General features: G+C 43.2%; 2 protein-coding genes and 1 non-coding gene across 3 annotated transcripts; all 3 read right to left on the bottom strand.

Annotated features, from left to right (window-relative positions):
• Nucleotides 1-13,414: 13,414 nt before the first annotated feature.
• On the bottom strand, nucleotides 13,415-36,291 carry VAMP2 (vesicle associated membrane protein 2). The gene is made up of 5 exons (XM_060779943.2): nucleotides 36,165-36,291; nucleotides 19,747-19,864; nucleotides 17,711-17,869; nucleotides 16,858-16,909; nucleotides 13,415-16,339 (listed from the first exon to the last, which is right to left on the bottom strand). Coding segments are annotated over exons 1-5 (348 nt in total). The 5' UTR covers nucleotides 36,167-36,291; the 3' UTR covers nucleotides 13,415-16,322.
• Nucleotides 36,292-42,355: 6,064 nt separating this feature from the next.
• On the bottom strand, nucleotides 42,356-61,994 carry AURKB (aurora kinase B). Its single transcript, XM_060779940.2, has 9 exons — nucleotides 61,821-61,994; nucleotides 57,672-57,895; nucleotides 56,082-56,232; nucleotides 54,669-54,732; nucleotides 52,735-52,932; nucleotides 50,045-50,183; nucleotides 47,448-47,591; nucleotides 45,833-46,012; nucleotides 42,356-43,088 (listed from the first exon to the last, which is right to left on the bottom strand). The coding sequence occupies exons 2-9, from the start codon at nucleotides 57,717-57,719 to the stop codon at nucleotides 42,912-42,914; spliced, it is 1,101 nt and encodes a 366-aa protein (XP_060635923.2). The 5' UTR covers nucleotides 57,720-57,895; nucleotides 61,821-61,994; the 3' UTR covers nucleotides 42,356-42,911.
• A 638-nt stretch (nucleotides 61,995-62,632) lies between these two features.
• On the bottom strand, nucleotides 62,633-62,766 carry LOC132779861 (U8 small nucleolar RNA). Its single transcript, XR_009631851.1, has one exon. It is a non-coding gene; the product is annotated as a U8 small nucleolar RNA (small nucleolar RNA).
• Nucleotides 62,767-63,995: the final 1,229 nt, after the last annotated feature.

Genomic DNA, 63,995 nt, shown 5'->3' with positions numbered 1-63,995 from the left:
CATTAACAACCTCAGATATGCAGATGACACCACTCTGATGGCCGAAAGCGAGGAGGAGCTGAGGAGCCTTCTAATCAAGGTGAAAGAAGAAAGCGCAAAAGCTGGGTTGCAGCTAAACGTCAAAAAAACCAAGATTATGGCAACAAGAATGATTGACAACTGGAAAATAGAGGGAGAAAATGTGGAGGCCGTGACAGACTTTGTATTTCTAGGTGCAAAGATGAGTGCAGATGCAGACTGTGGCCAGGAAATCAGAAGACGCTTACTTCTTGGGAGGAGAGCAATGTCCAGTCTCGATAAAATAGTGAAGAGTAGAGACATCAGACTGGCAACAAAGATCCATTGCCTAGTCAAAGCAATGGTATTCCCTGTAGTCACCTACGGATGTGAGAGCCGGACCTTAGGGAAGGCTGAGCGAAGGAAGATTGATGCTTTTGAGCTGTGGTGTTGGAGGAAAGTGCTGAGAGTGCCTTGGACTGCGAGAAGATCCAACCAGTCCATCCTACAGGAAATAAAGCCCGACTGCTCACTGGAGGGAAAGATACTAGAGACAAAGTGGAAGTCCTTTGGCCACATCATGAGGAGAGAGCAAAGCCTAGAGAAGACAATGATGTTGGGGAAAGTGGAAGGCAAAAGGAAGAGGGGCCGACCAAGGGCAAGATGGATGGATGGCATCCTTGAAGTGACTGGACTGACCTTGAAGGAGCTGGGGGTGGTGACGGCCGACAGGGAGCTGTGGCGTGGGCTGGTCCATGAGGGCACGAAGAGTCAGAGACGACTGAACGAATGAACAACGACAACAAACACAGGTATGTGCAGGCCTGTAGCAATTTTCACCCCAGCCTTGCATTCATCCAGCCCCGCGCATCCTCGCACGATGTGTTCTGCATACAAGTTGAATAGTTTGGGTGAGAGGATGCAGCCTTGCCGTACGCCTTTCCCAATCTCGAACCCGTCTGTTGTTCCGTGGTCAGTTCTGACTGTTGCTTCTTGGTCCTTGTACAGATTCCTCAGGAGAGAGGGAAGGGGGCTTGGTATGCCCATCCCACCAAGAACTTGCCACAATTTATTATGATCCACACAGTCAAAGGCTTTAGAGTAGTCCATGAAGCAGAAGTAGATGTTTTTCTGAAACTCCCTGCCTTTCTCCATTCTCCAGCATCCGGATATTGTCAATCTGGTCTCTCGTTCCTCTGCCTTTTCTAAACCCAGCTTGAACATCTGGCAACTCTCGCTCCATGTATTGCTGGAGTCTTCCTTGCAGGATCTTGAGCATTACCTTACATACACATACCTGTGTTTATATCTATATAAATAAAAATGTAATGTTCGTTTGTGGGATTAACAAAACTCAAAAACCACTGGACAAATTGACACCAAATTTGGACACAAGACACCTAACAACGCAATGTATGTCCTTCACTCAAAAAAATTGATTTCGTCATTTGGGAGTTGTAGTTGCTGGGATTTATAGTTCACCTACAATCAAAGAGCATTCTGAACCCCACCAACGATGGAATTGAACCAATCTTGGCACACAGAACAGAGAATACTGGAAGGGTTTGGTGGACATTGACCTTGAGTTTTGGAGTTGTAGTTCACCTACATCCAGAGAGCACTGTGGACTCAAACAATGATGGATCTGGACCAAACTCTACACAAATACTCAATATGCCCAAATGTGAACAGGGGTGGAGTTTGGGGAAAATAGAATCTTGACATTTTGGAGTTGTAGTTGCTGGGATTTATAGTTCACCTACAATCACAGAGCATTCTGAACCCCACCGACAATAGAATTGGGCCAAACCTCCCACGCAGAACCCCCATGACCACCAGAGTGGGCCACAGCAGTGCGTGGCAGGGGATGGCTAGTATATACAGTAAGAACTGACCCTGGAACAACAGACTGGTCCATGACTGGGAAAGTCGTACGGCAGGGTTGTATACTCTCCCCCAACCTATTCCACTTGTATGCAGATATATTAAATATTTATTTATTTATTTATTTATTTATTTATTTATTTACTGCATTTGTAGACCGCCGTTCTCAGCCCTAGGGCGACTCACGGCGGTGTACAACATATAAAAACAAATTACAATATAAGCAATATCACAGACAACAATAACAACATCACAGTCAATAATACAATTACACTAAATCATTCGCGACGTCTAATCATAGAATCACAATCCGATCTCGTTATCCATGTTCCGTTCCAAACGTCATTGCCAATTGATGTAGCACTAGTCAAACGCCTTCTCACACAACCATGTCTTTCGCCTCTTGCGGAATGTTATCAGGGAGGGCGCCTGTCTGATGTCTACAGGGAGAGTGTTCCACAGCCGGGGGGCCACCACTGAGAAGGCCCTATCCCTCGTCCCCACCAGGCGTGCCTGTGAGGCAGGCGGGATCGAGAGAAGGGCCTCCCCAGACGATCTCAAAGTCCTCGTGGGCTCATAGGCCAAGATGCGGTCAGACAGGTATTTTGGGCCGGAACCGTTTAGGGCTTTGTAGGCCAACACCAGCACCTTGAATTGGGCCCGGTAGCAGATCGGCAGCCAGTGGAGCTGGGACAACAAGGGCGTTGTATGCTCCCTGCGTCCTGCTCCCGTTAGTAATATGGCTGCCGCGCGCTGGACTAGCTGGAGCTTCCAGGCCATCTTCAAGGGCAGCCCCACGTAGAGAGCGTTGCAGTAGTCAAGGCGGGATGTGACCAGAGCGTGTACTACCGTGGCCAAGTCAGACTTCCCGAGGTACGGGCGCAGCTGGCGCACGAGCCTGAGCTGTGCAAATGCTCCCCTGGTCACCGCTGAAACCTGGGGATCCAGGCTCAACGATGAATCCAGGATCACACCCAAGCTGCGAACCTGCGCCTTCAAGGGGAGTGCGACCCCGTCCAGCACAGGCTGTAACCCTATACCCTGCTCGGCCTTGCGACTGACCAGGAGTACCTCTGTCTTGTCTGGATTCAATTTCAATTTGTTATTATAAATATACCTCTAATTACAAATATATTTATACATAAAACAACAAATATGTTTATGTATAGATATATTTCTTATTGATGATATTTGTTATAACTAAATGTATACATAAAATAAATCATTTATTTATAACTGATACATTTCTAATTGATTTTACTTATTTCAAATACATTTCTACATAAAATGGCAAAATATTTATTTATAATATAATAAACATATTTAGTAAATAAATATAGTTGGCTGTTAATGAATAATTCATATTTGAATTTTTTAAAAAGTGTAGGCATATCTCCTTATGTTTAAATTTTCTTCTAATAAAGAGGTCCTAAGGCAGTTAGCAATTAATATAAAACAATGCTATTAAAATAATGCCAGTGTATTAAAACATAAAATAGATCGATATTAAATGGCAGTACAGAGTCTCAGCATTGGAATTGGAGCAAATGTAGAGGCAAAAAGGGAGGGGTTTTTAGTCCATAAGGACAAAATAAATACAAAATATAGAATTGTCACAGGAAGAGAACCTTCAGAAAAATGGCTGCTGTCACAATGATATGTTCAGAAAGGAAGATGCTTCAGGCGCAGGACCATGGCAACCCAGGTAAGATGTGGGCTTTGACGCATCTTTTATTTGCCCAGCGCACACGTTTCCTTCATGTGTAGTAGCACAAGATGTGCGTCAATTGCGGCTCATAACAATGAGAAAGAGTAGTTGCTTTGTTTTGCTTTGCTCGCCCAATGCACTTCAGTCCAGGCATTCTCAGCAGTTGCCATTAGTGGTTAATTAGTTAAAGCTCTATTTAAATAAAATAATGGCAATATGTCAGAGGAAGGCCCTAGGAAAAAAACAGCTCTAAAGGTTCCTTGGACTTTGATACCACTTTTAACAGCCACATCCCAATGCTATGGAATAATGGGAGCTGTATGTATTGTCGAAGGCTTTCATGGCTGGAATCACTAGGTTCTTGTGGGTTTTTTCGGGCTATAGGGCCATGTTCTAGAGGCATTTCTCCTGACGTTTCGCCTGCATCTATGGCAAGCATCCTCAGAGGTAGTGAGGTCTGTTGGAGTTTGGAAAATGGGTTTATATATCTGTGGAATGGCTGGGGTGGGGCAAAGAGCTCTTCTCTGCTGGAGCTAGGTGTGAATGTTTCAACTGACCACCTTCATTAGCATTTGAAGGCCTGGCTGAGCCTGGGAAAATCTTTTGTTGAGAGGTGTTAAGATGTGCCTGGTTGTTTCCTCTCTACTGTTTTGCTGTTGTAATTTTAGAGTTTTTTAATACTGGTAGCCAGATTTTGTTCAATTACAACAGCAAAACAGCAGAGAGGAAACAACCAGGCACATCTTAACACCTCTCAACAAAAGATTTTCCCAGGCTCAGCCAGGCCTTCAAATGCTAATGAAGGTGGTCAGTTGAAACATTCACACCTAGCTCCAGCAGGGAAGAGCTCCTTGCCCCACCCCAGCCATTCCACAGATATATAAACCCATTGTCCTAATTCCAACAGACCTCACTACCTCTGAGGATGCTTGCCATAGATGCAGGCAAAACGTCAGGAGAAATGCCTCTAGAACATGGCCCTATAGCCTGAAAAAACCCACAAGAACCTAATGGGAGCTGTAGTTTACAAGGTCTTTAACCTTTGTGCCTCCACAAACTACAACTCCTAGGATTCCACAGTATTGAGCCATGGCAATGAAAGTATTCTAAAATGGTATTCTATGTGTAAAGCAACGGTTCTTAAAGTGTGCTCCATGGAACCCACTGGGGTTTCTGCTATTATTGTGTATTGAACTGCTTTTTTGTCGATTTGTTGTAAAACACGATGTTTTGGTGCTTCATTTGTAAAATCATAGCATAATTTGACGTTTAATAGGCTTTTCCTTAATCCTTCCTTATTATCCAACATTTTTGCTTCTCCAACGTTCTGCCAGCCTGTTAATAATAATAATAATAATAATAATAATAATAATAATACTTGATTTATAGCCCACCACCATCTCAAAAGCCTCAAAAGCTTTCATAATACATTTTGTGCATTGGTGTTGGACCTATAAAGCTATTGGTGCTTGTGGATTTTAGGCAATCCACCCATTGGGACCATTTGTAGCTTCCAAACAGTCTTCAAAGGCAGCCCCACATAGAGCACATTCCAGTAGTTTATTCGGGATGTAACCAAATCTGACTTCCCAAGGTACAGGCGCAACTGGAGCAGGCTCAGTTTTGATTGTGCAAATGCTCCCCTGGCCACCGCCAAATCCTAGGGATCCAGGCTCAGCGATGAGTCCAGAACTCCCAAGCTGTGAACCTGTGTCTTCAGAGGGAGTGTAACCCCATCCAACACAGGCTGTAACCCTATGCCTTGTTCGGCCTTTCGACTCACCAGGAGTACCCCTGTCTTGTCTGGATTCAATTTCTATTTGTTTGCTCCCATTCAGACCGACACAGCTGTCAAGCACCGGTTCTGGACCTGAGCAGCCTCCTTAGTGGCAGATGGAAAGGAGTGATAGAGTTGGACGTCGTCTGCGTACAGGTGACATCAAACTCCAAAACTCTGGATGATCTCGCTGGATGATGAGCTGTACATCAGCTCCATGTCTATCTCTTTGTGTCTTTCTATTTGATATGCAAAATCGGGTCAATGAAAAGTGGATTTGAGAAGATGAGAGTACTTTGAAATGCAAACAGTCGTATTTTAATGAGCTGACTACTAATTTGATACCAAACACATGACTTAAATTACAATGCAGGAATGGATCAATCTGAAATCAAGCTGTAATCCATTCAGAATAATTGCTTAGTGAGCACCTACCTTATAATGAGCTTATACGAGGCCATCATGGAGTTCTACTAAAACTATTGCAAACAGTCTTCGTCCCAAGTGATGTAAACTGAGAGTGCATCTACACTGTAAAACTCATGCAGTTTGACATCACTTTAAACACCATAGCAGAATACTATGGAAACAGAGGAATTATCGGGTTGTTGTAGGGTTTTTTGGGCTATATGGCCATGGTCTAGAGCAGTGTTTCTCAACCTGGGGGTCGCGAAGGGGTGTCAGAGGGGTCGCCAAAGACCATAAGAAAATACAATATTTTCTGATGGTCATGAGGATTCCATGTCGGAAGTTTGAGCCAATTCTATCGTTGGTGGAGTACAGAATGTTCTTTGATTGTAATGAACTATAAATCCCAGCAACTACAACTCCCAAATGTCAAGATCTATTTTCCCCAGACTCCGCTAGTATTCACATTTGGGTATATTGAGTATTCGTGCCAAGTTTGGTCCAGATCCACCATTGCATGAGTCCACAGTGCTCTTTGGATATAGGTGAACTACAACTCCCAAACTCAAGGTCAATGCCCATCAAACACTTCCAGTGTTTTCCATTGGTCATGGGAGCCAAGTTTGGTTCAAATCCATCACTGGTGGAGTTCAGAATGGTCTCTGACTATAAGTGAACTATAAATCCCAGCAACTACAACTCCCAAATTACAAAATCAGTCCTCCCCCAACCCCACTAGCATTCACATTTGGGTGTATTGGGTATTTGTTCCCAGTTTGGTCCAGTGAATGAAAATGCATCCTGCATATCAGATATTTACATTATGATTTATAACAGTAGTAAAATGACTGTTATGAAGTCGCAACGAAAACAATGTTATGGTTGGGGGTCACCACAACATGAGGGACTGTATTAAGGGGTCACGGCATTAGGAAGGTTGAGAACCACTGGTTTAGAGGCATTCTCTCCTGACGTTTTGCCTACATCTATGGCAAACATCCTCAGAGGTAGTGAGGACCTCACTGCCTCTGAGGATGCTTGCCATAGATGCAGGCAAAACGTCAGGAAAGAATGCCTCTAGACCATGGCCATATAGCCCGAAAAACCCTACAACAATACAGTGATTCCGGCCATGAAAGCCTTCGACAATACAGAGGCATTATCATTTCACAAAGTGGTTTCGTCTTCTCTGTCCAAAAGACCTGGTGCCTCGCCAAACTATAACTCCCAGGATTCCATAGCATTGAACCATTGCAGTTAAAAGTGGTATTAAACTGTATTAACTCTACAGTGAGGGTGAAGCTTGAAGTCATAATAAAAGCCGTCTTGATTTTCTTTTGCTGAGACACGTAAAAATCAGAATCTGACAAAGCATTATGTCTTTATTGAAATTCATATTGTGCTGCAAGAAGAAAAAAAGTGGGTGGCAGCTAATTAACTGCAACTGAGAGTTCCAACACCTTCTCAGTTCCTTGCCTGATTTCCAAAGATACAAAACAGAAATTCAGGTTTTCATAGGGCCGTGTTTTAATGAGGCTTTATTATATAGTATCTTTCCAACACCATCTTATTTCTTCTTTGCTTATGCATGGGTTTACCATTTTAAAGTATGGATGCGAAAAATTATGAAAATAATCCAGTATTATGGCAATTCACAATTCCGTTGTCATGGACTGATCACTCTCTGGTCAGGTTTAGACTTGCTGGGACTCCAAACCTCTGCAGGGGTGGTGGACCCATTAAGATGGTCCGCCCCCCGGAGGCTTATGGATCTGGATGGATTCCTGATGGCTCTTGGGGACTTTCCCGTCACCTTGGCAAGCGATTGCGTTGAAGCTCTGCCTAACCTCTGGAATGGGGAAATGGCCAGGGTGGTGGACACAATCACTCCTCTCACAGAACAGAGCCTGGTTTTCCAAGGAGTTGATAGCAAAGAAGCGAGACGGGACTAGAGCGATGTTGGCAGAGAATCATAGAATCAAAGAGACCTCATGGGCCATCCAGTCCAACCCCATTTTGCCAAGAAGCAGGAATATTGCATTCAAACCACCCCTGACAGATGGCCATCCAGTCTCTGTTTAAAAGTTTCCAAAGAAGGAGCCTCCACCACACTCCGGGGCAGAGAGTTCCACTGCTGAACGGCTCTCACAGTCAGGAAGTTCTTCTTCGTGTTCAGATGGAATCTCCTCTCTCGTAGTTTGAAGCCATTGTTCCGCATCCTAGTCTCCAGGGAAGCAGAAAACAAGCTTGCTCCCTCCTCCCTGTGGCTTCCTCTCACATATTTATACATGGCTATCATATCTCCTCTCAGCCTTCTCTTCTTCAGGCTAAACATGCCCAGCTCCTTAAGCCGCTCCTCGTAGGGCTTGTTCTCCAGACCCTTGATCATTTTAGTCGCCCTCCTCTGGACACATTCCAGCTTGTCAATATCTCTCTTGAATTGTGGTGCCCAGAATTGGACACAATATTCCAGGTGTGGTCTAACCAAAGCAGAATAGAGGGGTAGCTTTACTTCCTTAGATCTAGACACTATGCTCCTATTGATGCAGGCCAAAATCCCATTGGCTTTTTTTGCCGCCACATCACATTGTTGGCTCATGTTTAACTTGTTGTCCATGAGGACTCCAAGATCTTTTTCACACGTACTGCTCTCGAGCCAGGCATCGTCCCCCATTCTGTATCTTTGCATTTCGTTTTTCCTGCCAAAGTGGAGTATCTTGCATTTGTCACTGTTGAACTTCATTTTGTTAGTTTTGGCCCATCTCTCTAATCTGTCAAGATCGTTTTGAATCCTGCTCCTGTCCTCTGGAGTATTGGCTATCCCTCCCAATTTGGTGTCGTCTGCAAACTTGATTGCAGAACTTGAAACAAATCTGACCAAGCACGAGCTAGAACGTATTTGAAAGCCTACTCTGCCGCAATGGAGGCAGCAGATAAATTATTCCCTGCTGCCACCACTGCATCTGCAAGAAACTGTCCAGCAGAGCTGTTTCGAGTGGTCAAAGGGCTACTACATACCGGTCTTCAAGGAGGCATCCCTGACCATTCAGCAGCCCACTGTGAAGAATTTGCACAGCTCTTTGCAGATAAAGTCGCTCAGATCCATTCCGACTTGGATGCCATTGTTGATCCAGTCCCAGTGGATGTAACTCTGGCTCATGCTTGTCCAGTATTGATGGATACCTTTCAATTTGTGCAGCCTGAGAATGTAGACAGGATCTTTGGAGAGGTGAGAGCTACCACATGTATTCTAGATCCTTGCCCTTCCTGGCTGATCAAATGGGCCAGAGTGGGGCTGGCAGAGTGGGTGGAAGATGGTGGTCAATGCCACCTTGGAACAAGGCAAAGTTGGTAGATGACCTATGCAGAGAGCTAGACGGGGCAAGTGTATCTCTATTGGTTCTCCTGGATCTCTCAGCCGCTTTTGATACCATTGACCATGGTACCCTTCTGGGTCGTCTCGCTGGGACAGGACTGGGAGGCAGTTTTACAGTGGCTCTTGTCCTTTCTGGAGGGCCATGCCCAGGTGGTGGTGCTGGGCGACTCCTGTTCGAACCCCTGGCCGTTGACCTGTGGGGTTGCTCAGGGTTCCATTTTGTCTCCCATGCTGTTTAACATATACATGAAACCACTTGGAGAGGTCATCCGGAGTTTTTGAGTAAGGTGCCACCTAAATACGGATGACACCCAATTCTACTACTCCTTTCCACCTAATGACAAGGAAGCTGTCCTGACCCTAAACCAATGCCTGCCATCAGTAATGGACTGGATGAGAGCAAACAAATTGAAACTTAGACAAGACAGAGGTACTCCCAGTCAGTCGGAAGGCAGACCAGGGAATAGGGATCCAGCCTGTGCTGGATGGGGTTACATTCCCCCTGAAGACCCAGGTACGTAGTTTGGGGGAGGGGGGTCTTCCTGGACTCAGTGCTGAACCTGGAATATCCCAGGTATCTGTGGTGGCCAAGGGGGCCTTGGCAGAATTAAAATTTGTGCGCCAACTGTGCCAGTTCCTTGAGAAGCCGTATCTGGTCATGGTGGTCCATGCCTTACATATAGGGTGAGGCAGCATAACTTCCTTTTTAAAAATGCACGCCATTCAGTCGGTTGAAGATGTAGTAGAGCGCTAGTAGTCTCATTCGAGAGGCGGGAGTATAACGTTTTGTCCTGACACAGTTCAGTCGCCATCACGCGTTGGAACAGCGAGGAGCATGCTTTTGCCATTGAGGCCTACTTTTCGAGCAGATTTGGAATGGCTGGCCTGCTTTCCAGATTTGGCCCCTTGTGATTTTTTTTCTATGGGGTTTTTTGAAATCCCGTGTTTATGTAAACCGTCCAAGGACCCTACAAGATTTGAAGACCAGCATCCAGGAAGAAATTGCCAACATAACGCCTGCTATGCTGGCAAGAGCCATGACAAACGCCAGAAATCGGTTTACTCAGTGTATGGAGAATGGAGAATGGGGGACGTCACCTACCTAACTTGATCTTCAAAACTACGTAAAACAAAACTTTAGGTATGTGCCTACATTATAAAAAAAATCTGATTCCTACAATGGGTTTTATTAAGTTTTGAAAAAAGGAAGTTATGCTGCCTCACCCTGTACATTCCATCTGGATTACTGTAACGCGCCCTATGTGGAGCTGCCTCCAAAGAGTGCTCAAAAACTTCAGCTGTCCAAAGAGCTGCAGCCAGGTTGCTAACTTGGGCTGGCTGCAGGGAGCGGACATCCAAGGACCCTCCAAGACCAACATCCAAGACCAACATCCAGGAAGAAATTGCCAACATAACGCCTGCTATGCTGGAAAGTCATGACAAATGCCAGAAATCGATTTACTCAGTGTATGGAGAATGGGGGACGTCACCTACCTAATTTGATCTTCAAAACTACGTAAAACAAAATTTTAGGTATGCGCCTACATTATTCTGTGCTAACACTTTTATATCAAACTGCTGTGAGTTCCCTTTGGGAACATAAAGCAGATATAAATATAACAATAATAATTCCAGACCTGGCCAAGTCTCCAACTTTCATGGATGATAGGGTGCTAATGCTCCAGTATGACCGCCCAATGTTCAAATCTATAGGATTCTTGGCATCTTGCTTAATGCTCACAGAGGACCAACTTTCTGACCCAGCAAAAAGGGACTTCCCATACAATATGGGAATATCCAGTCCGCTGTCACGGACTGGATGAGGGACAACAGATTGAAACTAAATCCAGACAAGACAGAGGTACTCCTGGTCAGTCGTAAGACCGAACAGGGTACGGGGTTACAGCCTGTGCTGGATGGGGTCACACTCCCCTTAAAAGCACAGGTACGCAGTCTGGGAGTTCTCCTGGATTCATCGCTGAGCCTGGAACCCCAGGTTTCAGCGGTGATCAGGGCAGCATTCGCACAATTAAAACTTGTGCGCCAGCTGCGTCTGTACCTAGGGAGGGCTGACTTGGCCACGGTAGTACACACTTTGGTTACATCCCGCTTATATTACTGCAACGCTCTCTACGTGGGGTTGCCTCTGAAGACTGCCCGGAAGCTGCAGCAAGTCCAACGCGCGGCAGCCAGATTACTAACGGGTGCTGGGTACAGGGAGCACACCACTCCACTGTTACTCAAACTCCACTGGCTGCCGATTAGCTTCCGAGCACAATTCAAAGTGCTGGTGTTAACCTATAAAGCCCTAAACGACTCCGGCCCTGTTTACCTCTCCGAACGTATTCTCCCCTACGAACCATCAAGACCACTAAGATCGTCTGAAGGGGTCCTGCTCTCGGTCCCACCGCCTGCACAAGCACGGCTGGTGGGGACGAGGGACAGGGCCTTCTCGATGGTGGCCCCTCGACTTTGGAACTCCCAGCCATTAGAGATCAGAACTGCCCCCTCCCTCATGACGTTCAGGAAACTAACAAAGACCTGGTTGTGGAACGCGGCATTTGACAACTGATTTAATTCTTTGCCCACATGAAAGGTGGATGATGAATGGGATTGTGATGGTGTCGGACGATTTGGCTCTTTTAACTGTGATGATAATGTTTTAATGTGTATAGTGCTGGTATTTTAATCGTGTTATGAAGTGGCATTGTGTTGTTATTGTATATTCTTTGTATGTTAACACATGTTGTGAACTGGTCCGAATCCCTCTTTGAAGGTGAGAGGGTCGGTATATAAAACCTCGAAATAAATAATAAATAAATATATAGGACACCAGGCAAACCTTATCCCCCCCCCCCCCCCCCCCCCGAGTCCTGGCCTAGTATCAATCCCAAACATTCATCACGTTGAGTCACTCCCAGTCACCCATGGCCTCTGCCATTGGCTCTCCTTTAGGGCCACATGCCACTTTGGAGGCAGGCTTACGATGCCTGCAATTAGCAACCTCTCTGAATCACGACAAGGAAAGATGGGTCAGGAGGTGAGGCCATTTTGTTCCTGTCTAGCTGGAATTATTAATAGCTGAGCTTCAGGGCCTCACTGTTCTCCGCCGCCCACAGCCAGCTGGCAAAGCAGTTGCCTTGTTTTCCTTCCGTCAAAGACTTGCTGACGTTCCTTTCTTTTTGCATTACACATCTAGGCTGCATCTGCACTGCAGAATTAATGCTGCTTGATACCACTTAAACTGCCATGGCTCAGTGCTATGGAATCCTAGGAGTTGTAGTTTGGCAAGGCACCAGCACTCTTTGGCAGAGAAGGCTAAAGACCTTTTAAAACTATAACCCCCAAAATCCCCTAACCTTGAGCCATGGCAGTGAAAGTGGTGTCAAACTGAATTAATTTGACAGTGTAGATCCATTCCTAGACAAAGATCCTTCCAGCAAAGAAGTCTCTCCTCCTGTTTCTTTCTCATTTTTCCATGAACACACACAGATGGTGAAATTTTAATTCTATCCACATTGGCCTGAATACAGATAATGCAGGTTGTGAATGTTTTTGTTGGCCCAAATACATGTTTTTTCCCTTATCCAAAATGTTTCAGCCCAGAAGTGTTTTGGATTTCGCACTACCTGTATGTGCATAGCCATATATGATATCTTGGGAGAAAGGGCCCGTGTCTAAACACAAAATTCATGTATATTTTATATACATCTTACAGAAGGAACCTGAAAGTAATTTTACACACACTGCCTATAACAAAGTTTGTTAAGCAATGGGTATATTTTTAATCACTTTCTTTATACTAAAGTGCTATTATTATAGATTGAATATAGCCATCAGTAAAATTGTATTTTTTAAATAAAAGTATTTTTATTGTTGTTAGCATTGATGTTTTGAACTGAAACATATTGTGTGTGTGTGTGTGTGTTCCCCTTTTTATTCCAAAAAGCTGGGAGCAGAATAAACCTTTTTGGAAATGTACTATTGTTTCTCAGATCAGGTAATTATTTGCGCTGTTGACTAAATATAGCTTTGCTGATTCATCTTGTCAGACTACTGTACCTTTTTTGCCTTTTTCATACGCAAAGCTGGCAGGAAGAGTATTTAATTAGAATAAAGCATTGGAAGAAACCTCAAGGGACCATGTAGTCCAACCCCCTGCCAAGGAAAACCTGTATCTTAATCATTGCTGAGAAGCCATAATGCTCTTTAGCTATGACTCAAACCAGGGTGATTGAGAAATAAAAGACAAGCAGCCAAGAACTTGGGTGTTCTCCACAGGACATTTATTTATTGTATTTTTTTTTTGTCTTCCAAATTTCAATATATATGTATTTATTTTTCACAGCGTAGTCGCTCCCAATTCTGTCTTTACGGGGTCCCCACCCCTTGCAGCATAACCCAGGCCTGCTGAGGAAGAGAGGAGGAGGAGGAACGGGCAGCATACTGTATGCCCCAATCGATCATATCTGCTTTCAGACATTGGGTACGAAGGCCCACCTTTTGGGGCCAAACTCTCCCCTTTCAAATTCCTTACTCTTGCAGTGAATTGGGGAAAGGCTGGATCCCAAAGAGCTGGACAGCAGCAGTGACACCTGCTGCTCAGCTAGAGAATTGCAGTCCCTTCCCCTTTCCCATAAACATACACATTTCTTCACCTTATATACGGAAGAGGATGTATCAGGGACCCCCACTATCACTATAACCCCCTGGAAAGGAGTTAACTCAAGCTTCATATCCCACCTCGAGCCTCTTCCCCAGCAGGTCACACTTCAGGCCCCCCATTTTGAGTGCCGCCGCCACCTTTAACAATCCTTGGCAAATGGGGTGGAATAGGGAAGGACATCAGCCTCCAAACCGCCAGGCTCCCTTGTCCCTCCTTGTCGGGAGCAAGGACGGCCTCAGACCTCTGTCTCCATCCCTATTCCAACCCCACAAAAATGCATAACTAATCTCCCGCGCCATGTTTGTAACTGTTGCCAGCGAGAGACACCCAGTGCCCTGTTTTCCCTCCAAACTGGCATGGGTGTCTCTCCAATCTTCTTTTTGTCACGATGCCACATTACGCCTGCCGGGGTTCTTCTTGGAATTCCTTGGCCTCAAGAGAGCAATCGGTACAGAGAGAGAGCTGACAAGGGAGAACCGTTTCCCTCCCTCCTTGGGAGAGAAAGGGGAAAGACTGGGAAAGGAAGGGAGAAGGGTTCGAGGCAGGGGAAGAGATGTACCAAAAATAATGTTAAAAGTCACAAGTCGCTGACATTATAAACAGGCCACGAAAGATGGCAGTTTGTGCTAGACAAGGGAGTCGGAAGGTCTCACTCGGCACGATATCACAAATACTACGTTTGCAAAGTTGAACCGGCTGGTTTGGGGCAAGGATAGAAAAGTAAGAGTACAGAAGAAGGGGTCTGCTCCCCCAAACAAATGTACACCAGACTCAAATCTTCCCATCCACGCAGATAAACATCTTCTACCCCCACCCCTTCCTTGCCTGCAGTTCGATTCAGAAGTTAAGAGAGCAGACACGACAATCATTATTTTACTACAGGGTACAGAAAGAGAGACAAGGATACAATGCACTCATCTAAATGTAGCCCCCAGGGCCAGGGGAGAAATAAAGTTTTGTTTAGCCCTGTAGATTTAAGAGTAAGGCTCCCCCCCCCACCCCAAGGTAACCCCTCCTCGTCCAATTCCTGTATTATATGACGTCCCATCTGGAGAAGTCAATACTCTGATTTCTCCCATCACTTCTGAAAGAAACCAAAGACTTCATTCCCCTCTTTCTTGCCCCCTTGACATGCATTCGTGCACACACATCCACACTCCAATTCCCTACACATAGGCAGTGATCGCAAGAAGTTAATCAGGAAGTTATTCTGGGAAGAGGAAACAACTGTCCCTTTTCCCATTCTAGAAAGAACGTTGTCGCCTCCTTTACAGAAGAGGTGTGGAATGTAACATATATTGTTTATTACCTTGTTGCGCGTTTGGTTTAAATAAAAAAGAGGCAGTTTCTCTATAGGACTATACTAATGGCAAGAAAATCAGCTGTCACCACCTTGTTCAGAGGAAGGCAAGGAGAGGAATTCCTGTTGCAGGAATTTCATACAACGTCACCATATCCGAAGGGGTTTTAGAAGGTGTTCGGTGGGTGACTTTTAAGAAGACACAGCACACGGAACAACTCCAGGAATGTTGCAGAAGATTAGAAAGGTTTTTGACTTCGCTTCCTTCCCTGCACCGAAGGAGGAAGGGGTTGAGATCAAGGAAGAGAGGGCAAAGAAACTCAGGACACTGAAGCCTACAGTCAAAAGTCACAGGCAGCAAAGATCAGGTGCTTCCAAAAAGGTGTCTTACCATTTCTGGAAGAGTAGGGGATGGGCAGATGGGTCTACAATTCAAGAGAGAGCACTGTTCACCATCAGTATTCAGGTGATAATTTTGGGGAAAGAAGTGAACTACAGTTTTATTATGCTCTAAAGCAGATGAAAAGCCTTCTCTCCATCCCAACCGCCATTGCTTTGGCTGCAGAGGGAGAGAAGAGCTGGCAGTATCTGCAGGATTTAATGCCTTCACCCATCACTGTGTCCTGACTTATTTAGATTTTAAGCCTGAGGGCAGGGAACTGTCAGAGTAACAATTTGCAAACTGTTCTGAGATCCCTTGTGGCTGAAGAGCAGGGTATAAATGCTCTAAATGAATAAAATAAAAAAGGGGCGGGGGAGTGTTTAAGAGCCCATTTAACAGGGAGAGGAATTTAGGGTCACAGGGAATTATTGGTCCTTGAAGATTTGAGTTAGAAGTCAAGACAATGAAAAAAAAACCACTGTCAGAGAAAGAGAGACGCTAGGGGTTGGCAGAAGAGGGTACAGGGATTCCATGACACATGGAAAGTCTAGTAATAAATCTACAAACAGACAAAATATATTATATTATATATTATATATATATGTATAAATAACAAATCAGGCTATTTACAGGACACCCACACGCAATGCACACGCACGCACACACACAAGGGAGGGGGGAACTGGGCAGGAATGGTAAAGGGGGGGGGTGAGGAGGGGCTGGAAGATATGGCTGAGATCTAGAGGAGGGGGGGGGGGAATGCTTCGCCCCTCTTGCCTCTCCCGGCCGCTGCTCTTGGATGGGAAATGGCTCCAGGTATCCGACTAGGTGCTGAAGTAAACTGCAAAGAGCAGGGAAAGAGAAAAGGAGAAAAGGACAGTCAGCAACTTCAGGAAGGTCCAGTGATCTTTGGAGAATGTCACTTGGAAGCAATGGCAAGGGATTGACAGCAGCCCTGCCCTAGTTTTATTGTGTTGTGGCGTATTGTTTTTATTGTTTACTGTTATTGCTTAACAATTTGATTTGCTTTATAATGTTATGTGTATTGTTATGCTGTTGTTTTATCGAGGCCTTGGCCTTTGTAAGCCGCATCGAGTCCTTCGGGAGATGTTAGCGGGGTACAAATAAAGATAATAATAATAATAATAATAATAATAATAATAATAATAATAATAGGAGGGAGTTCAATGGAAACAAGTCCTTTCGTCTGTAGAAAAAGCCTCCCACTGCATTTGCTGCTTTGAGTGTTTCTGAAACAGCATAGCAGGGTATTAACTGCTTTAAAAGGGAGAGAAATAAAACGGGAGTTTTCACCACCCCCCCCCCCCCCGGAATCTCATTGTAGCCTGTGTCACTCACCAATGATAACGATCAAGACAATGGCGCATATCACTCCAAGAATTATCATCATCTGAAATTGAAGGGAAGAAAATAGGAAAGCCTTGAGAGCAGGAACTGGTACCAACAGTAATATAATTTAATTAATCAATGGTATCAACCATACAAAGGATAGAATCTATACTCAATAAAACTTATTTTAAGAGACAAACTGGGGCTTAACTTTGCTTTGAAGGAATGATCTCAGCGACGGAAACCTCTAACCTTTTTGAACTTCCTATTATTTAGCCAGCAATTGAGAATCTGCACTTTGATTATGTTTTAGAGGTTGTCTCTTCATCGTTCTTTTACATCAGGGGTCCTCAAACTTTTCAAACAGAGGGCCAGGTCACAGACCCTCAAACTGTTGGAGGGCCAGATTATAATTTGAAAAAAAAAAAGAATGAATTTCTATGCACACTGTACATATCATATTTGTAGTGCCAAAAACACTTAAAAATAATACAATAATTAAAATGAAGAAAAATTTCAAGGGATATAAAATTATTAGTATTTCAATGGGAAGTGTGGGCCTACTTTTGGCTGATGAGATAGGATTGTTGTTGTTGTGTACTTTCAAGTCATTTCAGACTTAGTTTGACCCTGAGCGAGGGCCGGGTAAATGACCTTGGAGAGCAGCATTCGGCCCCCGGGCCTTAGTTTGAGGACCCGTGTTTTACATTTTTCCAAGGATGAACTTGAAATTAAATCTAGACTCCAGTGCTGAGCATTCTGCAATCATTTGGGCACAACAAGGAAGTAATGGGGGGCAAGGACTTCTGACAGCGAACTATATTAAGCAGGTTTGTGTGAATACTGTTGAATTCCACATTACCTTTAGGTTCTTCCACCAGTATTTGCGTTTGAGCTTGGCTGCACTCGTTTCAAACTGGGATGCTCCAGCCTGCAGGGCGTCAGCACGATCATCCAGTTCAGAGAGTTTCTGATCCCTTTCCAGCACCTTGTCCACATTGACTCGCATAATATCCACTACCTGGAGAGGGAAAGCTCAGGTGAAGAACATGCAACATGCCCAGTGCCACCCAGTGTGTTTCCATGGGTGAGTGGGGTTTCAAATCCTGGTCACCAGAGTCAGAGTCCAACACTTAAACCGCTATGTTGCATTCCCATATGTAGAAAGCTTCCCTTGTTTCTCATCACAACACAAAGCTCTCCTCATACATTCTGACATATCCCAAGGTCTTCACTCTTGCAGCACAGCCATTGTCTGCACTATTCCTCTTTCAAAAGCAAAACTTGACAATGTTCCTCTCCTGTCTGTCTGGAAATCACTGAGTATTTCCTAAGGGCCACAGTCATGCCTTTCTGCTTTCCTTTAGTCAAAGTTTTCCTCAAAACCTATTTTGTTAACTCTTTGGCACCAACTGTTAAATGTCAAACAAAAGGTGAAGCAGAATGGTTCCCTGTAATCCAAGAAAGTAAGACTGACTATAGAGATACACATTGCAAGGAATGGATTTGGGTGGCATTTCCTAACAAGCAAGAGCTGTAAAGTTGTAGATGATGGTGTGCTTTGGGACAAGGTGTTCTACACTAGCATCACTGAAGGAAGGTTTACATCTTTCTACACTGAACGAAGGAATTAGACTATGGTAGAATTGGGCACAAGATGGTCCACAAGCAATATGAAGTCAGTAAAGCCCCTGACTAATAAACAAACAAACAAACAAACAAACAGTTTGGGAGGAATTTCTGCTTCAAAGTCACACAGAAAGTACCCAAAATGTGAAAATATCCAAAATATCCCCATTCCACCTCCTCATGTGACCCAGAATCCCACCCTTTTCCAAATAGCAGCAGCCCAAGTTCAAGATTTTATGCACTCAACCAGTAGAGAGGGGAATAGGGTTGCATCTCAATGAATGAAACATGTATCCTACAGAAAGTCCCAAGTTCAATTCCTGGCTTCTCCAAATGAAAATATCTGATACTATTCAGGAGTTGCAGGGAGCAGCTGATAATCAAACCAGACAATAGTGGGCCAGATTATACGCTGGCCTGACTTGGTATAATGCAGTCATGAGTGGGACCAGTGAAAGAGTTTGCAGTGTCATTTACTGATCATCAGTAATCACTCTCGTGCCCCTATCTCTATAATTCAAGATAAAAAGTGCAGCTTTATGGGTAGATGACTTGCTTTGGGACCAGGTTCAACTAACCTGGTATCTCCAGTTAAGAAGGGTTGCAGAACAAACAAGGTAAGAAACCTGAAGATCCCCTCCCAACGTAAGGAAAAACTAAAGGAGTTTCCTAACATCATCACCAATGTTTTAGAATCTAAGCCAACTTTGTAACAAGATGAGAAGAGTCCTGCTGAATCAAACTGAAGACCTATAAACAGCTCAGTATCCTGTTTCCAATGGGGCCCAAATGCCTAGTCGGATCTTGGGAGGCTAAGCTTGGTCTGCTCTTTTAGCACTTGGTGCTAAAAGACAGTGCTGTAGGCTAGATTTCAGAGAAAGAAACTATCAAAACTACCTATGAGCATTCTTTGCTTAAGAAAGCCTTGTGAAAAATCCATGGCATTACCATAAGACTTGAAGATATATATTCTGTTTCTAGCACTGATCCATTATTGATTAAATTTATACCCCATCTTTCTCCTGGGTTGAGATCAAGAGTGATGGGATTGACAATTCAATATCTCTTTAGGGTGCCAGGGTGACAATCTAGATCAGGCATGGGCAAACTTTGGCCCTCCATGTGTTTTAGACTTCCTACCGGCTGTTAAGAATGGTGGGAGTTGAAGTCCAAAACACCTAGAGGGCCAAAGTTTGCCCAGACCTGATCTAGACTATGATTGGCACCCACTTCTCTGCCTTCCCACAGGTAAATGCAACCATCCCTCACCTCATCGACTTGAGCCTGTGTTTGCTGGAGTCTTCTGTTACTGGTGAGGTTGGGGGGTGGAGGAGGAGGGCCAACCCCCTCTCCTCCGGCAGCAGGGGGTGCAGCAGCAGGAGCCGACCTGAAAGGGGGAAAGAAAGAGAAAAGGATGATTTTCCCAATCACTTATAGAATAAAATAGAATTTCCCATGTTACACTTTATAGTTCCTCTTACAAAGCTCTGTACACTGTACGGAAAAGAAGCATGTTGATAAACCCAAAAAATCACAATGACCAAAGCAGGAGTGTTCAAAAGTATTGTAGCTAGGAGCTACACCTTTCAAATCTCTTTATATTGGAGAACGGAGGCAGAGAAACAGTCCTAGGCTACATTTCTTCCTGTTTTATAAATAGAATAGTTGGGCAATATTAATACAATTCCAGCATGTTCAGTTAAACCCAAAATGAGTGTTTTCTATATCCACCAGTAAAGTCAATATACTATGTGGGATAAGAGTGAGCTTTCTCAGGAAACTTCTTCTTCTTCTTGGAAGCTTCTTCTCGGAAGCTTGACTGGTACCAACACTTGTTCCATGTATTTATCTATTAAAACATTACACCCATATATTCACAGATCTCGGACAGGCTTACAATAAACTTAATTTAAAAAATAACAATACAGGCAGTTGCTGAGTTACAAATTACAACCGACTTTATAATTAAGAACGAGAGTAAGACAAGAGGAAGTGAGGGAAATCTACCTCTAGGAGGGGAAATTCACTCCTTAAAGAATTATTAGGGGGAAAAGGTGTCTCAACGGAAGCTTTATCACCAATATTTGTTTCCACAGCAATACACATTTTTCAAAATCCAATCATCATAGGGACAGAAAGCAATGGTTTGAGTGTTGGACTAGGAATCTGGGAGCCCAAGGTTCAAATTGGCACTCAAGTAATAGAAATCAATTGTATGACTTTGAGCAAACCACACACTCTCAGCCTCAGAGGAAGGCAGTGGCATAGGAGAGGGGCTTGTTTCTGGTGGCATCCAATTGTATAATAACCTCCTTTTGGAGACCCAACCAGCACTAGCACTGGGATCATTTTGATGCCAAGTCAAAACCTGTATGTATATTTGGCTGTAGTTACACTGAAAAATGTACCTGTTCCAACCTACATACAAATTTAACTTAAGAACAGACAGAATCAATCTTGAATGTAACTTGGGGACTGTGTATACCTGGATTTCACTGATAATCTACTTACGGTAATATGTTTTTAATCTTATACATTTACAGGCAAATCTATATCGAACTTTGGATAGCATAGGGAAGGGTTAACACCCAGCAGTGTTTGTTTTGCTGTCTGCACTCCTATTCAGAAGGTTTTTTGGCCATCTCTTATGAATGATATGTACAATGAAAGAAAAATTGAACAATGGCTCCTTTTACAAGAAATCACATTTTGTGCATCAACTACAATACCACAATCCTTATATAACAAATTATTTTTTAAAAGGCAACATTTTACATGTCCTTTCGCCTTCCCCTCTTCAGGGGGTCTTGCTGAGAAGCACAGGGGAGCAGAGCTATAAATACAGTGGAGGCGTATGATACAGAGCAGAGCAATAAGAAGGCGGAGATTAAGAGCAAGGACTCTATATTTAATCCCTGGAAAGTGAGACCTGGACAGACTTACACAAACCAAGATTAGCCACAAAACTACCAAGGCCACGCTCTGCAGACATTGGGCAGCTGAAGGCTGGCACTCTGGAGAAACACCAGATGACAACTCCCATAATTCCCAAGACACAGCAGCTCCTATTGGGGAAAGTGCAGTTTGGATTAAACCTGACTTGCAGTTTGTAAAAAAGAATTTGGTTGGCTGGAATTCCAAAATCCTTCAGCCTACGGAAACTAAAATGTCACTGGATGTGAATTACTATGTATTCTGGTCTCATTTGCACACAAAAAATAACAACACATCATGTTCTAAATAGACACCCATCAAAGATAAACAAAAAAGCTGGGATTCTGGGAGCAGCCCATCTAATTAACTTTTCCAGATGAATATAAGAATGTGACCCCAAAAGTATCCCCACTTTCCAATCTGAGAAAGCTAGACTGACAAAACAGAGGCCCTTCCGCACTACCCTGTTTATAGCACTATGATTCCACTACTACAATGGTTACATTATCTAGGGATTTGGAGTTTGGGAGCCAATAGAGCTGTTTGGCTGAGAACTCTAAATACTCCTTCCTAAACTGCACATCCCAATATAGGATGGAGGGATGGGAGTTAAAGTATCTTAGCACTAGGATTTAAACAAAGCAGAAGAAGCCCAGGACAGGAAAATGCTTCAAATTCCAAAATGGCAACATAAATTCTTATTCCCTAGCACACACATATATATTAGCCTGTTTTTAAATATATATATATACACAGGAACGCAGTTTGGTGAAATAATCATGTAATTTGAAGGGCAAAATTTCCCCTCTTCAAAATTTTAATTTCTCATTTAAAAGTGTAATTTCACTGCTACACTTTCCTGAATTTTTTTGTCCTGATACATTTTGTAACTAAAAAGAAATCCACTGAAAGATAGGAATAAAATATTACAATTTGGTTCTGTGCCTTGTCAGAAGATGGGTCAAGTCAGCAGAAATGTCATTTAGATTTTTTAAAGATCTATAAACAAAACTATGGAAACAAATACCGAAATTTCCCAACACGATTGCCCTTTGGAGGAGCCAATAGACAATTCAGAAGAAGATGGGTGAATGACATATTTATAAGACAGAATTTGAAATTTGCCTCCCCAAAAGCCACATTCTGAGAGGTTCCTATTCTCTGCCTTTGCCTCCTTTAACAAAGACAGTCACACTTTGCAGGGATGGAGGAGAGTGATGTCAGATGAGATCATCCATGGGAGAGCAAAAGCTGTGAGCCAAACAGAAATGAGAAGGGCTTGCAGGGAATGGCACGGAATGAATGAGACAGGTTTTTATAAAAGAAATGTTTTAAAAAGGAAAATCAAGACCAAGGATTGCAGTTTGGAGGTTAAGGGAAAGAGAAAGAAATACTAAGACAATGCTTTTTGCTGACCTTTTTTCTTCTACTGCTGCCTCTCCCATCCAAAAACCAGCCAAAACATGTCCAAATTACTACTAAATATGCTTAAGATGCTGCTTTTTAATTACAGTATTCAGTTAAAAGACCTGGTAGTGGCACCCATTATGCCTAGAGCAATTGCTGTTGCTATTATTTGCCATCAAGTTGGGTGACTTTTGAATGAAAGATGTCTGAGCTTCAGTTATCAACGACAACGCCTTAAATCAAATAATAGTTTTCTAAGATCTACAGAGATACTTGCAGGAACACCTCAGCAAGCAAGAGTCCAAAAGTGGCAGGAGAAAGCCTGGAACCTCAAGCCATGGCTGATACCAAATGAGAGATACCCCCCTGGGCCCACCTAAGATTGGGCGACTTGGAAGGCGCTGAACAGACTGAGCTCTGACACCATGAAATGCAGAGCCAACCTTAAGAAATGGGGCCACAAAGTGGAGCCCACAACATGCAAGTGTGGAGAAAATGCAGCCTGCGCCCTGCCACATGCACAATGGAGGACCTCCTTATAGCAACACCAGAGGCCCTCCAAGTGGCTGGTTACTGATCAAAGGACATTTAATATAATTCCAAGTTTTTAAACTTCTGTGTTTTTTAAATACATTACAACTGTACCCTTGGTTCGCTTCTGATACGATAAATAAATATGTTATCAACTGCAAACTCAGAGCTGTGTCTTCCTTGGTGGAATCAATTCACTTTCCCTACTGCCTACCAATTTCCCCAAATGTTTAATAATAGTATATCAGTGTTAATTAATGAAAATCCTATAACTGAAAGCAACCCAAGAAAGCTTTCATGTCTTGAAAACTCAGAGAGCCGCCAAGGACTTTATCCATCTGTAATGTGGTCTCTTCCTTTTTCATTGCTTTCTAATCTCATCAGTCATTTTTAAGGAGTCCTGCCATCTTATAATGCATCCAAAATGCAACAGGTTCCATTTATTAAATTAGGCCTCTAGGCACAATTCTTGATTTGTCCTCAGACCTTTGTTTGCGTCTTTAGCAGTCTGTGGTATTTAAAAAACTCTCCTCTAAGACCACTTTTCAAATGAATTGATTTTTTTCCCTCATTAGATCTCTTTACTGTTCAGCTTTCATAACTATAAACAGAAATTGGAAATACGATGATGATTCTGACTTTGGTATTTAGTTATATATTTGGCACAACAATAAGGATGTTATTAGAACAGAACTAATGCTCTTATATGGCACTCTGAACAGCACAAGAACACTAATCTCAGTGTTCAAATAACATCCTCGCTGTTTTGCCAAGGGGGATGTGTGACACAGAGAGTGCCTCCACATAAGCCAACACCTGAGCTTCCTACCCTACCCATGTATAGTATGCTCATTTTCATCGATTTAAAGGTAAGGATGAAAGATGTGTAGTCACATTAACCAATGTGGGATTGCAACCTCTACTGTCCCCCATCCCTGGTCTTAAAAAAAATTGCAACCCAATAATTTGGTTTTAAAACTTGGATTTAAAATGTCTAAATTTTATGGCTGAGACTCAGGCAGTTAACTCATGACTGTAGCCAGGAATTCACACAATGAAATTATCTAATATGTTATAAACAAGTTATGTATTTGTGTCTGGATTCCTCAGGCTCTTCCATCTCAGGAAGCTGATATCCATTAAAGACAGTGAGAAGTTCTTCATGTGCTCAAGTTTCTCCATCTCTATTGTGCTATCTTTTCTGTTTGAATGTTAACATCAGTCGCAAGACTGAGGCAAGATTTGCGAAGAATATGATAGTCATGGCTTAGCAGCTTCATGACACATGATCCAGGGAATGGTCTGCTAATCGAACAAGAAAGCAAACAAGGCTGTATCCAAAAGATTATGACTCAATGTCAGGTAGCAACTCCAGCACATGTTGTCTAGAATTTTGAGGAGACATTATGTTAGGTTATGCCACTGGTTTTACTTTTCATATACTTGCATAAGGAGAGATCCAGCATCCTCTTATGCAAGCAGTTCATGCTTTGTCCAGAGCGTAATTGGTCAACTTGAAGACTAGTCTGTGGATTCAGCTCTAGCCACTTCTCATTCATCAACAACAGTCACAGGAATGGCCACTGAACAGCCTCAAGAGGGCATTGTAAAATGGCTACTGCATAAATATGCCTACAAAGCTTTACAGTTCACCAACACTGAAGATGATTTTGGCTTGGATCCTTCCAAAACATTGCTACCCCCTATTTACTTTGAAAAAACAAATAGCACTTTACAAAACACACACACACAAAACTAGTGGCCTTTCTGGCAGGTGCCCTGCTGCCACCCCCCCCCCCCCAAAAGATCCCTACCCCAGAAAAAAAAACCCTAGCATGATTTTTCACAATTTTTGTGGATGTTTGAAATATAAGCCCTACTTCAAAAATAAGTCATAGTTACAGTTCATTAAAAAGTCACTTTGGAAAAATAAGACATCCCCTGAAAAAAAGGCTATAGTGCATCTTTTGGAGAGAAAAATAAATATAAGACCTTGTCTTATTTTGGGGGAAGCAGGGTGTTTACAAGAACCCCTTTTTTAAGAAGCGAGACAGCATCACATTTAACCCAGATAAAGCAAACCTGGCTGAGACTATTTCCTAAATATCTACCATAGAGCAGTTCTGAAATCGTGCTGCCACCCAACTAAATATGATTGTATAGATTTCTATGGTGCTGGCAGACTGGTAAACAGAAAGCTCAGGTTGCAAGGAATCACAGATTAAGGTAAAGAAAGAAGCTGTAATACCTCTTAGTGCTTCTAGTAAGTGAGGACCACCCATCAAAGTTTGCTTTTGTTTGCTTCAAATTTTGCTTTCCTGTTTTATGCTAGAAAGAAGTGGCCCTACAAAGTGTAAGACAGTGTTTCTCAACCTGGGGGTCAGGACCCCTGAGGGGGTCGCAGAGGGGTCGCCAAAGACCATAAGAAAACACAGTATTTTCTGATGGTCATGGGGATTCCATGTGGGAAGTTTGAGCCAATTCTATTGTTGGTGGAGTTCAGAATGTTCTTTGATTGTAATGAACTATAAATCCCAGCAACTACAACTCCCAAATGTCAAGATTTATTTTCCCCGGACTCCATCAGTGTTCACATTTGGGCATATTGAGTATTCATGCCAAGTTTGGTTCAGATCCACCATTGCATGAGTCCACAGTGCTCTCTGGATATAGGTGAACTACAACTCCCAAACTCAAGGTCAATGCCCATCAAACCCTTCCAATGTTTTCCATTGGCCATGGGAGCCAAGTTTGGTTCAAATCCATCGCTGGTGGAGTTTGGAATGCTCTTTGATTATAAGTGAACTATACATCCTAGCAACTACAACTCCCAAATTACAAAATCAATCCTCGCCCAACCCCACTAGCATTCACATTTGGGTGTATTGGGTATTTGTGCCCAGTTTGGTCCAGTGAATGAAAATGCATCCTGCATATCAGATATTTACATTATGATTTATAACAGTAGTAAAATGACTGTTATGAAGTAGCAATGAAAACAATATTGCTATGGTTGGGGGTCACCATAACATGGGGGATTGTATTAAGGGGTCACGCCATTAGGAAGGTTGAGAACCACTGGTGTAAGACATTTACTGCCTGTTTAGAGAAATGCATGCAATTCCATGTTACCAAGTCCTCACAATTAGGGAGAAAATACAGGATAATATGTTTGGTCACACCTACCAGTATTCACTTCTTTCAAAAAGAAGTATTTTGAATATGAATATTCTGTTCATTTAAAATTTATGTCTTCGAAAATTCCTTGACTTCACATTAAAGAACTAGAAGCCAAAGTTAAATTTCCTGCCGACTTCTGCCCCCTTTTCCTCGTGCCATTCTATTATTCAGAAGAGAGGAGCAAATGTCATCCAACATATCTGCCTAGTTAGGTGTCCAAGCAACACATGAGACTCAACATGGTATATATTATTACAGACAGAAGGAGACAAATGCAGCCATGGCCATTGTGTAGTTTTCAGCCCATACATCTGTAGGAAGGTGTCAATCTCTAGAGCAGTGGTTCTCAGCCCGGGGACCCCAGATGTTTTTGGCCTTCAACTCCCAGAAATCCTAACAGCTGGTAAACTGGCTGGGATTTCTGGGAGTTGTAGGTCAAAAACATCTGGGGACCCCAAGCTGAGAACCACTGATCTAGAGTATGGATTTACAATAGCTAGCTCCCTTTTAGCTCACAGGAACAACTGTGTTTTTATTATTATTACTAGCTGGAGAAGAAATAAAAAAAGAGGCCATATTTCTGCACCCCAGCATTCCAGCCTTTTGCCTGGAGAATGTCAGTGATTTGCTTTGTAGCACCTCTTGATGAACAAAGATCAAGGAGAAGATGATGAGGGAAAACTTCTCAAACCCACCAAGATCTTATCAGAACAGAGCAGGGCTTAAGCTATCTGATGCAGAGGACTGGCAATCTCACCCCATTCCACCCCACTGTATCAGCGATCAATGTCATATATGTGCCCAGCTACTACAATTGTTTCTCCAGGGACAGAGAACTGATGTCTCAGGGACCAACACTAATCCATAGGTAGCTCTATGATAGGCAACAGTGAACTTGGTAGAACTTGTCCTGGTTCATAATGTAGCTTAAGACCAGAAATGTTAATTTATTGGACCACTTATTTCAGCATCTAGAGACCATGCTGGCTGAATGATTCTATATGGCTCCCAGTCCAAAATAGCAACTTTTACAAGCTCTCCAGGGGAAACCCCCCATTCATCTTGATAAGAAATATACTAGATGTGGCAGGACCAAAATCCTCTTAAAACCAACTACTGATAAACACAAGTATTCCTGCCTCAGTCGAGAGTTCGGGATTCCCAAACGAAGGCCCACAGGCCAGATGGAGCCCTCCAAGGTCATTTATCCGGCCACAGTCGTTAGACTTAGGGTTATCATCAGTCTGAAATGACCTAAAGGCACACAAGAAGAACAACACTAATTAACTTGACCCTCTCATCGGCCAAAAGCAAGCCCACACTTCCCATTGAAATACTGGTAAGTTCGTGTTGGTTAAAATCGTTCCTCATTTAAAGCACTGTGTTGCTCTTTCATGCTTTTGCACTACAAATAAGATTATGTGTAGTGTGCAAGAGAATTTGTTCATGTTTTTTTCAAGTTATAGTCCAGACCAACAGTCTGAGGGACCGTGAACCATCCCTCTGCTTTAGAAGTTTGAGGATCCCTGATATAAATGTATCACACTGTATGATTTTAGGAAATGCATCATTTTGGGAAAGGAAAGACAAGCAAGGGCTGGTATTCAATAGCTTTCCTATGGCAAGCAACATCATCTCCCAGACAAACCAAAATTCATGTGAGTTAACTTCCAGAGATATTGCTGTCCTTCTGTCTCAGTATTAAAGAAGTAAAAAATATTTCACCACAAACTTCCATGAATTCCACACTCCAATCCAGACCAGAAAGCTTAATGCCGAAACAAACTGCTCAGTCTTAAAAGGTGTCACACAGATTCCATCCATTATCAGGTGATAACTCGTCAGGGTTATCTGCAAGGCCGAGAGATCTCTCAAACACAGCTTCACACCACAAAAAGAACGTGACTTGAATCATCTTCTGCCCATCCCTTTGTTCAGGAAAAGGCAAGGTCACAGAAAGGCATGGGAGGAGGAACAGAGAGGAAGGGCCTAGAGCTTTATTTGTTTACCAACTGCTTTAGAACAAAAGACTGTGTTTGTTTTAGGCCTTATCTGCTGCCCCCTCAATTGTGTAGATTATACTGTTTGCTGTTTTATACAATTAAAGATATGTCATTCACAGCCTTGGAAACTACTACTCCTGACTGCTTTCAATAGCAGGCCAGGTGATACAAATTCTTGGGGACTAATCACTTTGGCAAGCTCATTTGCCAGGCTTTTATGGGGAACAGTAAGTAGAAGAATAACTCAGTTTATATTCAATACTTCTGTTTAGATTTAATTCTCTTCTCAGAACTGCCCAAGAAGTACAGCTATCGTTCATGTTCCTTTTCCAAATGACTTACTGGCTAAAAGAAATCAATCTGTTTCCAAGAAATAATGGGGTTAATAAACTGAAAGGCAAGGGAAGAAATCAAAGGACTCTACTGAAGACAGAGGGAATTATTTGATTCATGGACTAAACTGCTTTTCTTTATTTAATCCAACACAATCCATACATACGCCAAGGAAATCCCTAAGCTAATTCAACTACTAAGACTGGGAAAATATTCTGAATTCCTAGCATCAGAAACGTCAGCATTCTCTGGTTGCTATGACTTCAGCACTTTTGGTTTATTTTTATTTTTTTAAAAACATGATGACTTTCTGCTGCAAGGACAGAGCAGCCATTTTAGACTGGCAATGTGATTACTTCCCTCGATCCAGACACTATACTCCTACCGATGCAGCTTAGAATTACATTGGCTTTTTTAGATGCTGCATCACACTTTTGATTCATGGTCAGTATATGGTCTACTATGGCTACTAAATCCTTTTTACAGAAAACAAGCAAATGTTCAGGAAGGGAATGTACAATTGTACAACAGGACTTTACTTGGATACCAAAATCTGTGGACGCTCAAGTACAATTATATACAATGGCCCAGTAAAATTATCTCTCTTATATAAATGCCAAAAATAAGGTTTATTTATTTATTTATTTATTTGTTAGGGAGGAGGAGTATTTTCAAACCATGAACTGTTGAATCAATGGACACAGTCAACAGGATGTGCAGAAGATAGAAAAGGGAAAGGGATGAAAAACACATAGCTAAAATACCCCTTAGTATCCCTTAGTATCAACTGGGGTTTGGATCACCTGTGGATGCCTAAAGTCCCTATATACAATAGTATAGCAAAATGGTATCCCTTACATAAAATAGCAAAGCCAAGATAGCTTCTTGGTCTTTAAACTATGGGTCATTCCATTCAAATACTATACCAACCTTCTCCAAATTCACATTCTTCAGAAAATGGATTACAATTCATATCATCCCTACCCAGCTTTGTCAGTGGGGGTGGGGTGGAGAAGATTGGGCTTGTAGTTCAATACATCTGAAAAGTACCCAGCTCAAGAAGATGTCTCCAGGACAAATAATAATACTGGGATAATATTCAAATCAAGCAGGGAAAGCAGATCAATAGGTATGTTTTTAAAAAGTAGATCATAGTAAGCTTATAAGCCAAACTGGGTTAAGTAGTGGAAAGCAGATGGATTTTTATAGATAAAGTATCTCATACATTTTGGAGGTGTGATATGTACAAATATTAGTTCAGAACAGATTACACAAACAAAATTATTAAACATATTTTTAAAATCAATATAAGCTTATTCTTGATTCCAACAGGAATTTGGCTGCTTCTTCCAATTTTCCTCACTGGATGAAGCAGCTGTTTTGCACGGCAAGGTCACAACAGTCCCACAATGAAGAGGAGGCACACTTCGCTCCAAGACATGGGATTTCTTCTTTTTATTAAAATTGAATATTTAAAATATTTATCTCCTGCTATCTAAACATTTCAAGCTGGTAAAGACAGCTAGCTAGATTTTGCCATGGTGCTATCTCAAAATTAGGAATCTTTCAAGAGTTAAAACAAAAACAAAAACCTCTCACTGATGCCCTATGGATTTTTCACCCTGAAAATAAACCATGAATAAACAATGCAACTGAGCATGTGCAGAGTACATTCTACATCCCACTAAGCACACTGTGGCATTTCTGTAAAGAGCAAAGCACTCACCCTCACTCATTTTTTCTGTTTAAAAAAAAAATCAAAAGTATTTCCAAAAGAACATCCCCTTGTGTACTCCTCTGCCTATCAGCTGTATTTCCCCCTTTATAAGATGCACCACTGTTTTCAACACCCTATATTCCCTTCCATCACTTTAACAATATTTTGGGGGTGGAAACTGTATTATAACATTTTCAAAGGACTTTAAGGGACACACATATATCTTGCCATCTGTCTGACAGCATATAAAATATATTTCCATTCAGGCAGGCCATATCAAGCAACTGCTTTGTTATAGATGAGAGATCTTAAACAGATGTGCTGTAGGAGTTTATAATATTTCCCTTCCTATTCATCATAAATACAGAATTTCAAATGGTTTTAATTAAATGGTAGTTTATCCACAGTTATATTTCATACCCTACTTTTCTGCCATATGAGAGCCAAAGCAGCAATTTATCAAGAATTGATTTAATCTGCATTATGTCTAAGAGCGCATCTACACTGTAATTTAATGGATCCTGGCACCACTTTGATAGCCGCGACTTGAAACTGTGGAATCCTGGGAGCTGTAGTCCGAAGAGGCACCAGATCTCTGGTAGAGAAAGAGGAAGACGTTGTGAAACTACAACTCCCAGGAGTCCACAGCATTAAGCCATGACAGTTAAAGTGGGGCCAAACTACAGCCATTCTACAGATGCATCCTTAAGTTACAAATAACCTTTTTTCATTACACAGAAGGTGGCTGTGAATCCCAGCCTTGGATGGAAAATGGGATATACATGAAATAAACATGAACCCAAGGCCAACATTCCTCTTTGTTCCTTCAATTCCTTTTCTCTCTGACTGATCTGCTCATACGTGTTTTTATTTTTCTCCTATTTGTTCCATAACTTCCCTATCTGTAAATGCAGCTTTGACTCCTTCCTCACCACCACACCCCACCATTTTCCATCCTCTTGTATTCCATTACATTTTCTCAATACAAGGACTCCTGAAAGGAGAGGAAATGGGAGGAAAACATCTCCATAACCCTCACTTACATCCATCACAGTATCTCCAGCTGGTCTCCCCCTCCCCCAAAGCTACCACTGACCATGATTCTCCTTCGATCACTCCCTTGGAGAAAAACAAAATACCCACAAAGGAGAACATTGCAAAGGTTGAATGGAAATCAAGGCTGTCACAGCGCCGGAGGAGAGAAAAACACAGATATTTTTAGCGTCATCCATCTGCCTGCCTGCTTGCGTGTTAGCAAAATCTAAAAATACTCCATGGGGGCAAAAAAGGGGGAAGCACATCCACCTTAAAAATGCCCCCCCCCCCTCCAAACCCTTTTTCAGACTCAATGGGGTTATCAAAAGAAAGGGGGGGGGAGATTGAAAGTAGACCTCCAAACATCTTTATCTTTGCTTTTCATGGCTTCTCTTTTGCAATATACCAGTCCAATTATCAGGATGTTTGACTTTCACAGCTGGAAGAGTGATGTCAACACCAGCACCCCCTCCTTTAAAAAAATGTCAAAATGGAGACATGGGGGATTTCTATCTTGATGGGTTTCCTTTCTCCCTTTTTTAAGCAGATGAGAGGAATCTGTGAAATCACCTTCCACACAGGTGTTTTTATGGACAGAAGGAGAAGAGATGTTGAAAAAAAGTATGTAAAAAAGGACCTTCTTTCATCCTGAAATTTGAAAAAGAAATGGCATACGGAAGGGACATATGCATTATTTCTTTTGTTGATTTGATTTATTTTGATTCCACCTTTCTTCTTCCAGATATAGGGAATCAAGGCAGCTAACAGCAAGCATGGCACAATATCAGTAATGCATTAAAATACACATATAAAAATAATAAAAGCTATCAAGTCATGTCATGAACATTTAAATAGTAAAATATATTTAAAACGAAAAGACTCTCATTGCTACATCATTGCTGAGTGAAGGATTGGGGGGGGGGGGGAGCATATAAAATGACCTCATTTATTCCTGATGGTGTTAAGGGAAATGCAACACTTGAAGGAGCTATGTCTTTTATTTCTCACTGTTTACAATATTTGCGACTATTTCCCAGGGAAGGAATTAGAGAAATGCAGTCTCTGAATGAGCCCGTTTGTTTCTAGTTCACATTTTTCTACATTTTCCCAGGCGAAGCAAGGAAAAAAAACAACACAACCTTCCAAATGAGCAGTTTCACATTTTTTTCCGGGCAAGAAATGCAATGTCTGAATGAATGGTTTGTTTCCTTTTCACAGTTCTTGTACATTTTTCTAAGCAAATAAAGGAAGAAAAAAGTAATGATAGGAAACAGATGATATCCCCTTCCCATTAGGATGTTGTGATCATATTTGATTTAACGAAAGAGGAAGTCTTCATTTATGAGAGAGATCATATTTAATCTGGAGAAGGATGGGGGTTATAATTCAATAATTCTCTTTGCTTTTTATCATATTTAATTTGGAGAAGGAAAGGTCTTAAGTCAAGAATGCCCTTTCCTTTTTAATAGGAAAAATCATGCCTTCATGCACAAATCCCCTTCACTTTTAAAAGGGAAAACCATATTTATTTGGTAAAAGGAGCCTTCATGCAAGAATCCCCCTCACTGTTAAGAGGAAAATCATATTTATTTGGGGAAAGGAGGAGGCTTTATGGGAAAATGCACTTTTTAAGAGAATAAACATATTTATTTGGGGAAAAGAGCCTTCATTCAAAAATCCCCATTGCTTTCAAAAGAAAAAAAATCATTATTTGGGGAAAAGAGGAGCCTTCATGGAAGAATCAATTTTTCAAGAAGAAAAACATTTATTTGGGGACGTAAGTCTTCATGCAAGAATCCCCTTCTAAAGAGGAAACTAATATTTGTTTGGAAACAGGAGCATTCAAGAATCCCCTTTGCATTTAAAGAGAAACATCATATTTATTTGGGGACAGGAGCCTTCATGCAAGAATCCCCTTTGCTTTTAAGAGAGAAAAAATCATATTTATTTGGGGAAAGGAGGAACCTTCAGGCAAGAATCCCCCTGTCAAGAGAAAAATCATATTTATTTGGAGTAAAGAGGAGCCTTCATGCAAAAATCCCCTTTTCAAGAGAAAAATTGTATTTATTTGGTGACAGGAGCCTTCATTCAAAAATCTCCTTCGCTTTTAAAGAGAAACATCATATGTATTTGGGAACAGGACCCTTCAAGAGAAAAATCATTATTTATTTGGCAAAAGGAGCCTTTGTGCTAGAATCCCCTTTGCTTATAAGACAAAAAAAAATCATATTTATTTGGGGGAAGGAGGATCCTTCATGGAAGAATCCAGTTTTTAAGAGGAAAATAATATTTATTTATTTGGGGACATGTGGAGTCTTCATTCAAAAATCCCCTATTCAAGAGAAAAATCATATTTATTTTGAGAAATGGGGAGCCTTCATGCAAGAATCCCCTTTGCTATTAAAGATAAACATCATATTTATTTGGGGACAGGAGCCTTCAAGAGAAAAATCATATTTATTTGAGGAAAGGAGGAGGCTTCATGCAAGAATCCCCTTTTAAAGAGGAAAACCATATTTATTTGGGAACAGCAGCCTTCATTCAAGACTCCCCTTCACTTTTAAAGAGAAACCCCATATTTATTTGGGGACTGGAGCCTTCAAGAGAAAAAAATCATATTCATTTGGCAAAGGGAATCTTCATGCAAGAATCCCCTTTGCTTTTAAGAGAGAAAACAATCATATTTATTTGGGAGAAGGAGGATCCTACATGCAATAATCTCTTTTTCAAGAGAAAAAAAAATCATATTTATTTTGAGAAAAGAGGAGCCTTCATGCAAGAATCCCCTTTTAAAGAGGAAAATTGTATTATTTGGTGACAAGAGCCTTCATTCAAGAATCCCCTTCACTTTTAAAGAGAAACACCATATTTATTTGGAGACAGGAGCCTTCAAGAGAGAGAAAAATCATATTTATTTGGCAAAGGGAACCTTCATGCAAGAATCCCCTTTACTTTTAAGAGGAAAAAAATCATATTTATTTGGGGGAAGGAGAGTCCTACATGTCAGAATCCCCTTTTCAAGAGAAAACTCATATTTATTTTGAGAAAAGAGGAGCTTTCATGCAATAATCCCCTTTTCAAGAAAAAATCATATTTATTTGGGGGAAGGAGAGTCCTACATGTCAGAATCCCCTTTTCAAGAGAAAAATCATATTTATTTTGAGAAAAGAGGAGCCTTCACGCAAGAATCTCGTTTTCAAGAAAAAAAATCATATTTATTTAGGGGAAGGAGAGTCCTACATGTCAGAATCCCCTTTTCAAGAGAAAAAAAATCGTATTTATTTTGAGAAAAGATGAGCCTTCATGCAAGAATCCCCTTTTCAAAAGAAAAATCATATTCATTTTGAGAAAAGAGTAGCCTTCATGTAATAATCTCCTTTTCAAGAGAAAAATCATATTTATTTGGGGGAAGGAGGGTCCTACATGCAAGAATCCATATTTATTTGGGGGAAAGAGAGTCCTACATGCCGGAATCCCCTTTTCAAGAGAAAAATCATATTTATTTTGAGAAAAGAGGAGCCTTCGTGCAAGAATCTCCTTTTCGAGAGAAAAATCATATTTATTTTGAGAAATGAAGAGCCTTCATGTAATAATCTCCTTTTTGAGAGAATAATCGTATTTGTTTTGAGAAAAGAGGACCCTACAAGCAAGAATCCCTTTTTCAAGTGGAAAATCATATTTATTTTGGGAAAAGAGGAGCCTTCATGCAAGAATCCCCTTTTCAAGAGAAAAATCATACTTATTTTGAGATATATATATATATATATGGAAAATTATATTTATTTTGAGAAAAAGAGGAGCCTTCGTACAAGAATCCCCTTTTCAAGAGAAAAATCATATTTATTTGGGGAAAGGAGAGTCCTACATGCCAGAATCCCCTTTTCAAGAGAAAAATCATATTTATCTCCTTTTCAAGAAAAAAAATCATATTTATTTGGGGGGAAGGAGGGTCCTACATGCAAGAATCTCCTTTTCAAAAGAAAAATCATATTTATTTGGGGAGAAGGAGGGTCCTACATGCAAGAATCTCCTTTTAAAAGAGAAAAATCATATTTCTTTTGAGAAAATGTATATATATTATATTTATTTGGTGACAGGAGCCTTCATTCAAGAATAAAGAGGAAAATCCTATTTACTTGGGGAAAGGAGCCCCCTCCTCTTGGAAAGAGAGGAGCCATGTTGAATCTGGAGAAGGAGGAGGAGGAGGAGGGAGATGCTATGAACGTGTGGAAGGCACGGGTCTTCACTCAATACCCGCTTTTGGGGTCCAAGAAGGCGCCCAATGGAGGACAGATATCTCTATACTAGGCATGGGCGAACTTGGGCCCTCCCTCCAGGTGTTTGGGGCTTCCATTTCCACCATTCCTAACAGCCTCAGGCCCTTTCCTTTCCCCCCTCAGCCGCTTAAGCGGGGGAAAGGAAAGGGCCTGAGGCTGTTAGGAATGGTGGAAATGGAAGCCCCAAACACCTGGAGGGCCCAAGCTCGCCCATGCCCGGCCTACCCCCTTCTTGGTGGTCTTTCACGCTGTGTTTCCCCCTTAACTTACATCTCGGGAGGCGCGAGGTGGGGCTCGAGGCGGTGCGGGGCTGTCGGCTGGGCTCTGGCTGCCTGACTGCCTGCCTGCCTGGTTGCGGCTCTCCTTGGCTTTGAGGCAGCAAGATGGCGGCGGGGCTGGCTCTACATCCGGGCACTCCGGGAGGGAGGGGGGGAAATTGAGGAGGAGGAGGAGGGAGAAAACAGCTGAGGGAAAAGGAAGGCCTGAAAAGGCCTCGGCCGCCATCTTGGCTCATCTCTCCCATTGCTTCATTCTCACTGTTGTTCATGATTATTTCTGTTTCAAATGGATATGTCTGCCTCATCTTTCCTTTGCCTCTTTCCCCACATTTTAAGGCACAGAAGAATGAGGCAACATTGGAAGGGAAAGGGATTTTGAAAAGCACACAAAAGATGGAGGACTTGGCTTCTTATGTCCCTCTCAGAGCTTTTGTTTTCATAGAATCGAGATTGCAGGAAAAACACACAATCCAATCATCCCTGACAGATGGCCACCCTGCCTCGATTTCGAAGTTTCCAAGGACTCAGCTTCCACTACACTCCGAGGCAGAGAGTTTCCAAGGACTCAGCTTCCACTACACTCCGAGGCAGAGAGTTCCACTGTTGGACAGCTCTTCATACTCTCACCCCTGACAGATGGCCACCCAGTCTCAGTTTCGAAGTTTCCAAGGACTCGGCTTCCACTACACTCCGAGGCAGAGAGTTTCCAAGGACCCAGCTTCCACTACACTCCGAGGCAGAGAGTTTCCAAGGACTCAGCTTCCACTACACTCCCAAGGAAGAGAGTTTCCAAGGACTCGGCTTCCACTACACTCCAAGACAGAGAATTTCCAAGGACTCGGCTTCCACTACACTCCGAGGTAGAGAGTTTCCAAGGACTCAGCTTCCACTACACTCCGAGGAAGATTGTTTCCAGGGACTCAGCTTCCACTACACTCTGAGGCAGGGAGTTTCCAAGGACTCAGTTTCCACTACACTCCAAGGCAGAGAGTTTCCAAGGACCCAGCTTCCACTACACTCCGAGGCAGAGAGTTTCCAAGGACTCAGCTTCCACTACACTCCGAGGAAGAGAGTTTCCAAGGACTCAGCTTCCACTACACTCTGAGGCAGGGAGTTTCCAAGGACTCAGTTTCCACTACACTCCGAGGCTGAGAGTTTCCAAGGACTCAGCTTCCACTACGCTCCGAGGCAGACAGTTTCCAAGGACTCATCTTCCACTACACTCCAAGGAAGAGAGTTCCCAAGGACTCAGCTTCCACTACACTCCGAGGCAGTTTCCAAGGACTCAGCTTCCACTACACTCCGAGGCAGTTTCCAAGGACTCAGCTTCCACTACACTCCGAGGCAGAGAGTTTCCAAGGACTCAGCTTCCACTGCACTCCGAGGCAGAGAGTTTCCAAGGACTCAGCTTCCACTACACTCCGAGGCAGAGAGTTTCCAAGGACTCAGCTTCCACTACACTCCGAGGCAGTTTCCAAGGACTCAGCTTCCACTACACTCCGAGGCAGAGAGTTTCCAAGGATTCAGCTTCCACTACACTCCGAGGCAGAGAGTTCCACTGTTGAACAGCTCTTCATATTCTCACCCCTGACAGATGGCCACCCAGTTTTGGTTTTGAAGTTTCCAAGGACCGAGCTTCCACTACACTCCGAGGCAGAGAGTTCCACTGTTGGACAGCTCTTCATACTCTTATGCCTCTTTCAGAGCTTTTGTTTTCATACAGTCGTAGAGTTGGAAGACATTCCTATGGGCCATCTAGTCCAAAAATCCCTGCCATGCAGGAAGAGCACACAATCCAATCACCCCTGACAGATGGTCACCCAGTTTTGAAGTTTCCAAGGACTCAGCTTCCACTACACTCTGAGGCAGAGAGTTCCACTGTTGGACAGCATTTAATACTCTTATGCGTATTTCAGAGCTTTTGTTTTCATAGAACCATAAGAGTTGGAAGAGACCCCCATGGGCCATCTAGTCCAAAAACCCCTGCCATGCAGGAAAAACACACAATCCAATCACCCCTGACAGATGGTCACCCAGTCTTGGTTTTGAAGTTTCCAAGGACTCAGCTTCACTACACTCTGAGGCAGAGAGTTCCACTGTTGGACAGCATTTAATACTCTTATGCCTCTTTCAGAGCTTTTGTTTTCATAGAACCATAAGAGTTGGAAGAGACCCCCATGGGCCATCTAGTCCAAAAACCCCTGCCATGCAGGAAAAACACACAATCCAATCACCCTTGACAGATGGTCACCCAGTTTTGGTTTTGAAGTTTCCAAGGACTCAGCTTCTACTACACTCCAAGGCAGAGAGTTCCACTGTTGGACAGCTCTTCATACTCTTCTGCCTCTTTCAGAGCTTTTGTTTCCTATGGCCATCTAGTCCAACCCCCTGCCATGCAGGAAAAACACACAATCCAATCACACCTGACAGATGGACACCCAGTCTTGGTTTCAAAGTTTCCAAGGACTGAGCTTCCACTACACTCCGAGGCAGAGAGTTCCACTGTTTAACAGCTCTTCTTACACACAGGAATTCCTTCCTAATGGTCTGGTAGAATCTCTTTTCCTGTAATTTGAACCCATGGCTCCATTGAGTCCTAGGTTCCAGGGCAGCAGAAAACAAGCCTGCTCCCTCTTCATTCACATAGCCTTGGTTTTGAAGTTTCCAAGGACCGAGCTTCCACTACACTCCAAGGCAGAGAGTTCCACTGCTGAACAGCTCTTCTTACACACAGGAAGTCCTTCCTAATGGTCTGGTAGAATCTCTTTTCCTGTAATTTGAACCCATGGCTCCATTGAGTCCTAGGTTCCAGGGCAGCAGAAAATAAGCCTGCTCCCTCTTCATTCACACAGCCTCTGTTTCAACGTTTCCAAGGACCAAGCTTCCACTACACTCCGAGGCAAGGAATTCCACTGTTGAACTGCTGTTCTTAAACACAGGAAGTCCTTCCTAATGCTCAAGTAGAATCTCTTTTCCTGTAATTTGAACCCATGGCTCCATTGAGTCCTAGTTTCCAGCGGTGCAGAAAACAATCCTGCCCCCTCTTCATTCACACAGCCTCTGTTTCGAAGTTTCCAAGGACTGAGCTTCCACTACACTCCGAGGCAGAGAGTTCCACTGTTGAACAGCTCTTCTCTCACACACAGGAAGTCCTTCCTTATGTTCAAGTAGAATCTCTTTCCCTGTAATTTGAACCCATGGCTCCATCGAGTCCTGGTTTCCAGGGTAGGAGAAAACAAGCCTGCTCCCTATTCGTTCACCCAGCCTCTTTCAAAGTTTCCAAGGACTGAGCTTCCACCACACTCTGAGGCAGAGAGTTTCACTGTTGAACGGCTCTTCTTACACACAGGAAGTCCTTCCTAATGTTCAGTAGAATCTCATTTCCTGTAATTTTAACCAATGGCTCCATTGAGTCCTAGTTTACAGGGCAGCAGAAAATAATAAGAAAACAATCCCGCTCCCTCTTCATTATGGGATCCCTTTAAATGGGGGGAAGAGGGAGAAAAATAAATCACAAACACACAAAAGATGGGAAACTTGGCTTCTCTGCTTTACTGTTATAATTATTTATTATTTATCGTGTCAGAAGCAAATTGAGAATACAGTTATAATGTATTTTTAAAAATACAATGTTAAAAACTTGACATTATATTAGATGTCCATTAACCAGAAGTTGGACATATGGAGTGCCTCTAGTGTCACTGTGAGAAGGTCCTCCATTGTGCGTGTGGCAGGGCTCACTGCATTGTAGTTGGTGGTCTGTGGTTTGCTCCAGGTTTTAACCTGCCACTTTTGGACTCTTTGAGCCCTGTGGAGCCCTATTCTTGATCTGCATCTTCTCCCACAGTGAGGGCATCGGTTTCAAGGTGGAAGGCGGTCCCGGTCAGGGTTCGCTTGATGCGCCTTCCTCTTGGCATTTTTCTCTCTTTCACCCTCCATTAATGCCTCTTCGAATTCTGCAGCACTGCTGGTCACAGCTGACCTCCAGCTGGAGCACTCAAGGGCCAAGGCTTCCCAGTTCTCAGTGTCTATGCCAGAGTTTTTAAGGTTGGCTTTGAGCCCATCTATAAATTTCTTTTCCTGCCCACCAACACTCCATTTTCCATTCTTGAGTTCGGAGTAGAGCAACTGCTTTGGAAGACGATGGTCAGGCATCTGGACGACGTGGTCGGTCCAGCAGAGTTGATGGCAGAGGACCATTGCTCCAATGCTGGTGGTCTTTAGTTCTTCTGGCACGCTGACATTTGTCTGCTTATCTTCCCAAGAGATTTGCAGAATTTTCCGGAGGCAGTGCGGATGGAATCATTCCAGGAGTTGCATGTGATGTCTGTAGACAGTCCACGTCTCGCAGGCGTATAGCAGGGTTGGGAGGACAATAACTTTATAAAGAAGTGCTTTGGTATCCCTACGGATGTCCCGGTCCTCAAACACTGTCTGCTTCATTCGGAAAAATGCTGCACTCGCAGAGCTCGGGCGGTGTTGTATTTCAGTGTCAATGTTTACTTTTGTGGAGAGGTGGCTTCCAAGGTAACAGAAATGATCAACATTTTCTAATGTTACACCATTAAGCTGTATTTCTGGCATTGGGAAGGGACTGGCTGGTGACTGCTGGAAGAGCACTTTGGTTTTCTCGATGTTCAATGGCAGGCCGAGCTTCTCGTATGCTTCTTCAAAGGTGTTTAGAGTGGCTTGTAGATCTTCTGGATGCGCACAGACAACATTGTCATCAGCATACTGGAGTTCTATTACAGATGTTGTTGTAACCTTGGTTTTAGCTTTCAGACTGCTGAGGTTAAATAGCTTGCCATCTGTTTGATTGATGATTTCCACTCCGGTGGGAAACTTCCCTTCAACAAGATGAAGTCTAAGATGAACCTGAAGCCTAACCCTGCCAAGATACAAGTGTGTGCTTTCCACCTACATCCCGAGTCCCCCTTTGGGGGGGAGCAGGGTGGGGTATAAATATAGGAAATAAATAAATAAATATGCAACAGTGAAGCCAACAGGAAATTGAAAGTCACCTGGGAAGGTCAAGAACTTCAACATTGTTTCCATCCTAAATAACTCGGTGTCACCTTAGATTGAACACTAGCATATAGGAAACACTGCTTGACCACCAAGCACAAAGTATCTGCACGCAATAACATCCTGCAGAAAGTTACTGGCAGCAGATGGGGTGCAGACCCAAAATTATTAAGAACATCAGATTCCATCTGAACATGAGGAAGAACTTCCTGACTGTGAGAGCCGTTCAGCAGTGGAACTCTCTGCCCCAGAGTGTGGTGGAGGCTCCTTCTTTGGAAGCTTTTAAACAGAGGCTGGATGGCCATCTGTCAGGGGTGATTTGAATGCAATATTCCTGCTTCTTGGCAGGGGGTTGGACTGGATGGCCCATGAGGTCTCTTCCAACTCTTTGATTCTATGATCAGCCCTGGCCTTGTCTTACTCAGCTGCTGAGTATGCCTGCCCTGTTTGGCATAAGTCTGCCCATGCAAAGCAGGTGAACATAGCCTTGAACGAAACATGCAGAATAATCACAGGATGTCTTAAACCTACACCTGTTGATAAACTCTACAGGCTAGCTGGCATTGCCCCCCTTGGTGTGCGATGGGAAGTTGCTGCTAAATGTGAGAGAAATAAGGTTGAACCCTGTGAAAGCCATCCACTGCATGGCTATCACCCTCCTCCCAATAGACGCAAATCAAGGAGATTTATGAGAACTACCACTCCTCTTGGTGTCCCCCCAGCAACAGGAAATCACAACTGGATGCCCCCCCTCCCAACAAGGGTCTTACTCCAGGGGCAAACCAAGAATGGGCAACTTGGAAGTCCCTGAACAGACTCAGAAGTGGAGTGGGCAGATCAAAAGACAACTCCGCATCTATATGCTTGTCCACTATGCCCTGCCTCGTGTACAGAGGATATATTATTGGAGGCTACAGACAATACCATTGCTGTTGCCTGTTTTTGGTCAAAAGATATTTAGCCGCCTGCGCTCCTTCTATTTTTATCAGTTTTATACTAATTTATGCAATGCTTTTGATACGAAATAAAGACTAGGACAGAAGTTACGCTCCACAAAGTTCTTGTATTAAAAATTAGTATGTGTGCTCCAAATGGCAATCCACGCATCTGTTCACAAATAACTGTCAAAAGAATATTGAAACAAGAGGAAAACCCAAGTCAGGTAGTTTGCAAAAGTTTATTTACACAAAGTTTATTAAAACCACAGAAGTCGGCATCAGAAAATATATAGAAATAAGCCTATTCTACAACCAAAATATTGAAATACAAACCTACTACTGGAAGGAAAAATGAGTGTGTCCTGGAGATTTTATTGATAGTCACCCGTTTTCAATATGAAGCGGATCACTGAGTCATCCTGGACAACAACAGTCCAGAGCAGTGGTTTCCAGCCTTTGGTCCTCCAATTGTTTTGGACTTCAACTCCCAAAAATCCCAGTCAGAATTGGGCAAGCTACAGTCCAAAACAATTGGAAGACCAAAGGTTGGGAACCACTGGTCCAGAGTGTTCGTGGCTTGAGAATGACATATTCCCAGCCAGAAGTAACAAACTAAACTTTTCCCCTTGATCTTACAAAGAGGATTTCTGGGAGCAGGAGATCTTACCTGAGGGAAAAAAATCCTTCCTCTTTCATTTTGCCTTTTTAAAGCAAAACGTGCATTGATATTTCATCTAACCATGGTTCAAGTGTGCTCGAGTGTGCCTTGTGTGTCTTTATAAGGAATCAGTTTGGGCAAAAACGGGGGGCAGCACTCGCTTGGAGTTGGCTTTGACCCAAGGGTGCTCCATCACCCCCTTCAGGGAGAGCCGTTCGGACGGGTTGTGGCGCAGCAGTTTTGAAATCAGGTCCCGGGGGCCTTCCGTCACAAACGATGGGAACTTGAGATCCACCTATCAAGAGGAGAGGAAAAATGGAATCAACATCAGACCTCAACTAGAAACGAATGACAGGTAAACGAAGAGGATTTAGCAGTTTGAGGAAGAAGCAAAACATCAATGTGTTGCCGAAGGCTTTCATACCCGGAATCACTGGGTTGCTGTGAGTTTTCTGGGTGGCATGGCCATGTTCCAGAAGCATTCTCTCCTGTAAACCTCACAACCTCTGAGAATGCCTGCCATAGATGTGGGTGAAAGGTCAGAAGAGAATGCTTCTGGAACATGTCCATACAGCTCGGAAAACTCACAGCAACCCAGTAAAATCTCCTGCATTCTCAAAGAAGATTTTTCCCTCCTCACAGAGAAGTATATTCAAGATTATTAGCACTTCTGGGCAAGAAGTCTCTGGCCCCGGGGTGTGGTGGAGGCTCCTTCTTTGGAAGCTTTTAAACAGAGGCTGGATGGCCATCTGTCAGGGGTGCTTTGAATGCAATTTTCCTGCTTCTTGGCAGAATGGGGTTGGACTGGATGGCCCATGAGGTCTCTTCCAACTCTATGATTTTATGAACCAAGACATTTCTGCATGATAATGGAATCACATAGTTGGAAGACACCATAAGGGCCATCAAGTCCAAGCCCATTCTGCCATGCAAGAAAACTCAATCAAAGCATCCCTTACAAATGACCATCCAGCCTCTGCTTTAAAAAAAAACTCCAGAGAAGGAGACTCCACCATGCTTCAAGGCAGCAGCATAATCCACTGCTGAACAGCTCTTATCATCGAAGTTCTTCCTAAGTTTGGGTGGAAACTCTTTTCCTGCAGTCTCCAGAGAAGCAGAGAACATGGCTGGAGCAATCTGAGGCACATTTAGCACTCCCATGAGGCACTTTTGTTGGGCGAGTGGGCTTAATAACAAAAGACCTTCCTCATAAATGTACAGCAGAGTAATTTATTAACAGCACTAGTAACCCAAAGTGATAAAAAGAACAAAACACCCAGACCAATGTTATCCCTTCCATAGGAGGCTTTTCTTTATAGCAAAATAATATGATCCAGCAATACATGGAGCGAGAGTTGCCAGATGTTCAAGCTGGGTTTAGAAAAGGCAGAGGAACGAGAGACCAGATTAACAATATCCGCTGGATAATGGAGAAAGGCAGGGAGTTTCAGAAAAACATCTACTTCTGCTTCATTGACTATTCTAAAGCCTTTGACTGTGTGGATCATAATAAATTGTGGCAAGTTCTTGGTGGGATGGGCATCCCAAGCCACCTTGTCTCTCTCTTGAGGAATCTGTACAAGGACCAAGTAGCAACAGTCAGAACTGACCACGGAACAACAGACTGGTTCAGGATTGGGAAAGGCGTACGGCAAGGCTGCATCCTCTCACCCAACCTTTTTAACTTGTATGCAGAACACATCATGCGATGTGCGGGGCTGGATGAATGCAAAGCTGGGGTGAAAATTGCTGGAAGAAACATTAACAACCTCAGATATGCAGATGACACCACTCTGATGGCCGAAAGCGAGGAGGAGCTGAGGAGCCTTCTAATCAAGGTGAAAGAAGAAAGCGCAAAAGCCGGGTTGCAGCTAAACGTCAAAAAAACCAAGATTATGGCAACAAGAATGATTGACAACTGGAAAATAGAGGGAGAAACCGTGGAAGCCGTGACAGACTTTGTATTTCTAGGTGCAAAGATTACTGCAGATGCAGACTGTGGCCAGGAAATCAGAAGACGCTTACTTCTTGGGAGGAGAGCAATGTCCAGTCTCGATAAAATAGTGAAGAGTAGAGACATCAGACTGGCAACAAAGATCCGCCTAGTCAAAGCCATGGTATTCCCTGTAGTAACCTACGGATGTGAGAGCTGGACCTTAGGGAAGGCTGAGCGAAGGAAGATCGATGCTTTTGAGCTGTGGTGTTGGAGGAAAGTTCTGAGAGTGCCTTGGACTGCGAGAAGATCCAACCAGTCCATCCTCCAGGAAATAAAGCCCGACTGCTCACTGGAGGGAAAGATACTAGAGACAAAGTTGAAGTACTTTGGCCACATCATGAGGAGACAGGAAAGCCTGGAGAAGACAATTATGCTGGGGAAAGTGGAAGGCAAAAGGAAGAGGGGCCGACCAAGGGCAAGATGGATGGATGGCATCCTTGAAGTGACTGGACTGACCTTGAGGGAGCTGGGGGTGGTAACGGCCGACAGGGAGCTCTGGCGTAGGCTGGTCCATGAGGTCACGAAGAGTCGGAGACGACTGAACGAATGAACAACAACAATATGATTGCACTATTTACAAGAACAAGGTTTCCATAACACAAATAAAGTTCAACCTTCACACTGGAGCTTCACACACAAGGCTTCTCTCACACTGAGGTTTACCTCACACTCCTCAGGATGACACTAGCTTTGGCCCACTAATTCTAACAGGCTTTGGCCTACTCACTCTCCTCAGAATGACACTAGCCCACTGACTCTTAACAGGATTCGGCCTACTAACTCTTTCAGTGTTTGCCTCTCACTTTTGTAATCAAAAATACCCAGTTAATTTTTAATATTTCTGACAACGTTGACTCCAGCAGCAGATCAAGTTCTCATCCTTAGTGGCTTTATTCCTTTCTCTAGTTCTCCTTTCATTAGGCACTTGTGTTTTCCTTCCCCTGTCTTGACCCACAAGTATCTCTGGGGCTAGAGTCCATGACCTGGAGGTACTGGTCTGGAGGCCAAGTCTGCAAGGTATGCTTGGGAGGACACCAGCTCACCTTGATGATGCGGCTATAGGTCTCCATGTTAGAGCTACTCTCAAAGGGCGGGCGGCCCACCAGCAACTCGTAACACAGAATCCCAATGCACCAGTGGTCAACCTTTTCATCGTGGGGACGGCCTTCTACCATCTCGGGGGGTAGGTAGTCCAGAGTGCCACACATGGTCTTCCTCCTGAGGCAGCAACGGAAGCAAGGATTACAACAGGAGAGACACACAGATAGCACAGAAACCCCCAAAAACAACACTAGGGAGAGAGGGGCCTCCATGCATACCCTCTAAAGCTCCTTCAAAGCATATAAGACAATTTTAGAACATTTTCTGCACTCCCCTGGACTATTAAAGGAAAAAAAGATTAAATGTAAACACTAGGAAGGACCTCCTAAGGGTGAGAGGTGTTCGGCAGTGAAATATGCTGCTTCAGTGTAGCAGTGTCTCCTTCTCTAGAGGTCTTTAAGCAGAGGCTGGATGGCTATCTGTCAGGAGGGTTTTGATTGTGTTTTCATGCCTGGCAGTATGGGATTGGGCAGGATGGGCCTTGCGACCTCTTCCAACAATATGGTTCCAATTTCTTTGGCAAATGAATATATATTCCACTTTTAGTCTGCCCCTACTACAGCTCCGTCCTCATAATGCCCCTCATGAAGGTTTAACCCCACTGTCCTGCCCTTTTGAGTTCCCCCCTCTGAAACACATTCTCCCTTAGAAACTTATTCTGACTACCTCATCCAGGGTTTTATTAATTTTATTTCTAGTGCATTTGGCCCACCCACTGTGTCCCATTTCTCTTTCATGTCATTTTGGAACTGTTTATTCTATTTTGTTATGTATTTATTTTGATGGTATTTTTGCTTCTTTGTATTTTATTTTGCTGCATTTGTATTTTATTTGTTGTAATTTTGAGCCTGGCCTCATGTTAGCTGCCCCGAGTCCCCTTTGGGGAGATGGTGGCAGGGTATAAATAAAGATTATTATTATTTTACTGACACAAAAGCACAGTATGTGACAGCAAACAAGATCTATATGCTGGATTCCGCATCACAAGATCACAAGTCGAACACTTCCCAAGCGTCTAGGACTGTGTGATATATTTTCGAATGATGTGCGCAGATCCAAGTAAGGTGGCCCTTTGCAGTTGACAGATCGTGATTTTGTCGATATTTATTGTTTCCAAATGCCAGCTGAGATTTTTGGCATGGCACCCATTATTATTATTATTGTTGTTGTTGTTGTTGTTGTTAGAAACGCAACAAGATGGGTCCACAGACAAGATCACTCTGCTGGCTGTTGTACTGGATATTATTATTATTATTATTATTATTAATAATAATAATAATAATAACAACAACCATTTCACCTCCACAGTGGCCTTTTTTAACCAGTAGTAGGCCATTAAATTAGGTTGCTCTGTGGGGGAGGCTTATTCAGGTCTAAAATTGTCTAGAGCAGTCCACCGAGGTGGTGCAGCTGGTATTCATGACGCTTAAGGGAGAATAAAAACCCTTCAAATCAATTGGAGGGCCAGTGTAACAAGCTAACTCTCATTAGTTGTCTCCCTCCACCCAAACCCACGCTCCATGGTGGCATCATAACAGAAGATGGCACTTGCCTGAGGGAGGGGGCATGGACAGACCATCCAAAGTCGGCAATCTTCAGCTCCCCTTTGAGCCCCATCAACAAATTCTCTGGCTTGATGTCCCGGTGGATCACCTTCTTACTATGGCAGTACTGGAGGGCATCGGCCAACTCTTCCATGTACTATATCAAGGAGGCAAACAAGTGCTATTTGAGAGAAATGTAACCATCATCCCTGTTCTACTGAAGCAACACACTGGAGAGAACCAGAGTCCTTTCACACAATTTGATTATGTTATTATTCCAACATAGCTGCCATGGCGGCACCCTAAGGTGTCTTGGGGTTGGATGTGGAGGGAGGAGTATTTCAGCAAGCTCCAATGACTTTTCATAGTTCTTTTGGAATAACTTCTCTAGCATCAGGATGTGCAAATAGCAACAAAGGAAGGAATTTTGCAAATGCAAATCCATGAGCCAACAAGGACATGCAGCCAATGGGATGCTGGCCTGCATAATAGGAGCATAGTGTCTAGATCCAGGGAAGTCTTGCTACCTCTCTATTCTGCCTTGCTCAGACCACATCTGGAATATTGTGTTCAGAGGAGGGCGACAAAATGATCAAAGGTCTGGAGAACAAGCCTTATGAGGAGTGGCTTAAAGAGCTGGGCTTGTTTAGCCTGCAGAAGAGAAGTCTGGGAGGAGACATGATAAGGGACATGGATAAATATCTGAGGGGAAGTCATAGGGAGGAGGGAGCAAGCTTGTTTTCTGCTGTCCTGGAGACCAGGACGCAATGGAACAATGGCTTCAAATGACAGGAAAGGGGATTCTACCTGAACATTAGGAAGAACTTCCTCAGTGTGAGGAGACCTGCTCAACAGTGGAACTTTCTGCCGCAGAGTGTGATGGAGGCTCCTTCTTTGGAGGCTTTTAAGCAGAGGGTGGATGGCCATCTGTTGGGGATGGTTTGAATGTGATTTTCCTGCTTCTTGGCAGAATGGAGTTGGACTGGATGGCCCACAAAGTCCCTTCCAACTCTAGGATTCTCTGTTAGTGTTCTCCTTCAATAGCATCATAATGCTATACTTGGATAGCATTAAAGGACTCTGATCCCAAACCACAACCTAAAAATTGAAGCTAAAAATATTCAGTCCCTTGATTTATATCCTGGTCTTCTTCCAACCCCAACAGTGGGACTCAAGCCAGCTTACTGAATAAAGAGAATGACAAGAAAGATATTGGACACTAAGGAGATCCATCATTCTAGTGATTAACTCAACCACACTTGGACATGCCAGGAAGCAAGGAAAGGTACCTACACCCCCTTGCTTCCACCTGCAAGGCTTGGAAAGTGTTTTTGGACTACATATCCCACAAATCCCCATCAGCAAGGGCCAGTGGTTCCTCTCAGAGACCTCCTCCCAGTGTGGTTACACTGGTAGAGCATTATGGGAAATATAATTTAAAAAGTAGTATTTTCGATAGTCAGCCCCCAAGTTACAAACATCCGACTACCAAATGACTCATAGTTTAGAATGGGGCTGAGACAACAGGAAGTGGGAGAAATCTACCCCTCAGAAAAGAAATCCACTCCTGAAAGAGTTACTATAAAGAAAAGGTGTCTTAGCTGAAGCTTTATCACCAATCCTTGTTTCCACAACAAGTCATTTTTTTTTCAAAATCCAATTCTGACAAGGACATAAAGTGAGGTGAGATCTCCTGATCAGGGGCAGAGACAGAAAAACAAACACCACAGGGAAGTTAACCCTTCCTATGGTGTTCAAAACATATATATGAATTTGTGTGTAAGTTGGAACAGGTGCATTTTTAAAGTGAAACTCCACCCCCCCCCCCACATATATATATATATACACTAGCCGTCCCCTGCCACGCGTTGCTGTGGCCCACATGGGGGTTCTGTGTGGGAGGTTTGGCCCAATTCTATCGTTGTTGGGATTCAGAATGCTCTGTGATTGTAGGTGAACTATAAATCCCAGCAACTATAACTCCCGAATGTCAAGATTTTATTTTCCCCAAACTCTACCAGTGTTCACATTTGGGCATAATGAGTATTCATGTAGAGGCTGGTCCAGATCCATCATTGTTTGAGTCCACAGTTCCCTCTGGATGTAGGTGAACTACAACTCCAAAACCAAAGGACACTGCCCACCAAACCCTTCCAGTATTTTCTGTTGCTCATGGGGGTTGTGTGTGGGAAATCTGGCTCAATTCTATGCTTGGTGGAGTTCAGAATGCTCTTTGATTGTAGCTGAACTATAAATCCCAGCAACTACAACTCCCAAATGACAAAATCAATTTTTTTGAGTGAAGGACATACATTGGGTTGTTAGGTGTGCCGTGTCCAAATTTGGTGTCAATTCCCCCAGTGGTTTTTGAGTTCTGTTAATATCACAAACGAACATTACATTTTTATTTATATAGATATATATATATGGAGCTGGACTTGCACTTTAAAAATGCACCTGTTCCAACTTACACACAAATTCAACTTAGGAACAAACCTACAGAATCTTGTTCATATCCTTCTGTTGCATGTGTTGCCTCTGCCAAGATGTCTAAGATTTCAAGGAAGCTAAACATGTTACACGCAGTAAGATCAGAGATGGAGTTCTCACTGTCGCAGTTCTCTGCTCATCGAAGCGCTGGTGTTTCTGCAGCTCTTTGTAAAGCTCCCCTCGAGGGGCATACTCCAGGATCAGGTACACTCGCTTGCGATCATGGAAGTAGTTATAGAGGCGCAGGATATTGGGGTGACTGTGGAAAAAGGAAGGTATATCTGAATCAGCCCCCAGGAAACAGCAGAAAAAGAGAAGGTTGTAAAACCATCTGAATAATTCATGAATAGGTTTGGATTGGAAGGAGCTTGGGGTCTCTCTTCCAACTCTGATGCTTTCTCCAGTGAAATATCTGTGCCCAATGGACCTTCCCACCAATTGCTACTAAATTATTCAAATATATATGTGCGTATGTGTGTGTGCGCATGCATACACACACACACACACACACACACACACACACACACACACACTCCTTTTGGCTGTTTGACAGATTTAATAAAACTTTCTAATAGTCTAATATTTTTAATTCTCCAAACAGAATCAATGGCCATTCGTAACAAAATTTATTTATTTATTTATGGCATTTATATGCCGCCCTTCTTACCCCAAAGGGGACTCAGAGCGGCTTACAATATATATTTTCATACAATATATTATATTATTAGCATAGTACAATATCATTATTATATATTACTATATTGCACTATACCATTATATTGTAATATTACATGTAATATACATATATAATTATAATTATAATATTGTATTATTATTACTAGTATTATATTGTATTACATTACAATATTATAAATATTATATGTATATACAATATACTATATTATATACAAAATATACTATATTATATAATATATAATTTGTAGATAATATACTATATTATATACAAAATCCTGGGGGACATGAGAGAAGCCTCCTCGCAGGATTGCAAGACATCCGGGCGTCCCCTGGGCAACGTCTTCGTAGACGGCCTATTACAGGGAAAACCATCTGATCCCTAATCCATCTAAAACACAGACATGCGCCTTTCACCTTAAGAACAGACAAGCATCTCGAGCTCTGAGGATTACCTGGGAAGGAATCCCACTGGAGCATTGCAGCACATCCAAATACCTGGGAGTCACTTTGGACCGTGCTCTGACCTACAAGAAGTACTGCCTGAATATCAAGCAAAAAGTGTGTGCTAGAAACAACATCATACGAAAGCTGACTGGCACAACCTGGGGATCACAACCAGACACAGTGAAGACATCTGCCCTTGCGCTATGCTACTCTGCTGCTGAGTATGCATGCCCAGTGTGGAACACATCTCATCACACTAAAACAGTGGATGTGGCTCTTAATGAGACATGCCGCATTATCACGGGGTGTCTGCGACCCACACCACTGGAGAAATTACACTGCTTAGCCGGTATTGCACCACCTGACATCCGCCGGGGAGTAGCAGCCAATAGTGAAAGGACCAAGGCAGAGACATCTCCAGCTCATCCCCTGTTTGGGTATCAGCCAGCACGTCAACGACTTAAATCAAGACATAGTTTTCTTAGAACTACAGAGACACTCGCTGGAACACCCCAGCAAGCGAGAGTCCAAAAGTGGCAGGCCCAAACCCAGCACCTCAATTCATGGGTGATACCAGATGAGAGACTCCCCCCTGGGCACACAGAAGACTGGGCGACTTGGAAGGCGCTGAACAGATTGCGCTCTAGCACCACGAGATGCAGAGCCAATCTTCAGAAATGGGGCTACAGGGTGGAATCCTCGGCATGCGAGTGCGGAGAAGAACAAACCACTGACCACCTGCTGCAATGCACCCTGAGCCCTGCCACATGCACGATGGAGGACCTTCTTGCGGCAACCCCAGAGGCACTCCAAGTGGCCAGATACTGGTCAAAGGACATTTAACCAAATACCAAATTTACAAAATCTGTGTGGGTTTTTTTTCTTTCTTTTTTTTCTTTTTCTTTTTAATCTCTGTGTTTGTTTTGCTCTGTTGGAATTGTAATACAATGGTTGCTGATGACACGATAAATAAAATAAATAAATAAATAAATACAAAATCCTGGACTTGTAGTTTGGTGAACTCTTTGGCAGAGGAGACTAAACACCTTAATAAAGGTAAAGGATTCGTCTTGACATTAAGCCTAGTTGGGTCCGACTCTGGGGGTTGGTGCTCATCTCCATTTCTAAGTTGAAGAGCCAGCATTGTCAGTGGACACCTCCAAGGTCATGTGGCCGGCATGACTGCATGGAGCACCATTACCTTCCTGCAGAGGCGATACCTATTGATGTACTCACATTTGCATGTTTTCAAACTGCTAGGTTGGCAGAAGCTGGGGCTAACAGCGGGAGCTCACGCCACTCCCCAGATTCGAACTGCCAACCATTCAGCGGGTTAAACAGCTCAGCAGTTTAACCCACTGTGCCACCAGGGACTCCATAAAGACCTTATAAAACTACAATTCCAATGATTCCTTAGGATTGAGCCATGGGGGTTAAAGCGGTGTCAAACTGCATTGATTCTACAGTATAGATGCAGTTTTGGAGTTGTTACTTCCCAATTTGAAGAAGAGATCTGTTGCATCAATGCAATGTTTCTTCTAAGATGCCCAGTGGGACCTTTGGAGCCTTGGCCTGTGTTTCATCCCAGAGTGTAAGCTTCCCCTTGGGTTTCTAAGTGCTCACCAGCCAAAATGGTTACACATTGACCCAGCCGTTTGCCTCCCTTTTACCTGAGGTGACACTGGATCTCAATCTCCCGGCGCAGCTGATGCTCCACGCCATCCTTCTCAATGTGGGATTTGAAGAGCACCTTGAGAGCCACAATGAACTTGGTTTCTTTCAAACGGGCCAGGTAGACATTGCCAAACTTCCCTTTGCCCAGCGGCCTTCCGATCTCAAAGTCATTAATGGTGAACTCCCGCTGTGTCCTGAATTCCAAGAGAATTTGAGGAGGAAAAAAAGGAGAACAGGAGCTTTCACTGGAAGCCAGAACTTGCAGAGACAGTCCCCCTTCCCCAGTTCCCTCCAAATGGTTTGATATTTCACTGCTTGAAGCACACCATTCCCTATTAGGCCTGAGATCAATTGGTGGGGATACAGCATACTGTGGGAGAGACTGGAGAAACTGGGTTGCTGTGAGTTTTCTCAGCTGTATGGCCACATCTATGACAGGCATCCTCAGAGGTTGTGAGGCTTGTTGGAAACGAAGCAAGTAAGGTTCATATATCTGTGGAATGTCCAGAACAGAAAGAACTCTTGTCTGTTTGAGGCAAGTGTGAATGCTGCAATAGCACTGAATAGCCTTGCAGCTTCAAAGCTTGGCTGCTTCCTGTCTGGGGGAATCCTTTGTTGGGAGATGATTAGCTGGCCTTGATTGTTTCTTGTCTGAAAATCCACTGAATAGCCTTGCAGCTTCAAAGCTTGGCTGCTTCCTGTCTGGGGGAATCCTTTGGTTTTGATCTATAAAGCCCTAAACGACTCCGACCCAGTCTACCTGTCCGAACTGATTCTCCCCTATGAACCATCAAGGTTATTAAGATCCTCCGGAGGGGCCCTGCTCTCAGTCCCACCACCCTCGCAGTCGCGCTTGGTGGGGATGAGACAGGGCCTTCTCGGTGGTGGCTCCCCGGTTCTGGAACTCCCTTCCAGTAGAGATCCAATCTGCCCCCTCCCTCCTGACTTTCAGGAAATTACTAAAGACCTGGCTCTGGAATGTGGCTTTTGAGGACTGAATCTTTGATGAACTGTGACTACGACTGCGACTGCGATTGTATTGACGTTCTGGCCTGGGTAATTGTAATGATGATGTTTTATTGTATTTTATTGTTTTGTTTTAATCTTTAATGATGTTGCACTCGGTTGTATTTGTATATTTTGTAATTGCATATATGCTGTAAACCGACCTGAGTCCCTCGGTTGAGGTGAGAAGGCCAGTATAGAAAACTTCCAAATAAATAAATAAATAAATTTGTTGCAAGGTATTTAGCTGACCTTGATTGTTCGTCTGAAATTCCACTGTTTTTGAGTGTTGCTCTTTATTTACTGTCCTGATTTTAGAGTTTTTTTAAATACTGGTGGCCAGATGTTGTTCACTTTCATGGTTTCCTCTTTTCTGTTGAAACTGTCCACATGCTTGTAGGTTGCAACATCGGGAGACAATGCTTCTGGAACATGACCATACAGCCCAGAAAACTCACAGTAATCCAGTTATTCCGGCCATGAAAGCCTTTGACAACAGACTGGAGAATGTTTTTTCTGTAATGACACACTTTCTGTAGAACTATTTGTTTTGGCACCAAGTTAACACACATTTTTATTATTACTAAAGCTGTGGGCATGGCTCTAGTGATTTCATCTAATTTGTACATTTACATTTGTAATGTGTATAACAGCCTAATAGACCATAACATATTCATGTCCTTTGCATTTTTCATTAACTTCATCGTATTCTATCCTGTGCCGCTTTGTAGAGCCTTCATGTGAAATTAGGGAAAGGGTTCCTCTCTTTAATCATTGTGCACCACAAGCAACACCTGCTGAAATTTCCTCCTGGAAAAGACTATTAAAGGGATAGTAACGGTGTCCTTATTTCACCTTGCAATCCTAGTCCTAGGAGAGAAGGCAGGATATACCTATTAATAAGCAGACTTAAAAGGAAACTCACTCAGACTCTTCTTTTGCCGAAGTGGCAGCAGAATCTGGCTGAATAGGCACCCTGCCTGGGGCAGCTGTAAAGAAACAACAAAGCTGGATTATCCCAGTGAAAATTAAAAACTCCAAACACTAAGATAGACTAATAACAACAACAACTGCAAAGACTCTGGCACAAGCCAGTAAAGGTGGTCCCAGTGGTGATCGGCACACTGGGTGCAGTGCCTAAAGACCTTGGCCTGCACTTAAACACAATCAGCGCTGACAAAATTACCAGCTGCCAGCTGCAGGCCACCTTACTGGGATCTGAACACATTATTCGCCAATACATCACACAGTCCTAGACACTTGGGAAGGGTCCGGTGTGTGATCCAACACAAAAGCCAGCAGAGTGATCTTGTTTGCTGTGGACTCATCTTGTTGTGTTTCAAATAATAACTTTATTCTTGTATCCCACCTCCATCTTCCCAAAGGGACTTGGGGCAGTTTACATGGGGACCAAGCCCAATATAAACAAAGGTTACAAAGTAACACAATTAAAAACATACAATAAAATATATTAAAACAATTAAAAGACATCATAAAAACGAACCAAACATCAAACAACCAGTAGTCGAAAGAAGTGGGCATGTGCAGATTTGAGAGTAATAAGGCAAGACAAGAGCTTGTGCAAATGCAAACTGTAGAACCAGGGCTGGGAATAAAGTGCTGGAGCTAGACAGACTTCACCAGTATGAATGAATGAATGAATGAATAGTTTATTGTACTAGCGATAGACCATGACATCAATAATATACTAACTTTATAAACACTTTCCAATATAAACCTTAAAACGTAACAAGAATTAAAACTAAAACAAGTTCTTTAAAATTATTAAAGCAGAGGCATGACAATGACAGTGTCTCCTTTGTGTCAATCCAAACAGTCATCAGTAGCTAAACCATTATTCAAAGGCAGATTGGAACTAACTCAACGACTCAAAAGGAAAAATCTGTTCTTGGGGACCTGTTAACACATGATCGCCAACAATTCATAGATGAATACTGAGTCGAGCATGAACGAGGAGGGCTACAAGATGGGGAAGATGACAAGTAAAGAATGAAAGCAAGAGCAGACATGTCAGGACAGGCTGCAGAATTTGGCTTTTCTCTGAGTTGACAAAGGAGGGTCAGTGAAATGAATGCAAACAACTTCTAAACTTTGAAATCAATTTGCAGCATCTGAAGAAAGCTGAGGGCAAAAGTGGCAAGCAAGAGAAGGAAACCAGGGAATTTCAATCACATCTGAAAATTGGGATGTCCCATTAATTGAGACAGTTGGAGAATGGGCAAACGCTCCATTGTAGTATACAGAAGGCCATTTCTCAATCTGCAAGGCCTCAATGTGTCTTCTATTTTCAACCCTCCCAGGCAGATAGAGGACTCACGTGGGTTCTGGGCAGTTGGGGTCCTGAGAGTGGACTTTGCAGTGTTGGCAATAGCTCTTTGCATCAAAAGCGACCCAGAAGGAGTACTAGACGTGGCACTGTTATCCTTACAGGGAATCCGCTGAACGCCTGTCAGGCTGCTGTTTTGGTACTGGGGAAAAATGGGAAGGCAAGTCCAGACTGTTTTTTAAATGTTTATTTACTTGTAAAGCACTTTTCTCACCCCAGTGGGGCCTCAAAGTGGTTTCCAACATAATTATGGCAAAATTTAATGCCTCACATACAGAAGCCTAACATAACTATAATAACATAATTCTCAATTAAATCATAAACCATGACATCATTTAACAAAATGTGGAATTAAAAACATATCAATACAAACAATTAAAATTACCGTATATACTCGAGTATAAGCTGACCCAAATATAAGCCAAGGCACCTAATTTTACCACAAGAAACTTGGAAAATGTATTGACTCGAGTATAAGCCGAGGGTGAAAAATGCAGATGCTACTGAAAATCATCAGTAGGTTAAATGTTTTTGTGTATTTACATAAAACTGTAATTTAAGATAAAACTATCCAACTCTGATGAAACCATTATTCTAATCTTCTTCAATGTCAATGTGCTTGCGTATTCTTCCAATAATAAGAGAGTAAAATAATAAATGTAATAATAATAATAATAATAATAATAATAGAGTAAATAATGGAAATTTAATAACAGTAATAGAGTAAAAAAATAAATGTAATAATAATAGAGTAAAATAATAAACGTAATAAATGTAATAAAAATAATACTAATAACAGAGTAAAATAATAAATAACCTTGACTCGAGTATAAGCCTAGAATAACCTTTTTAGCCTAAAAAGGGGACTGAAAAACTAGGCTTATACTCGAGTATATACAGTACATAATCCAACAATCGCAATCCAGGCCATTCCACAAAATCCCTGAGTATATATAAAATGAAGTCGAACCGCAACAAACACATCTTGTTACTTGATTTGATATGCTAGAATCCAAGGACTAAGGCAATTAACATCTTAGTACAATAGTTCCAAGGCAAATCTCCAATTAAATTAGTAGCACAGCATCTTATCACAAACTCCAAACCTTAATTCATTTGCTGTGACAACTTGCACGCCTATGGATTTTCTTAGATAACTTCCTCCTTCCCTCCCTGAGGCATCAGGACTCACCCTCCACTCTCCTCTGCATCTACCTTATACCTAAATTTAAATAAACTAGACTTTTATTCTGTCTCTCTTAGTAAGTGAGAAGGAATCATTTCCTCATTTGACCTTAGAGAATAATTGCTTATCACAGTTAAATGTGGAGAACAGTGCTTCAGATAAGATTTTTGAGCAAGATAGTATGCTCATTCTCTCACTCTGTAAAGAACTATGGTTAGTACTTAATGCATAATGCTTAACAACAACATCCTGGCTCATCCTTAGATTTCAAGCTTTGTCTAGGAAACTTTCCAAATCAACAACACTACACCCCTTTTTTGCATATTGGAACTTCAGCACCAGCAGATATTCTCTCACTATATAGCCAATATGAGTAGAAGCAGAACACATCTTACTTTAGAGAGACTACTGTAGATGCTGCTCACATTCTCCTTATTTGCCATCCTGGATGCTGATAGATTCTTTTCTTCTGCTTCCAATTAGCAGGCTCTAGAAAGGGGAAGAAAGGTGGCGGTGGTGTCCAGCACCTCGCCAAAAAGAATCCAAGATTCCTGTTGCTTTAGGGACTAAGTCCTAAAAGACTCTCTGGCATTCAGTGTAATGCAGGTCAATTCTGGATCTGTAGACAAAAAAAAGAACCTGTTGCTGGAAGTGAAGATATACATATCAACAAATAGGCACAGAGGGAAGCCTTGTGGTGTATGCCTGATGTTGTGTTTTCGCCTTTGTTTCATGGCTGTATGCCAGGCATGGGCAAATTTTGGCCCTCCCTCTAGGTATTTTGGACTTCCACAATTCCTAACAGCCTACTAGCTGTTAGGAATTGTGGGAGTTGTGAAGTTCAAAACACCTGGAGGGAGGGCCAAAATTTGTCCATACCTGCTCTACGTAGTTCAATGTATTTTGGTTCCTGCTGCATGAAGAGGTCCCTCCTGGCTTTCCCCACAAGTAATTTTTGCTATTGTCCCTTTTTCTGCCTCAAGAGGCCTTAATAATAATAATAATAATAATAATAATAATAAACCTTTATTTATACCCCGCTACCATCTCCTCCTGCAGGACTCGGTGTGGCTTACAAGAGGCCGAGCCCAAATACATCAGAAACAAAAAACACAACAACAACAATACAGTACAACAATAAATAACTCATAGCAAAGCAAAACAATAACAAAAATCCCGACACATTTAAAAACCTGTGGCAGGGCCAAATGTAATGGTTAAAATTTTTAAAAATGCTGGGCATGTCCAGGTGAAATAGGATGGATATTTTAGGGATAAGTGGGTGTGCAGACAATTCTAACTCTCTCGTAAAGTGCATTTGGGACAAGTTTCTTGGGATACCTTAATCTGGGAAGGCACACTGGAACATCCATGTTTTGAAGCTCCTTTTAAAGACTGCCAATGTTGGGGCATGCCTGATGTCCTTGAGGAGGGAGTTCCAGAGTCGTGGGGCCACCACCGAGAAGGCCCTGGCCCTTGTTCCTACCAATCGCGCTTGCGATGCAGGTGGGATCGTGAGCAGGGCCTCTCCAGATGAACAACTTTACATTTACAAGTCAGCATTCTCTCCCTACCAAATTTGGGTCACATACAAACAATTTACAGACCCACTAAGAAAATCCAACAAATGCTACATTCAGCAAAGGAGAAGAGGGATCATCTTACTTCTGCAGGTGTCTACTGTATACCATGCAGCTGCGGACAAGTCTACATCGGGACCCCCAAATGCAGCAGCATTGCCCAGGCACGAATCAAGGAACACGAAAGGCACTGCAGACTACTTCAACCAGAGAAATCAGCCATAGCAGAGCACCTGATGAACCAATCTGGACACAGCATATTATTTGAGAACACAGAAATGCTGGACCGCTCTAACAATGACCATGTCAGACTACACAGAGAAGCCATTCAAATCCACAAGCATGTGGACAATTTCAACAGAAAGGAGGAAACCATGAAAATTAACAATGATGGCCGAAAGCGAGGAGGAGCTGAGGAGCCTTCTAATCAAGGTGAAAGAAGAAAGAGCAAAAGCTGGGTTGCAGCTAAACATCAAAAAACTCAAGATTATGGCAACAAGAATGATTGACAATTGGGAAATAGAGGGAGAAAATATGGAGGCTGTGACAGACTTTGTATTTCTAGGTGCAAAGATGACTGCAGGTGCAGACTGTGGCCAGGAAATCAGGAGACGCTTACTTCTTGGGAGGAGAGCAAGGACCAATTTAGATAAAATAGTGAAGAGTAGAAACATCAGACTGGCAACAAAGATCCGCCTAGTCAAAGCCATGGTATTCCCTGTAGTCACCTACGGATGTGAGAGCTGGACCTTAGGGAAGGCTGAGCGAAGGAAGAGAGATGCCGGCGTATCCGCCTTTGTTGCAATCTCAAAAGTGGACTGAACAAATGAACAACATATAATATATATGATATTATAATGTAATGCAATATAATACTAATAATAATATATTATAATTATATAATATGATATTATAATTAGCCACCTACGGATGTGAGAGCTGGACTATAGGGAAGGTTGACCGAAGGAAGATTGATGCTTTTGAGCTGTGGTGTTGGAGGAAAGTTCTGAGAGTGCCTTGGACTGCGAGAAGATCCAACCAGTCCATCCTCCAGGAAATAAAGCCCGACTGCTCATTGGAGGGAAGGAGACTAGAGACAAAGTTGAAGTCCTTTGGCCACATCATGAGGAGACAGCAAAGCCTAGAGAAGACAATTATGCTGGGGAAAGTGGAAGGTAGAAGGAAGAGGGGCTGACCAAGGGCAAGATGGATGTATGGCATCCTTGAAGTGACTGGACTGACCTTGAGGGAGCTGGGGGTGGTGACGGCCGACAGGGAGCTCTGGCGTGGGCTGGTCCATGAGGTCACGAAGAGTCGGAGACAACTGAACGAATGAACAACAACATTGCAACCTGCTCTGCTACAGATATTTCTATATTGTAAGCCAGAAGCCTGGTGTTTATCAGGGCTTCCTAGGATGACTATTGTGTCAGGGTTTGGGCGCCATATTTGCGCCAAATAACTAGAATGGCTTCTTACTTCCATGGCAATTTGACATCAAGATGCAGGCAACGAGTTAGGGACCATATTAGGAACCAACGCCTTTGACTAGTGTGAATCATTCTGGAGAAAAAGGCCTAACACTGTAATGCCCAATCTCTAGTTTTCCAAGCGTTTTGGACTTGTTTCAGAAGCCTCACCTGATTCAGCTAAAGATGGGGGATTCTGGGAGCTGAAGTCCCACAATGAGGAAGACCAGAGTACCAAAGGCTGGAAGACACTGATTTAAGTCCAAGACTGGAAAGCGTTTCATTTAATCAGGCGGTTAAGCGGTTCCTGCTTAACTGCTCTTCTCTGTCCGTCTTTACCTGCATTGCCAGAAAGGGCAGAGAGTTTCATCTATGCTGATGATCGTGCCATTACTGCTCAAGCAGGGAGCTTTGAGATGGTTGAACAGAAGCTCTCCGAAGCTCTAGGTGCTCTTACTGCCTATTACAGGGAAAACCAGCTGATCCCCAACCCATCTAAAACACAGACATGTGCCTTTCATCTCAAGAACAGAGAAGCATCCCGAGCTCTGAAGATCACCTGGGAAGGAATCCCACTGGAGCATTGCAGCGCACCCAAATACCTGGGAGTCACTCTGGACCATGCTCTGACCTACAAGAAGCACTGCCTGAACATCAAGCAAAAAGTGGGTGCTAGAAACAATATCATACGAAAGCTGACTGGCACAACCTGGGGATCACAACCAGACACAGTGAAGACATCCGCCCTTGCGCTGTGCTACTCTGCTGCTGAGTATGCATGCCCAGTGTGGAACACATCTCACCATGCTAAAACAATGGATGTGGCTCTTAATGAGACATGCCGCATTATCACGGGGTGTCTGCACCCTACACCATTGGAGAAATTACACTGCTTAGCTGGTATTGCACCACCTGACATCCGCCGGGAAGTAGCAGCCAATAGTGAAAGGACCGAGGCAGAGACCTTTCCAGCTCATCCCTTGTTTGGGTATCAGCCAGCACGTCAACGACTTAAATCAAGAAATAGTTTTCTAAGATCTACAGAGACACTCGCTGGAACACCTCAGCAAGCGAGAGTCCAAAAGTGGCAGGCTCAAACCCAGAACCTCAATCCGTAGGTGGTATCAGATGAGACTCCCCCCTGGGCGCACAGAGGACTGGGTGACTTGGAAGGCGCTGAACAGACTGCGCTCTGGCACCACGAGATACAGAGCCAACCTTCAGAAATGGGGCCACAAAGTGGAATCCACGACATGCGAGTGTGGAGAAGAGCAAACCACCTGCTGCAATGCAACCTGAGCCTTGCCACATGCACCATGGAGGACCTTCTTGCAGCAACACCAGAGGCACTCCAAGTGGCCAGATACTGGTCAAAGGACATTTAATCAACTACCAAACTCACAAGTTTTGTATTTTGTCTGTTTGTTTGCTTTGTTCTGTTAGAAATGTAATATAATCGACTGGTTCCCCTGACACGATAAATACATAAATTTACCTGCACTTCCCCTTCAGCGTCTCACCACAAAGTGAAGACTCTTGCCTTTCAAATCTACCCTCCTGAAGCGTGATTGGCTGCCGGTACGGTGCGTGCGTGCCGTCACAAACGCGTCCCCTCATTGGGTGGCAAAGAGTCCCTCCTCCTTTTGCGCAACTAGTTTTTCGTTTCCTCATTGGATCAACCAGCCGTCTACAACACACGCCCCGCCCTCCTTCCTCCCCATTGGCCAAGCGTCCTCGCCCTCTCAACGAATTCGAACAAGTGGGAGGGAAGAGGCCGGATTTGGAGAACGATGTAAGGACGAAGCCGATTAGTGCGCTCATGAGGCGTGTAAGAAAGCTCCCTCGTGATTGGTCACAGGCTCGAGATGTCAGTCACCGAACGCTTAGCCAATAAGAGGAGAGAGATTGCAACAAAGGCGGATACGCCGACCATTTTGTGAACTGGAACGTTATGGATTGGAGGAAATAATGGGAGAAAAAAAGGGGCGGGAACATGTGACCTAGAAACAAGAATGGGCGTGGCCTAGATTTACTTGGCCAATCAGAGAGTAGAAAAGGCGTCCAATCGGATCGAAATGACGTAAGCTTGCCAGGCTTTGAGCAACCAATCATAACAGAATAAACAAAGAGCAGGAGCCGTGACGCACATAAGATAAATGGGGACTGAGCCATACTTCTACGAGGCGAGGGAGAGGACAAAATACTTGCGTTTGTAACTCACAATCACGTGATATCTATGGAATTGAACTCAATGAGCAAACTTGGTTCTATTTTTCACCCTTTTGATTTAAAGTGATCGCCAGTGGAATCAGAAAGGAGCAGGCCGGGGCGTTGCGCTCCCCGGCCAGCGGGAGACCCTAATCATGTCTCATGCCGTCTCCATTCATCATGTCACTGTTTCTCCCGGAGGAGGAACAGGTCAGGATATACCTCACTGACGATACCAAGGGATAGTAGGCGCCTGTGCTGACATTTTCACCACTGCCATCCAGATCACGGTGGCTAAAGAGGAACCCTTTCTCCCCGCTCTTCAACCAAAAGCCCTTTAAGGCTCCTTTCCCTGCCCTCCATAGCCCACCGTGTCAAATATTATCCCAGCTAAGCAGATCAGAAAGACGCCACTTCGATTTTCCCAGAGAGCCATGCGGTGTCCTTATTTGCATAAACTGCCCTGCGTCACGACTGAGGGACAAGGTGTGGGTGGCATCTCTTGCACCAACCAAAAAGGCAGCACTGTTTGCACCTAAATTACATTTTCTGGTTGCTGCAGAGATTCAAGGTTCAATCTAATAGCCAGAGTGTCACACTTAGTCCAAACAGACCTCACTACCTCTGAGGATGCTTGCCATAGATGCAGGCGAAACGTCAGAAGAAAATGCCTCTAGAACATGGCCATATAGCCCGGAAAATCCTACAAGAACCCAGTGATTCCCAGTGATGATTTTTTTAAATGCTGTTTATATTTAATCCTGTTTTAGTTTTTGCATATTTGTATGTTTTTAAATTGTATGCTGGACCTCACAAGTTCTGAGGATGCCTGCTATAGATCCAACAGTCACACTTGGTGGTCTTTGCTTCTTCCAACACGCTGATGTTTGTCCGCTTGTTTTCCAAAGAGATTTGTAGGATTTTCCAGAGGCAGAGCTGATGGAATTGTTCCAGGAGTTGCATGTGACGTCTGTAGACAGTCCACGTTTCGCAGGCATAGAGCAGGGTTGGGAGGACAATCGCTTTATAAAAAAGCACCTTGGTCTCCCTACAGATGTCCCAGTCCTCAAACACTCTGGTTCTAAGATACTAAGTGGAGTATCTTGCATTTGTCCCCAATCTGTGGCTAAGACTGGATGGAAACTCCCCCCGGGCACACAGAAGAATGGGCAACTTGGAAGGCACTGAACAGACTGCGCTCTGGGACCACAAGATGCAGGGCCAATCTTCAGAAATGGGGCTTCAAAGTGGAGTCCACGACACATGAGTGAGAAGAAGAGAAAACCACAGACCACTGATTACAATGTAATCTGAGCCCTGCCACATGCACGATGGAGAAACTTCTCACAGCTACACCAAGGCACTCCAAATGGCCAGCTTCTGGTCAAAGGACATTTAGTATCATGCCAAGCTTTTAACTTTGTTTGTGGGTTTTCTATACATTATAACTGCATTCTCAATT

This window comes from Anolis sagrei, chromosome 6 (genome assembly GCF_037176765.1).
Source record: "Anolis sagrei isolate rAnoSag1 chromosome 6, rAnoSag1.mat, whole genome shotgun sequence".
NCBI classification, from domain to species: Eukaryota; Metazoa; Chordata; class Lepidosauria; order Squamata; family Dactyloidae; genus Anolis; species Anolis sagrei.
This window is presented reverse-complemented; position numbering and strand designations above follow the sequence as displayed.

Excerpts from the sequence above, each read along its gene's own strand:
- VAMP2 (XM_060779943.2), bottom strand. Across the intron at positions 17,870-19,746 it reads CACAGGCTCAAGTCGATGAG|GTAGTGGATATTATGCGAGT; the intron begins GTGAGGGATGGT and ends TTCCCTCTCCAG. Across the intron at positions 16,910-17,710 it reads ACTGGTGGAAGAACCTAAAG|ATGATGATAATTCTTGGAGT; the intron begins GTAATGTGGAAT and ends CTTCAATTTCAG.
- AURKB (XM_060779940.2), bottom strand. The coding sequence starts at position 57,719 with ATGGCAAATAAGGAGAATGTGAGCAGCATCTACAGTAGTCTCTCTAAA. Across the intron at positions 56,233-57,671 it reads TCTACAGTAGTCTCTCTAAA|TACCAAAACAGCAGCCTGAC; the intron begins GTAAGATGTGTT and ends ATTTTTCCCCAG. Across the intron at positions 47,592-50,044 it reads ATGAGCAGAGAACTGCGACA|TACATGGAAGAGTTGGCCGA; the intron begins GTGAGAACTCCA and ends TCCTTGATATAG.